This window comes from Nuphar pumila, chromosome 5 (genome assembly GCF_984573655.1).
Source record: "Nuphar pumila chromosome 5, dmNupPumi1.hap1.1, whole genome shotgun sequence".
Classification (NCBI taxonomy): domain Eukaryota; kingdom Viridiplantae; phylum Streptophyta; class Magnoliopsida; order Nymphaeales; family Nymphaeaceae; genus Nuphar; species Nuphar pumila.
This window is the reverse complement of record NC_143253.1, coordinates 465,961-521,829: the sequence shown is the minus strand read 5'-3', so window position 1 is coordinate 521,829 and position 55,869 is coordinate 465,961. Positions and strand designations below refer to the sequence as shown.

Below are 55,869 nucleotides of genomic sequence, written 5' to 3'. Positions count from 1 at the left end.
TAAAACATGTATGTCATTGGTTGAGACAACTGAGATTTCCAGATAGATATGTCTCTAACATTGCTCGGGCTGTGAAGATTGACGATGGACAGTTATATGGGTTAAAGAGCCATGATTGTCATATCTTTATGCAACGATTGATACCCCTAGCATTCCATGATATGTTAGACAAACCTATATGGGGGGTATTGTCTGAGTTGAGTGGATTTTTTAGAACATTGTGCGCATCGGAGGTCGTTGTATCAGATGTAAAGAATCTTGAGGACTCTGTCATCACCACTGTTTGTCTGTTAGAAAATATATTTCCGTCAGCATTTTTCGATGTTATGGAACATTTGATCATACATCTGCCATATGAACTAAGGGTTGATGGCCCTGTGCAATATCGATGGATGTACCCATTTGAAAGGTATATGTTTTTTTATATTTGTCTCTTTAATGACAGATATTTAAAATTTGAAATGTATATTCTTGTCAGATGCATGTTCGACCTAAAAAAAAAGGTTCGTAATAAAGCAAGAGTAGAAGGCTCTATTTGTGAGGCGTACACTTTAGAAGAAATTTCAATTTTTTCATCTATGTACTTCAAACCTCATATTCCAACACGTTACACATGCCCGCCCCGTAACGATGATGGTGAACAAGTAACTATAGCTGACAAGCTGTCGATATTTCAACCACTTGGGCATGCATTTGGTAGTTGCCGATCAAGGCTATTGACAGATCGAGAGCAAGATGCAGCACACATCTATATTCTTTTTAATTGCTCAGTGATCGACCCATACATCGAGTAAGTATATGTATATGCAACTCAATTATAAATCCTTTTATGTTCTATATGTGGATACATGGCTCGGTAATATAAGTATTTGTGGTTTGCAGACGATTTGATCTGGAGTTGCAAAACGAAGTTTCACATCTCACTGATGCAGAAGTACAAAAAGAACGTGAAACTAAGTTTGTGGAGTGGTTGAAACAGTTGGTAAAGAAGCTAACATAAATTTTGTACTTATAAACAACACTAAGTTACTTAATTGATCGTGATCACAATCATTGTTTATGTCTGTGCGTAGGTTCGCAATGGTGATGTTAAAGATCAAGGAATATGTGATTTAGAAAATGGTCCGACCAAAGTTGTGCAATGCTACAACGAGTATATCGTAAATGGTTATTGATTCCATACAAAAGACTACGGTATAAACAAATCAACGATAAATAGTGGCGTGTGTGTCAAGGGTAGCAGCTACGGTGAAAATGAACATGATTACTACGGTGTTATAGAGGAAATAATGGAGTTGACTTACTTAGGCATGAATAACAGGGTTACGATATTCAAGTGTCATTGGTTTGATCCAACTGCAACAAGACTCGACAAAGCTTCAGGCATTGTGGAGGTGAATCATAAATCCAGGTTTGGAACATATGAACCATTCATATTAGCCTCGCAAGCTCAACAAGTTTATTATACTTCATATCCGAGTATAAAAAAGTCAGATAGAAATGAATGGTGGGCAGTTTGCAAGGTGAAATCCAAACTATACCCCGAGTATGATCAGTTACAGGAAGATGAGTTAGCTGAAGATAGTGATTACTATCAATCAGATGATGTCTATGACTTCACTTATGGTCACGATGTTGCGCATGATATGCATGTCATATCTCCATTGGCCGATGAAACATTCATAGAGGAATGTGATCCAAATGATGTACCAAGTGAATGGGCAAACAATGAAGAAGAAGAAGAAGAAAAAGAAAGTCAAACTAGTGACGAGGAAGAATTCTCAAGCTAGTGAGCAAAATCTTATACTACAAACCTCTATTTAAATGCATTGTAATACTTGATGTGAGTTGTATTGCAATACTTGGTGTGAATGATTAAAAATTTTATTTGAATGTATTGTAATACTTGATACGAATTATTCGAATGCATTGTAATACTTGATGTGAATGATTTCAATTATCTGAATGTATTATAATTTATGCAACGAATGATTTGAATTAGTGCAATACTTGATGTGAATTATTTGAATTATTTGAATGCATTGCAATGCTTGATGTGAATGACTTGAATGCATTATAATACTTGATATGAATTATTTGAATGTATTGTATGACATATGTTATTTGTTAGAATATGGTTCGTGGAGGTTATAGTGGTCGCTCATCCAGTAGTAGCCAGGCTCAGCCTTCATCTTCACGGGCTCCTGTGATAGGTATATCATATAACTAATTGGATGCTTGATTAGTTCAAATGCGCATTCTCAGAAGTTCTAATGTATTTTTTTACAGATGATGTTGCGCCTGTACACGACCCACCTACACCAGTTGATCACACAAGTCAATAGCCAACACAGGAAACAGGGTCTTCTCAGGCTGGCACAGGAAGACTCATTCGAATAGTGTATATCGATAATCGACCGTAAGTATTTTATTTTTAATTATTGCATATCTTTTAAATATTTTATATTGATATTTACTGTGTAACAATTCATGTGCAGCATGAGGTTTGAGCCACAAGAAGTAGTACGAGAGATTAGGAATTCACTTCTTCAACATCTACCAGGACCAGTTGCTCAATGAAAAGAGTACCCAAAGGAGGTGTTAGATAGATTGTGGTCCTCATTCATGGTATACAGTTGTTCCTCATAGTTAATGTGTTTCATATTTAATTTATTTAAGCAATGTCTACTAACTTTCTGAAAATATTTATAGGCTTCAAATCGCTTCACAACTACGGTGGAAGAAAATGATGCAAGGAAGGTGTGGCAGAAGGTGGTTGCCAATCGATTTGCAGACATGCTGCACACTATGAAGACTGCAGCAAAAAAAACATCTGGCGTAGTAGATGATCCATTACTGTGGAAGGGCCATGGTCCTATTACTATCAGGAGAGATTACTAGGATGAAATGTGTGATAAGTGGGCGGGAGATGCATTTAGAAATCGCTCTGCGAAGGCTGCACAAAATCGATCGAAGATGCCCGAAGCCCATCTACACACAGGTGGATCTAAGACATTTGGGAGTCACCTAAAGAAAATGGTAACTCATCAATATATAATATTAATTTTATAAGTATTGTTGCAAACTTGTGTACTAAATCTTTTGTCATTTAACTTCGCAGGAAGCAGAAAAAGGAGACAGTGTACCATATAAGGATGTGTTTGTAGAAACACATAAACGGAAGACCACGAGAGTCTTCGTATCAGAGAAGGCGAGAACGACAACAGTATGTATTAATTCTATTAATAATCATTGCAATATATATGCAAGTTATCATAATGTTATCATTAATTATTAATGAATACTTTAAACATTATTTTGTAGGAGGCATATGAGCAACAGATGGTAGAGCAATATGGCGATGACGCTACTCAGCATTCATCATTTGATCCTACAGCATGGGTGACTGCAGCAGGTGAACCCAAAAAAGGTCGCGTGTTCGGGTTTGGGAGTAATATGAATACTTCACCAGTTATTGGTTCTTCCAGTTACGGCTCACCGACTTTTTGCGCCGACATAAGCTCCAAGCAGTCGACTATTCTTTCCGGTGATGATGTACGCCATATCATTAATGAATCACTGAATAACTACTTCCAATACACCGTCGCCCCCTTTCTCCGAAATGAGATCAAGGCCGCTGTTCAGGATAGAGGATCTTCGATTTCAGGTCCCTCTCAGGTATAATCACATATTCAGTTTTTTGTCTGCCTTAGAAAACATATGAGCGTAATCAAATCACATATATAACTTTTTGCCTGCCTAAGAACACATATGAGCATGTTATAATCACATATTCAGTTTTTTGACTGCCTTAGAGCACATATGAGCATGCTATAATAACATATAGAGTTTTTTTATTGCATTAGAGCACATATGAGCATGCTATAATCACATATAAAGTTTTTTTGCGTGCCTAAGAACACATATGAGCATGATAGAATCACATATAAAGTTTTTTTGACTGCATTAGAACACATATGAGCATGCTATAATCGCATATTCAATTTTTTTACTGCCTAAGAACACATATGAGCATATTATAATCACATATTCAGTTTTTTGACTGCCTTAACACACATATAAGCATGCTATAATAACATATAGAGTTTTTTTACGACCTTAGAACACATATGAACATACTATATATCATTTATGATAGAATCACATATAAATTTTTTTGCTTTGCCTGCCTTAGAGCACATATGAGCATGCTATATTCACATATTCAATTTTTTGACTGCCTTAGCACACATACGAGCATGATCGAATCACATATATAGTTTTTTGCCTGCCTTAAAGCACATCTGAGCATGGTAGAATCACATATAGAGTTTTTCTAGATGCCTTAGAACACATATGAACATGCTATAATCACATATTCAATTTTTTGACTGCCTTAGCACACATATGAGCATGATAGAATCACATATATATATATAACTTTTTGTCTGCCTTAGAGCACATATGAGCATGATAGAATCACATATAGAGTTTTTTTATTGCCTTAGATCACACATGAGCACATGATAGAATCACATATAGTGTGTAATTTATTTCATTATATTTTGTTTATCAATACTGACTGTTCTTTTCTTGTGTAGGCTGCTAGCGATAATCAGCGTAGTGGAGCTGAAGGGACAGATAAAGACAATGAACAAGAAGATGCACAAAATCTTGGCGATGATTAGAAGACTGTGTTGAAGAAGTTCTATTTTTTTTTTATATTTCCTAATTGTAATTGTTGAATTGTAAATAATTAAACTTCTTAATTTTAAGGTGGAACGATTAATTGTTGTAGATTCTTGTTATATGAATTTTTTTGTGTGGTTTGTTTTTTATTTACAGGAAATATAAATTGTACAGGAAATAAAAATTGTACAGTTCTCGGTATTTAATTTTCAAATAATTTTTTTTTTATTTTTTTTCGTGTTTGCGACGGATTAGCGACGGAACCATCCGTCGCTATTCATATTAATCTAGCGACGACATAGCGACGAAAGTAAATCCGTCGCCAAGACGTGGTCGCCGTTTAGTACCGGTGGATTGGCGACGAAATATAGCGCTCGTTATTCCGTCGCAATTAGCGACGGACCTGGCGACAGAATAATTCCGTCGCCAGTTAGCGTCGAAATATTCGCGACGTAAGCATACTGTCGCCTCGTTGTCGCTAATCCGTCGCTAACCATGTTAGCGACGGATTAGCGACGGAATGTGGTCGTCGCTAATCTACTGCTTTGTTGTAGTGAAATGGCCAGGCCTGCACTGCTTAGCACCAACTTTGCTAGCCGGTGCCGACTCGGCTAGTTTTCAGCCAGTAAATGGTTAGGCATCATATCCTATTTTATTTTATATAACGCCTAACCATTTTTTCAGCCATCTACCGGTTGAAAATTGGCTGGGCAGGCACCAAGTGGCATGGATGATGCCAGTCGGTGCCATTCCAGATATTTTCTGGTCTGTGTATGGCTGGAAAATGCAAACATTTTTTTTCTTCTTTTTTATTTTATATGATGTTTGGTCATTTTCTGGTCATATACCAGCCCGAAAATGGTGGGTTGGCACCGGCCCAGCCATTTTCCAATGGGTGAGTAGCTGGAAAAATAGCAAATAATGTTTATATATAGGTTTTTTGGAAACTAAAAAACCAAAAACCTGGTTTAGAGGCAAACCAAGTTTTCTAAAAACTTGGTTTTGGCTCCTGTCATCCAAATGGGCCCTTAATGATTTTGTTGAGATAATTTATTGGGATTGTACACGTTTCTCAATTTCAGTTTAATAGTTTTGTCCGATAAGCATCAGTTTAATATTTTCCTAACAAAAATGTAATAACTAAGTGTAGTACTTGGTGTGCCGATCTTTTTCGAAAAGGGGAGTGTGTGTGAATAGTATATTTCAAGAGCAACATCTTGGCAATCCTGATGAATCATATGTTTGGCTTCTCTAAAGATGCATTTAAATGTCCACGTGGACAGGCAAAAACTGCGGTGGACTAGTGACCTTCAATCTATGGTCAAAATTGCCTTGGATCTACATGATTCAAATGCACCCGAAGGGTATGTTAATCATACGGGTCTTGCTGTGCCAATAAGTGGTTATAGATTCCCATCATTAATATGCCTTGTTCATATTTTCCTCTCCACACCTCTCTCTCAAGTTTTAAGGGCAAAAGATTAGCTTTTAAGTTAATTTTTCTTTTAGGCTCATTTATTTAATTTCAACAAAAGGAAAGGCTTTTCATGAGAACTAGGCACAAATTTATAAAAAATCTTGCCAGCTCATCATTCTAATGAGAATGCTGTCATGAAAACAGAAAATATGGAAGGATTTGCACATGAAAAATGGTAGGTGGGGAAAACAATTAGAGTTCACTTGTACTACTTTACTACCATGATTATTTGATGTTTGTTTCAATGTAATGGAAAAAGTAGTAAAAGAGATGTTAGCTAAAAACAAACAGACCATAAAAGTATTTAAGATTCGAACAATGGTTGCAGTCTCAACTAGGCAACTCTTAAACAAATCCTATATTTTGCAAAGTATATGAACTCTATCATACTATTATTTGTGTTTTCACCGGTTGTAGTCAACCTCACCACATACATTATATTTGTATGGGACAATATTTTTGTGTTTCATTATTTTTCTTCTTTTCACCTTAGGTCACTTTGTTTTACGAATCACTTTTGGTAGATAGACAAGTATAAGAGTCGATAGAACGATGTTTGAGACATTATCTGTCATCGAAAAGAATAGATATGCATTATATGCAACTCGATATGATTTAACTATGAAGAACTTATCAGAGTAATCCTTTGGTAGTTTGCCCTCATATAAAATATATGTGATCGCATGTTTGTATAGAATCTTGCTAACATGTCACTCTTCATAAGAGTATTTTTGCTTGTCAAGATCAGCAATGTAACTGTGAGATTGGTTGTAGGCTTCGTATTGACGTTGGTGACAATGCACTACTTGCACATATGGTTGTTGTGCATTTCTTTTTAATTCCTCTAGTTTTTCTTTTACTTTCGACACCATAGCGCCTGACAAATATTGCTCAATATTCTTTTTTTCTCAAAAAGTTTCATCAACATGAGATAAAGTCTTTCAATAAGAAGAATTAAGAGCTTGTCATGTATGATGAGAAATTACGAATTAAAGTTCTTTGTGATATTAGACGTTAAGCACTCATATTTTTTCACTGAAAAATTATTGTTAGCTCAATGTTCGGGTTTCATGTAAGTAACAACATAATTGCATGCGGCTTTGTCTTGCTCTCAATTTAAAAAAAAAAATATTTGCATTGTTGTCTTGTGGTTGCTCAAACTATATTTTACTAAAGTGCACTGAGTGGTGAACCAAATTCTTTAGAAAAGTTATCTCTCAAATGCTTCATGTAATATCCAATGCGACATATAGGTCATGTGTGGGAGACAACATACTTTGGACCTTCATGCTTATATGAGATAATTATACGTTGCATTTCCTCATTATATTCGTTGAAGCATATGAGTTATTCCTTCATATGTATAAAAAACCACACCATGAATTCTTTGACTCCTTATCAAGAACAACAAATGCTAAAAAAATATCACACTGATCAATACTATAGGTCAACAATAATATACCTATGTATCTTCATTTTAAGAATGTGTCATCTACCATAAGAACCAGAGTGCATTCTTTAAAAAACTCATCAATGCTTAGACGAAAGGATAAGAATAAGTACTGAAATCGATCTTAGTGTACCCTATCGATTCTTGGTTAGTATTCATCAAATGATACAAATAAGCAGAAAGCATCATAAATGACTCATCAAATGAACCATATAATGCCTCGTTAGTTTATTCTCGTCCACTTCATGCTTGTTTGTAAGAAACCTCCATACATTCTTCACGACTAATGTCATTCATGATTTTTCTTTGAGTTATTTTCGAATTGTTGTACATGCGTTTGAAAATAATATATGAAATCCATTTGAAAGATACTTTTTTGAGTACAAGATTGCCTAGTGTTCCACCATATGTATGTTTGCTTTGATAAGACGTCTTTAGGTACCGAAGGTAACTACTTTGGGCATTCTTCCCATTCAAGCTGGATATCGAACTCAACCGCCTTGTGAAGATCGTTACAGTAAGGCTTCCCACATTTCCTAGCCTGGTGATGGTGGATCTCCCCGGCAAAAACCACAATAAAAAACATTGCAATCGCACCGGCCACATAAGCAACAGGAACGTGGTACATGACTTGACCGATCAGCAAGATGGCTGCTGGAAGAATCTCAGCAGCTTCTCCGCAGATGAATCTGAAATACGGCAGCACGAGCACCCCAAGAGCGCCAAGCACAATAAGCACAATATGATGATGTCCAATGCAGCAAAAGGTGAGTAGTCGCACAAGGGAAGAACTAGAGAATTCAAAGATCCGTTTGGCCTCCTGCACCTGGCGTTCCGATGGTGACCCCTCTGGTCACTCAGTATTAAAGAATTGGCAGCATTCCTAAGTTGCTGGAAAGCCTTACAGAACTCAATTAAGCAGCGGCAGCTCATCATCGTTAATTCCGGCATCTGGACCGACAGATTGAAACCCCTCTGTGGTCATCGCTGCGACCTTTCCACAATCCAAACAAACTAGAGCTCTCCAGAGTTGAGGATTCGGGATGAAGGTTTGGGTTTGTGGCTGGTAGAGTGAGAAATCCTTGCCGAAACCACACTTTTCCGATTAAATAACACCCTCCAAGACAAAGGAATTGCAGAGCAGCGGTCCGTTTCCTCGCACTTGCAGACCCTGTATCTAAGGTGAGACCGTGAGGGAAGTCTTTGGTCGTTATCAAACCAGACTTATCAGCACCTAAAAGTAGTAGCAATAAAATCTTAGAGCTTGATGAGTGTGAGGCCGTGAGCGTAATGATCCCAAAAAACTAGAGAAAACTTCACATGATAACTCGTCGGGATAGCAGAACTCGAAAACAGGATTTTACGTGCTCATGTACCGACTCCTTACACGATTCGATCAAGGAATTATTGAACTCGAGTGTCAAAAATCCCCGATTGATCATCCTGATATCAAGATCGATCTGCAGATCCTCAATGTAAACCGATTGCTAACCAAAACGAGATCCAAAAATTACACGAAATATGATGGGCTTTTCCGGATTTCCTTGGTAACGATTGAGAAGAGAATCAGGGCTCTGAGCCGAACCAGAACCAAAAAGGAAAACCGAAAAAAAAAAGAGTTTCAGAAAATGGCAAAATCAACGGAGAGAAGAGAGCTGCTTTCGATCGGCTGGAACGCAGATTTAGGATCGGCGTCCATCCGAACATTCATTCAAGAGATCAACAGATAAAACTTTTGCAGCTTTCGATATCTAAGCAATGAACCTTAACGATCTCGATGCTTCCGAACTAAGAATTGGAGAGGGAGAGAGAGAGGGGGGGCCGGTGTACCTGATCAGAGATGGATGGATGGCGTAAGGTAAGCGCTCCAGAGACGTCTCGGTCTCGCTTCGCTTGTCCTTTCAACTCCAGATCGAATCGAGATTCGTTAGGAATCCTCTCTCTCTCTCTCATCACCATACTTATTGTCGGTACCTGACTAGCAATAATTACTGAACTGGCCCTGACTTTGACCAATTGGACGGTTGCAACCTTTCACGCCTGAGTAGTACCCCCCACGCTCTTGACCCTGGGAAACAAACTGACTCGCTCTGGTTCGGTTCATGTTCGACTTGTAAAGCGCATGTTAGAACTAGGGGTGGGCAACGGGCCTGACGGCCCGATGGTCAAGCCGACCCGGCCCATTATGGGCTGGGAAGCTCTAAATGGGCCCGGGCCCGGACCCAGACCCGGCCGGCCCGATGCCTATCCCTGGTTCAAACTGGTAAAATAGTCTTGACAAGCTGAACATGAAATATAGATGCTCAGTTTGGCTGGGTTCGACTTGTTTAAGCTTATTAGGTAATAATAAATATTATATATATATATATATATATATATATATATATATATATATCTTATTTTTTCAACTAAAAATAATGTATTTTTCTTATAAAAAACCAACTTAAACTCTACTCGTTTAACTCGGTCTGATTTTGAGCTCGAACTCAACTTGGTCACCACATGAATGAGTCAAACTTGAACACTACAAACTCAACTCATTCATCTCGTTTACCAGCCCTACTCTTGGCATGTGAGAAAAGTCTAAATTAGACTTGTGGTTCTTGGTAGGACCGAAAGTGTCAAGAGCGTCCTACCATGACCGCTTTGTCTGATTGTAGCCTTTCATCGTGCTAGTTGATCAACTAAGCTCGACTGTTGGTGCACGTGATGTATTGAGTCCTGATACAAGATGGAGGTCTTCTAGCCCTCTCGTCCCATGGAGCCGAATCGCCAACCGGCTGCAGAGTTTCTAAGTTAAAAACTTTTATTGAATTTAGAATAATGAAGATAAATGACAATAACAATGGTAAAGAATAAAATAGTTTTTTCTTAAGTTTAGTAGACTTTTTTTTGAACTTTAGGTATCACGAGGCTCAAAAGGGTTAACAAGAAAAGTTAGATATGATATTCTTGAATGCGAGGCTCAAAAAAAAAACAATTGGGTAAGGGATCATGAGCATCTCTTGCATGAAATCCTCAATTAGAGAGGAAACATTGTAACTTTTAGAGCTATGCCCCCTTTTTTCCAACAATACCTTTTCTCTTTTATCATTGTTACCAGGACCCAAGATCAGGTGCTTTAAGGGAAACTACCAAGCCTAGAGGATGACATGACTCATTTTTTTTGGCATTCTCACACTTTTTTCTTGCATTTGACATTTTTTTAGATTTTTTTTCTTGATGCTCTCGTTCATAAAATAAATGCCACGAGATAAGGCATGAATAAGTAGATTTTGCTTTGTACAATAAGATGCTCAACTTAACTCTTTTCAAAGATGTTGAAAACAAGACTTAGGAGTAAAAGGTATCAGAACATATGACCGATAAGTTCATAAGACTGACCAAAGAATGGGATGAAAAGCAAAGACAAAACAAAAAGTAGTCTTGTTATCTATTAGCTTGAAGAGTTTTTCCTCTAATATGATCATAAATTATAAAATATGAGAGTTAACATGCCTATATATGATTCATCAATGTAGACTCTAGAAATTATTATAAAATTTTGGTAGCTGCGAAATGCTTAGGTATTAAATCGGTGATCAATCGCACTAGCCATCCATCACGTGCCAAAAAAAATGCAAAGATGACAAGTTTTTTTCGCCAAAGAGGTATTAGTGGCGATAAAATTGTTGTTTCTAATGATCAAACGAACATTAGCGGTGACAAAACTCACTACTAAAGGTCATTAGCATTGATTGTTGCTGCTAATGCTCATTTTTTCACCCAAAGCATTAGTGGCAACAATTTTGTCACCGCTAATGCTTCTTTAACGAAAAAAAACTTGTCAAAAATGTGATTTTTGTTTTGTTTTGCATTGGTCGTCCATCAACTCGCGCGATAAATGATCAACATGTTTGACAATAAATTTAATACCTATGAATTTCACAGCTACCAATCTCTATTTATGTATATATAGAGAGAAATGTGTAGAAGAACAACTGATAGGAAGTCCTGATCAGGTGCAATATGATTCCACAAAAGTTGTGCATTAAACACCCCATCGCCCTCCATCAAGTCTTGAATCCTACACTTGATAGGGACCGCCCCAAGGAGGGTGATCAGGTGGTTGCATTTGATCTTTTCACACAAGAGAGCAATGTTAGTGCTAGGATCCAATGACTAGAAATAGCTTACTTAAAAGTGCTCACTTGGCTATTTTTATGTTTACCCCTCTCTTTCTTCCTCCCACCTCGTTAGATAGGAGCACCACCGATGAGAAGCCTGCCAGAGATGACCACCCTCTCCTGCTTTGTCGAGCACCACCATCATCGTTGAGCCAAAGGCACCGCTTGGATCCCCTCCTCTCTGTCTCTCTTGTCGAGTATCACACCCATTGGGGCTGACATGGCCTCCACCCCTCCTCTCTCTCTCTCCATGGGGGTACTAGGAAGCCTGAAGTGAGCAGAAGAAGGTGATGGTGGCATTATCTGGTGAATGTTGGGTGAATACAGAGCCGAGAGAGGACATTGACGTAAACAACCCCTCTCTTTCTCTCATTTTTGTTTTGGGTTCAGTTTTTTCAGTATGTGGCTGTGTTGATTTTTTAGGGTTTTCAATATAAACCATGTTTGTTTGTTTTCTCAATTTCTGTTTTTTTTTAATCCTTTTGTTGTTGTTGTTGTTGTTGTTTAGTTTTTTCCTACTTGGTTGTGTTGATCTTTTAGGGCTTTTAATATAAATCATGTCTTTTTCCTTCAATTCCTATTTCTTTTGAATCTTCCTATTGTTTCTTATGCATTTCTTTTCGGATTTTTGGTTGTCACAAACCATATTAGGGCTTATCAGGCACATTCAAAAGGGTTTGGTTTTTTAGAATGACGTAGTTATGGATTTAAGGTTTTCATTCTCTCTTCGACTTCAGTCTTTGTGCAGATGTGTTTGCATACATGCATGCTTCTGATAATATTTATCCTTATGATATCAAGACATCTTTTATTTGAGTTCTTTTTTTCTGTTATCTTATTTAATGTCTTGTTACTCTGTCCATCTTCATTAGGTGAGAACTACTATTGCAATGACATGCAACAGAATTTAAATTGGATAGTATTTACTGTGTACACTACAAGAAACTTGTGGATTAACAACGACCTAAATTTGTCGCTAATCCGATGCTAATCCGTCGCTAAACAGCTTAGCGACAGATTAGAGATGGATAGCTTCCATCGCGATTTTTTCGACGCTAATTAGCGACGAAATATATATGTCGCCCATTCCGTCGCTAAGTAGCGACAGAATGTATATGTCGTCAGTTCCATCGCTAAGTTACGACGGAATAACAAATGCCAACATCTGTCGCAAAGTCGTCGTTACTATACGACGATTTTGGTGTTGCGATGGATTTATAGTCGTCACTAATTCGTCGCTACATTCAACGCTGATAGTAATTAGCGACTGATATATCTGTCGCTAATCTGTCGCAAATAAGAAAAAAAATTTTAAAAAAATATTTGAAAATTAAATATCGAGAAAAAATTTCTCGTGATACAATTTATATTTCCTGTATAATTTATATTTTCTGTGAATAAAAAATAAAGTACACATCAAAATACATATAAAAGGAAACTAAAACAATTAATCGATCCATTGTAAAATTCGCAAGTTCTAATTATTTACAATTCAACATTTACATTTTTTAAACAAAAAGAAGGAAGAAAAAATTCAACACATGAATCTAATCATCGCCAAGATTTTGTGCATCCTCTTGTTCATTGTCTTGATCTGTCCCTTCAGTTCCACTACGCTGATTATCACTAGCAACCTACACGAGAAAAGAAAGGTCATTATTGATAAACAAAATATACTGAAATAAATTATACTCTATATGTGATTTTATCATGCTCATATATGTTCTAAGGCAGTAAAAAAACTGTATATGTGATTCTATCATGCTCATATGTGTTCTAAGATAGTAAAAAAACTGTATATGTGATTCTATCATGCTCATACGTGTTCTTAAGGCAGTAAAAAAAACTTATATGTGATTCAATCATGCTCATATGTGCTCTAAGGCAGTAAAAAAATGTATATGTGATTCTACCATGCTCATATGTGTTTTAAGGCAGTAAAAAAACTTTATATGTGATTCAATCATGCTCATATGTGTTCTAAAGACAGTAAAAAAACTGTTTTTGTGATTATATCATACTCATATATATGTGTTCTAAGGCAGTAAAAAAACTATATATATGATTTTATCATGCTCATATGTGTTCTAAGGCAGGCAAAAAACTGTATATGTGATTATATCATGCTCATATGTGTTCTAAGGCAGTTAACAAACTTTATATGTGATTCAATCATGCTCATATGTGTTCTAAAGGCAGTAAAAAAACTTTATATGTGATTCTACCATGCTCATATGTGCTCTAAGGCAGTAAAAAAACTGTATATGTGATTCTACTATACTCATATGTGTTATAAGGCAGTAAAAAAACTTTATATGTGATTCTATCATGCTCATATGTATTCTAAGACAGACAAAAAATTGTATATGTGATTATATCATGCTCATATGTGTTCTAAGACAGTAAAAAAAACTGTATATGTGATTCTATCATGCTCATATGTGTTCTAAGGCAGTCAAAAAACTTTATATGTGATTCTATCATGCTCATATATGTTCTAAGGCAGGCAAAAACTGTATATGTGATTATATCATGCTCATATGTGTTCTAAGGCAGTCAAAAAAACTGTATATGTGATTCTACCATACTCATATGTGCTCTAAGGCAATAAAAAAACTGTAGATGTAATTCTATCATGCTCATATGTGTTCTAAGGCAGAGAAAAAATTATATATGTGATTATATCATGTTCATATGTGTTCTAAGGCAGTCAAAATTTTTTTATATGTGATTCTATCATGCTCATATGTGCTCTAAGGCAGTAAAAAAACTTTATATATGATTCTATCATGCTCATATGTGTTCTAGGGCAGGCAAAAACCTGTATATGTGATTATATCAAGCTCATATATATTCTAAGGCAGTAAAAAAAACTATATATGTGATTCTATCATGCTCATATGTGCTCTAAGGCAGTCAAAAAGCTGTATATGTGATTCTATCATGCTCATATGTGTTTTAAGGCAGGCAAAAAACTTTATATATGATTATATCATGCTCATATGTGTTCTAAGGCAGTCAAAAAAATTGTATATGTGATTCTATCATGCTCATATATGCTCTAAGGCAGTCAAAAAACTATATATGTGAATCTATCATGCTCATATGTGTTCTAAGGCAGACAAAAAACTGTATATGTGATTATGTCATGCTCATATGTTCTCTAAAGCAATAAAAAAACTGTATATGTGATTCTACCATGCTCATATGTGTTCTAAGGCAGTAAAAAAATTGTATATGTGATTCCATCGTGCTCATATGTGTTCAAAGGCAGTAAAAAAACTATATATATGATTCTATTATGCTCATATGTGTTCTAAGGCAGTAAAAATATTATACTGAAATATTATATAAAAGGTCAGTATTGATAAAGAAAATATACTGAAATAAATTATATGCAATGCACCTAAGTTAAGGCAATCAAAATTATATGAAATCTAACGACATGCAATACATCACATAAAACTTTCATACCTGAGAGGCACCTGCAAACGAAGCTCCCCTGTTCTACAAAAAACTTTTGAACTCATCCCGGAGAACGTCGGCAATTGTTTCATGGAAGTAGTCACGCATTGTGTCCTTAACGATCTGGCGTACATCATCCCAAGAATCAATCAGATGCTTGGAGCTGATGTTGACAGGAGAAGTCTCTGAGTTGTGACTAAAGGAAGCAACGACTGGTGAGGTGTTCATATTACTCCCAAACCCGAACACACGACCCTTTTTGGGTTCACCTGCTGCAGTCACCCATGCTGTAGGATCAAATGATGGATGCTGAGTAGAGTCATCGCCATATCGCTCTACCATCTGTTGCTCATATGACGCCTACAAAATAATATTTATAGTATGAATTAATAATTAAGAATTACAATGTTTATGATAACTTGTATATTATAATGATTATTAATACAATAAATACATATCATTGTCATTTTCGCCTTCTCCGATACGAACTCTCTCGTGGTATTACGTTTATGTGTTTGAACAAACACATCCTTGTATGGCATAATGCCTCCTTTTTCTGCTTCCTGCGAAGTGAAATGATAAAAGATTTAGTTAACAAGTTTGCAACAATACTTATAAAATTGATTTGTTTATATATTGATGAGTTATCATTTTCTTCAGGTGGCTCCCAAAAGTCCTAAATCCACTTGTGTGTAGATGGGCTTCGGACATTTTCGCTCGATTTTGTGCAGCCTTCGCTGAGCGGTTTCAAAATGCATCCCCAGCCTACTTGTCACACTTTGTATCCCAAGCATCTGACCTGATAGTAGGAGGTCCATGGTCCTTCCACTGCAGTGGATCATCTATCCCGCCAGATGCTTTTATTGCTGCAGTCTTCATATTGTGCAGCATGTCTGCAAAACGATTGACAGTCACCTTCTGCCACACCTTTCTTGCATCATGTTCCTCCATTGTAGTCGCGAAGCGATTCGAAGCCTATAAATATTTTTAGAAAGTTAGTAGACATGACTATAACAAATAATTAAATATGAAACACCTTTCATTTCAGTTGTGCCTACTTGAAGCGCATTCCTTTGTCGTCGGAACGGATGGTTGCTGGATAGAAATCGATAATGACACTCAAAACAACAATGCTTCCTTTTATGCGTCAATCTAAAAGTTTTTGTATCCTCCATGCAGTACGGACATGCCAACCTCTCATGTGTGCTCCAACCAGATAACATACCATATGCAGGAAAGTCACTGATTGTCCATAGAACAATGACCTTCATATTGAAATTTTGTTTTTTGTGGGCATCATACGTGGTAACACCATCATCTCGCAGTACTTTTAGTTCATCAATCAATGACCTTAAATATACATCAAAATTTTGGCCAGGTGAGGTCGGACCAGGGATCAATAGAGACAAGAAAAGATTTGGACGCTTCATACACAAGCTTGGTGGAAGGTTGTATGGAGTTACAAATACTGACCAGCATGAGTATGGAGTTGATCTACCTCCAACTGGATTAAATCCATCTATACATAGACCAAGTCTAACATTTCTCACTTCCATTGCGAAGTTCTGATGAGTACGATCAAAGTGCTTCCAAGCTTTCGCGTCAACAAGATGCGTGATCTTGTCTTCATCATGTCGAACTTTATTTGCATGTCATCTCATGTGTTTAGCTATCCTTGAAGACATATACAATCGTTGCAATCTAGGAGTGATAAGAAAGTAGCAGAGCGACTTGTATGAAACTTCTTTTGATCTTGTGCTATCATTGCCTTTTGTCTTTGGCTTTAACCGAGGACGCCCACATGACGGGCATGATATGTTGTTTTCCTGATCCTTAAAATACAACATGCAGTGATTTGGACAAACATCGATCTTTTTATACCCCATACCTAGAGCATTAACCATAACCTTCGCACGATAGAAATTTTATGACAATTTCTCATCTTTGGGCAACATACTCTTCACAATCATGCACAAACGGTCAAAACAGGATTGACTCAAATTATACTCAGACTTCAAATTCATTAGTTGAAGAACTGCAAACAAGATAGTGTGACTCTCGCAACTGTGCCAAAGTAGCTCATCAGCATCTCTAAGTAAATCATAAAATCTACTAGCTGCATCGTTTGATGATTCTTCATCTACTGCAGTTGGTACATCACTAGGACCCATAGTAGAACCCAGTTCTGTTCCTGCGGCATCAAATATCAAATCCATATATGGATTATCGTGCATCACATTCACCCATGCATCAAAATTATTTCTAAATTCTTCTCCATGAAACTTCCAATTGTGATAATCACTCACAAAACCCTTCCTGTATAGGTGATGTCTAACGCCATGAGGTTCTACAAATCGATTATTTTTACAAATCTTGCAGGAACACCTAATCCGACCTATGGGATCCACTGTACTGACACTTGCCGTTGTAAATTCAATAAAACTTTCAACACCATCCATATATTCATGCGATAACTCATTGTCAACTATCCTACAATACATCCATTCACGATTTGCAGTCATTTTATCATATGGTGTTACGAATAGTATCCTAACCAGTTAAAATAGAATCATCAAAATGTTATGATAAAGAAAATATCAAATTTATCATGCAATATATGATGTCATACAATGACAAGAATTATGATGCATGCATTGATAACTTAATATTTTCATGTGCAAACTATTCATAACACGATACATTCATTTGAAGCGTGCTTTCATTATACAATTTCACATGTAAGTCATAATTAAATTGAAAGTAACTACATGCAAGCATGAATACAATTAGATCAAACATTGCAATACATCAAAAATATTCATATCAAAAAAATGTCAAACATGTACTTACAATAAACACACTCCAATATCCCGCTAACTACTACCATGCCTAGCATGTAATCCGTACTCCAAAAATAAGAACACTTCTATTCTCATACATTAAAATCATGCTCAGCATGATCTTCAAACTCTAACAAAGCAGTTCTAGATATCAACAACTAAGTGAGTGTGTGAACAATAAAGTGTTGCATCCAATAAATTAAATAACATGTGATGCGTTTGCATCACTTACTCGCCACAGATATTTACCCGATTTGCATTGTTTTTGTCACTTACCACGGGTGGCAGAGCACAAGAGACATCCGTTGAGAAATCTGCAAGAGACACTGTGTTAAAATGAAGTCACCCTCCGCCGAAAGGAAAAAAATTAGAATAAATATGGAAGTCGGATGGGATTCTGGCGAGGCGGAACGCCGCCCAGGCGTCGACCACCTCTCCGTTCGGCCCAACAGGTTTTTGAGTTCGACCGACCAGTCAGTAGGCCAACGATGTACGACAGCGACACGAGGTTTCCGGAGGCAGTGATTGTGCCCCGGAGCGGCAGGCACAGGGTGATGCCATGGTTCAGGAACCCGACTATCGTCAGGCACCCTCCGGCCCATCGCCCCCCCTGCTGAAAAAAAATGAGGCAGGAGGGGCGACCACCTGCCAAAAAAAAAAATGAGGCAGGGGGTCGCCCCCCTGCCAAAAAAAAAATGAGGCAGGGGGTTGCCTCCTGCCCGAAAAAAAAGAGGCAGGGGGTTGCCTCCCTGTCCGAAAAAAAAGAGGCAGGGGGGCGACCCCCTGCCCGAATAAAAAAATGAGGCAAGGGGGCGACCCCCTGTCGAAAAAAAAAGAGGCAGAGGGTCGCCCCCCCCACCCCCCCCTTCCAGAAAAAAAGAGGCAGGGGGCGACCCCCTGCCCGAATAAAAAAATGCGGCAGAGGGGGCGACCCCTTGCCCGAATAAAAAAACGAGGCAGGGGGGGGGACCCCTTGTCGAAAAAAAAAAATGAGGCAAAGGGTCTCCCCCCCCTGACGAAAAAAAAGAGGCAGGGGGCGCCCCCCTGCAGAAAAAAAAATAAGGCAGATTCCCTCCCTGTCGAAAAAAAAGAATGAGGCAGGGGGGCGACCCCCTACCAAAAAAAAAAAATGACCCACTTATCTGGGAGACGCCAGGCGGGGGGTGACGAGCAGCAGAACGGGGGGCGATGGGCCGGGGGAGGGACGGGCAGTGAAACGGGGGGTGATGGGCCGAGGGAGGGACGAGTGGTGACGGGCAGCAAAATGGGGGGCAATGGGTCGGGGGAGGGACGAGCGGCGGACCGGAGAGCGACGGGCGGCGGGCCGGGGAGTGCATCGGGTGGGAGAGGGCGGCAGCTGGGGGAGTGCGTCGGGCTGGAGAGACAAAACAGGAAAGAGAAAGAAGGGTTATGATTAGGGATTTACGGGAAACTTAGCGACGAATTTGGTGACAACCTACTTCCGTCGCAACTCCATCGCAAATTTACATGACCAGTTAGCGACAAAATATTTCCGTCGTTAATCTCGTCGCTAGGGGTGGTAATTGCGTCAGGTTGGCGAGTCAACATACCTCAACCCGAACCCGACCCGTTTATTAAACGGGTCGGTTGTGGCAAACACAAACCCGACCCGTTTATCAAACGGGTAACCCGACACGACCCGCCAACCCGCTTAATAAACTGGTTGGGTCGGGTAAATGGGTTGGCAGGTTGGCGGGTCGACCCGCCCGCCTAACCCGTTTATTAAACGGGTCAGCCGGATTGGCGGGTTGGCATATCCTTAACACAAACCCGACCCGTTTAATAAACGGGTTAGGCAGGTCGACCCGTTTATTAAACGGGTTCATTTTTGCCCAACCCGAACCCGCCTAAGAGGCGGGTTGGCGGGTCGGGTCAGATTTTGCCACCCCTAGTCGTCAAATCCGTCGCCAAATGTCACGGGTATTGCGACAAAAATCCGACGTCGCTAAATAGCGACGGATTTGGCGACAAAAGTTTTTTCGTCGCCATTTTTGTAAATATTACGGATTTTAGCGACGGATTTGTTTCTCTCGTTAATCCGCCGCAAAGTTGCGATGGAAAAAATTGGTCACAAACTTCCGTCGCTTATAACCATTTTTCTTGTAGTGGTAGTGCAACATCCAACAATATCTTGGATAGAGCAATAGATTTAGAAGATGCACAACACAATGATTTTCTTAGACTAGTACTCAATCAACTGTTTTTATCAATTAGACTATGAGCAATAGAACTGATAAAATGTATGTTCATTTGATTATGAAGGATTTGACGAATACTTTAAAGTTTTCTTCATATAAATAATGTCGATAATATCTTTAGAACAAAGACGAATGATGTTAATTCCAAATTATGTGTAGGATAATTTTGCGCATGAACTTTCAATTGCCTAGAGACGTATGCAATAACTCTTTCATGTTGCATCAGCACACAACCCAAAATAGTGCCTGAAGCATGATATATACAATAAAGCCTCCTGAACCACTTGGTAAGGCTAGCACTGGGCCTGATGTCAATTTCTCTTTCTACATCTTGAAACTTTCTTTTGGTTACATCATAATCAAATGAACAAAAATTTATTAGTTCTACCACTCATAGTCTAATTGATAAAAACAATTGATTGACTACCAGTCTAAGAAAATCACTGTGTTGTGCATCTTCTGAATCTATTGCTCTATCCATGATACTGTTGGATGTTGCACTACAAAATAAATACTATCCAATTTAAATCCTTCTACGTCCCATTGCAATAGTAGTTCTCACCTAATGAAGAAAAACATAGTAACAAGACGGTAAAGAAGAGAACAGAAAAAAGAACTCAATTAAAAGATGTCTTGATATCATAAGAAGAAATATTATCAGAAGCATGCACGTATGCAGATACATCTACACAGAGACTGAAGTAGAAGAGAGAATGAAAACCTTAAATGCATACCTATGTCATTCTAAAAAACCAAACCCTTTTGAATGTGCTCGATAAGCCCGAATATGGATTATGACCACCAAAAATCAGAAAAGAAATACATAAACAACAACAAAAGATTAAAAAGAAATAGGAATTGAAGAAAAAAAAACATGATTTATATTGAAAACCCTAAAAGATCAACACAGCCACATAGGAAAAAACTGAACAACAACAAAAAGAGTCAAAGAAAACAGAAATTGAGAAAAAAAAACATGATTTATATTGAAAACCCTAAAAAATCAACACAACCATGTACTAAAAAACTGAACCCAAAACGAAAATGAGAGAAAGAGAGAGAGGTGTTTTCGTCGATGTCCTCTCTCATCTCTGTGTTCACCCAACATTCACTAGACATTGCCCCCATCACCTTATTCGGCTCATGTCCCGCTCCTTAGTACCCCAATGGGGAGAGAGAGAGAGAGAGAGAGAGAGAGAGAGAGAGAGAGAGAGAGAGAGAGAGAGACGAAAGAAGATCAACATTAATACTCATGAAGATCAACAAAATGTTGAACCCATGAACCGAACACAGAAGAAACAAAACTAAAATATAGAAAAAACAAAGCTAAAGAAAAGAAACTACAGACAACTAGCAACAAAACAACAAAGCCTACTCAACCAGGATCCGCAGGATTAGAAGAAACCACGGCTGAGTGAATGTCGTTCAGATGAGAGGAGAGGTCTCTAAGATGCATACGTAATATTGCATATACATCAACCAGGATTTTATGGACAAGATGATTAAAGATGACCGAAATTTGACGGAAAGTAGCATCATTGCGTGCCATCCAAACAAACCACCAAGTAGTAAACAACCATGTCTTCCAGATCAGTCTCCACCGCTTGCATCGTCTAATTTCAATAGGGCCCAGGAGAAGATCAAGTGCAAAAGAGTCTTCTTTGACAATTACGTTCGGAGATCTCCATGTCCTATTAAATAGGGCCACAAAGATTGGGCAGGACCAAAATAAATGAAAAGTAGTTTCTTCAGCAGCTTGACACAACACACACCAACTTGGAAACTGAAAGCCCAACTTCTTTAAATAACTGTGAGTCTGAACCCTATCATGCAAAATTAACCAAGCCAAGAACCGAGATCTTGGAGAAGGGCCCTTACCCCATAACGCACACTCAGGAAACCAATCTGCCCCTGGGGGGAGCAACGATCTATACACTTTGTGGGTGTGGAACACTCCATTTGGAGTAATCGCCCATTGCAACCACTGATCATAATTTCCAGCATCCCCAGTTTGATCTCTGAAGGACGATAAGGCTCTCAGCCACATGCTTCGCAAGTGCGAGATCGCCAGACCCCGGGTTCCATGGCGAAAAAGAGATAAATCAGGAGCACCATATTTAGCATGGAGCAAGCGAGCACATGGAGAGCCTGGTTGATGAGCCATCCAACATTGCTTGGCTACGAGAGCAATACTCCTCTGTCTTGGAGCAAAAACACCTAAGCCAACCATACGCCTCGGTAACACCACCGTTCGCCAACCAACCAAATGGCGCTTACTCTTAAGTTGACACCCAGACCAAAGAAAATCTGACATTAAACGACAAATTTGCTTCTCCATGCCCACAGGCATCACGAACATTGACATAAAGAATTCAGGGATAGAAGAAAGAACATGTCTGATTAAAGTCAGACGACCAGTAATGGAGAGATAAGAAGCCTGCCACAAAAGAAGCTTGCTTTTCACTTTTTGAATAGTTGGAGCCCAAGCAGCGAAAGAGAGGCGTTTCACTTGTAACGGCAGACCCAAATATGTCATCAACAACTCAGAGATTGCACAATTAAAAATCTGTTTACCCACTGCAAGCATAGGAGACTGAACATTGAACATAGTAAGAGAGCATTTGCTATCATTTAGGGAAAGCCCAGAAAGAGAAAGAAAGAACTGGAGAATAAACATGAATCTAAGCATCTACTGCACGTTTGCTCGCCCAAAAATAATCATATCATCAGCATAAATAATAATATGGTCCAAAAAATCTGAAACATCTAGAGGATCTATCAGGCGTTTCTCCGCAGCACGCTTGAGCAACACCACGAGACCCTCAGCAATGGCATTGAACAACAAAGGCGATAGAGGGCAACCTTGCCTTAATCCACGCCCCAACTTGACCTGGCCACCTCTAGTGCCGTTAATCTTAATCATGGCATGAGCATTAGAGACCAATTCCCTCACCCATCCAGAAAAACGACGACCAATGCCAAAATTGGATAACATTTGAAATAAGAAGGGCCAATGCACAAAATCAAAGGCTTTATGAAAATCCAATTTAAGAGAAAAATAGGGTTGGCCACTAAGATGTAAGGAGTGAATGACTTCAGAGGCCAAGATGAATGAATGGTGAATCCTCTTATTGTGGATAAAGGCGAACTGAGAGTTCGAAAAAATTTGGTGAGCCACGACCTTCAACCTATTAGCCAATACCTTAGCAATCATCCGATAGAGGGCACTCATAAAAGAAATCGGGCAAAACCTAGAGATATCAGTGGCAGCATCCTCTTTCGGAATTAAAGAAATAATTGCCAAGTGGGTTTGAATAGGCAATCTGGAGTTGCGATAGAACTCATCAAACATGTTAATAATATCAGGCTTCACACAAGACCAAAAAATTCTGAAGAAATCCACATGAAACCCATCAGAACCTAGAGCTTTCCACCCCGATAAACCTTTGATGGCCCTAAAAATCTCATCTTCAGAGAACCTCATTTGCATAATTCTGGCTTGATCTTGCCCAATCGAACCGACAAAAACAGGGCCAATGACACCTTTCGCAGTAAGTGAAACAAAATATAAATCTTTAAAATACTGAGTGACAACTGAAATAACGTGTTGATTAAGGTACGAAACACTCCCAATGGTGATTGATGGGACGACATTCCTCCTATGACGATGAGAAGCATATGAGTGAAAAAATTTAGTATTATCGTCTCCTGCCGCAAGCCATTTCACCCTTGCCCGTTGCTTCCATCTAATTTCCTCTTTGACCCTCCAGTTCTTCAAAAGCGTTGATAAGTCTGTAGATCTGTCCTGCAAACTCTACAGGTGAGAATCAGATAGAGACTCCGGAGAAGACATAGTTTGATACAATATTGAAATCTCTTGCTCCCAAGTAGCCATTTGATGAAATTTAGCCACATCTCGATTATGGAGCCAAGCTTTGATATCCTTAGATAGACGAGACAACTTCTCATGACACCGGATAGCTGCCCACTGCTCATTGGAAGGCTTGTTCCAAGAGTCTGAAATAATAGTGTGAAAGTCTGGCTCTTGGAGCCACCATTGTTCAAACACAAAACTCCTGGCTTGTTTAAAACCATCCCCCCAAATAGTGATTAACTGACCATGGTCCGAGATAGAGGGATCCATCAAGACACACTTGACATTGGGAATGAGATCCAACAAATTTGGAGTGACAAAAACCCTGTCAAGAACTCTGCAGCATGGGCGAATCCGCCTATTTGACCAAGAGTAATGCTCCCCAATAAAAGGAATTGGGTAAAGGTAATGCTGATTAACAAAATCTTGAAAACCTCTCATGGATGGATTGGGAAGAACGAGGTTATTAGAATCCTGGATAGACAAAAGGCAATTAAAGTCTCCCATAAGAAAATGATACTCCCCGTTTGATATGACGATCCTATTTAAGTCGTTTCATAAAGCAGGCCTCATGACAGCGTGATTCGGGCCATACACAACAGTGACCACAACCCTCCTGCCACTGTCCTGCAAAGTTAGGGCAACAGACAATGAAAACAGACCAATGTCCAGTTGAGAAATATTTAAAGATTGCTTCCCCAAAATAAGGATACCACCAGCATGGCTGACCGCAGGCTTAAAAAAGTAGTCAGCACCCCTCCATATACTAGAGGCAACAGAACGAGAAACTTCACCCATCTTAGTTTCACAGATAGCAATCAGGTCAGGCTTCTCCTGTCTAACCCAATTAGCCAAAAACATATGCTTAGATGGGCAATTCAAGCCCCTGATATTCCAACACAGAGACTTCATGACACACAATCTGGAAAATTCGGGGAGTGTGTGGCCTCGCCGACCGTCGTGGAGACCTGCCATCGAAAGTCGTAACATTGAGAGGGTTGCTCCTCTTGCCTCTACTACCACTGCTGACATGCCTGTGTCGAACAACCTCCGTACGCTTAGTAGCCCTCGAAGAACCTGGAGAATCACCCCTTAGACCAGAGCCAACATCAATTGAAGGATCTAAGGAGCCACCTAGGATAGTAGAGACTGTTGAAATGGTAGAAACCATATCGACAGTTATATGAATCAACTGCGATGAGGAGAGAGAGATATCAAGCATCCGGGCTGCCTCTTCAACCTCAACACCCAAAGGCGACAGAGTGAGGGACTGTCGAGGAACCGGTGGAGCGGAATGGAGAGCCTCACACCTCCAAAAACTACACACAGAATCAGTGACGGTAGAGGCAGTAGTGGTGGCCTCATTGACGACTGACGATAAAGGAAAAGGAACAGAGAGGAGGGGATCCAGTCAGCGCCTCAGGCTTGATGATGATGGTGATGCTCAAGGTGCTCGACAGAGCAGGAGAGGGTGGTCGTCTCTGGCAAGCTTCTTGTTAGTGCTTCCTATCCGACGAGTTGGGAGGGAAGGAGGGAGAGTATCCGGCGAGGTGAGAGAGAGAGGTAAACACGAAAATGGGCCAAAGTTGCCCTAAGACTTTTAAGTGAGTCCGGATCGAGGTGCGATATGATTGAGCACCTGATTGCCATCCACAAGGCCTTGGGCCCCACATCTGATAGGCACTGTCCTAGCTCGTCAGGGGCCAATAAGCCAAGCCGACCCAGCTCGTCAGGGGCTGGGTTTGGGCCATGATTTTAGGCTTGGGCCTTTTAGGTACCAGGCCAAAAACCTGGCCCGTTATATAAGTGAGACAAACCTTTCTCGGCCCACAGGCAGGTCTGGTGGGCTTGAGTTATTTATTAAAATTTTTAATAATAATTTTTAATAAATTAATTATTACATTTAATTGATTTTTTTTTATAAATTTTAAGATTGAATAATTATTATTAGCTATTAATTTTATGTTTTTCATTTAATTCTTTTTTTTTTGTATTGTAAGAATTAATGTATTAATTTTATTAAAAAATAACCTACAAATGAGTTTGGATGGGGCCGAACCTGACCCGCTTAAGGGGGCCGGGCCACAGGCTTCTTTTCAAACCCGAGTCTGTCAAATACTGGGCTAGATGCCCACCCCTAGTCCCTGGAGGGTGTTGTGCACTCATATTGCACCTGATATTTTTACCTTTTAAATAAGCTATTGCTAGCAGTTGGATCCTAATATCAGTTTCTCTCTCTCTCTCTCTCTATCTATCTATCTATATATATATATATATATATATATATATATATATATATATATATATATATATATATATAGAGAGAGAGAGAGAGAGAGAGAGAGAGAGAGAGAGAGAGAGAGAGAGAGAGTAGGGTGTCTAATGATTTTCGGACATTTGGAGATCCGCCATCAGCTGTGTAAATTTTTTTAGTGGTCTCCCTTTAGCGGTAGTAGAAAACTGCTCTAAAAGACCCTTTTTTTTTTTTTGAAAAAAAAGAGATGCACGGCCTGCAGCCATGCGTCCTCGCATGGGGCGTCCGACGATACACTCTTTCGTGTGTGAGTATATATATATATATCAATCCCTTCCAGATCTATTGAAAATTTAGCAGTCATGTAATCTCAAGTATATTGAAGCATGCAGTTTAAGTTGTCACAAAAGTAGATCAGTACGTAGTTATTCAGGGGACTGGGCACACTTGCATGCACCCGTGCGCACAAGTTAAAATTTTCACTGGTTAACAGATAATTAAGATAAATCTTAGCGCTTATGCATTGGAGAAGAGCAAACTAAGAAACATTAACTTCATTATTAGTTTCATCAAATGTTGCATACAAAAGTCATTGCGATTACATGAGAAGCCTGCTAATTAAGGCTAAGTATTACATTAGACGGATGACCTAAGCGATGTAACATGGTAATTCAATTCAGCTTTTTCCTGCTGGAGTTCTAGGATCATGGCGATTGTTTGCACCGGATCCTGGATAGTCATCTCTTCCAATCCCCTCAATCTCCATCCTGCCATGGATAAAGCTTTCCTCCTGCATCATCATCTCCTCCTCAGTTACCTGGAACAGTAGTGAGAACCAAAATTAGATATCAACCTTGAAGCGGGCACGTTTGGATCCCTATCTGTGCACAACACGCACACGCATAATGATGTGAATACGCACAATGCGCCTCAACAAAAACACAAACATGAAGCGAGAGGGCCGCAGTTCCCTCCCTTGTATGAACTGGATTTTACTCGATCTTATATTCTTAATTATCTGATCTGGGGATCTAAATCGGGATTAGATTTGAAAGAGATATGGTTGGGTGCCGGCCGGATCCGTGACAGATATGGTCAGATCTGGCCAAAACAGGGTCTAGCCGAGGTATTTTACCTTTTCCACAAAAAAAGTAACAGTTTCTATCCATTTTCAGTGAATCAAACACACATGGACCCGGATATCATAGCCGAATATAGGCCTATAGTGTGAGATCCTGATTTAATTCGGATCCAATGTTCCAAAATCTGATCTAATATTGGGTCAAGGATGACCCGACCCATATGCAACCCGTTCTCTTTCGCAAGACGTCTACACGCCGGCATTCACATAATTGTGTTGAGGCATATGAACATGTGGATCTGGGTCTGGTTGGTAAGGGCCAAAGAGAACCTAACCACCAAAAGTTTTCTGTCTTCTACGAGTTTTACAAAATGAGTCAGAGAAAAAAAGGAGGGAACATGTGGTGCTTGCTCCGTATGACAAAAAAAAAAAAAACTTTGAGAGATGGGCAATAGACTCTTTAACTGATGTAGTTACTAGTTTTTACCCAATCAAAATGACTAATAACAATCTGCAGTTGTCAAATTAAATAAGGGGGACCCGTCAATAGTATTTTTTCTCCAGAACACACCTTCAAAGCGAAGGAGTCTTGTATAAAAAGTTACAATCAGGTCATCTCTTGTGGATGGGAGCTTCATGATAAGTTCCGCTCACAAGTTTTTCGGTGCATTAATAAATGTAACAAACGGACAAGTGCCTCGTATGAACCCACTTTGAGCTTCTAGATGACCGACATAAAGTGGCCTTTTTTTTTTTATCTCGCACTGACCATCATCATGAAGAACCGGCAACTTTTTGTAAGGGAATTCCGTGCCAACTTGAAAATAAATCTCAAGTCAGCATTTCTTTCTGGGAATTCATGATTTCCATGGATTCTTTTCAAACGAAATACAGAAAAAAAAGACTTCCACGGAGTTGACCAACATGGAGGTAGATTTCCTGATCAATCAATCTTCCTACATCAGAAAAAGTAATCATGTACCAACTCCCTCCTCCTCCCCCACCAACCACCTTTTTTATCAAAACCGACCACGCACCAACAGAAGAAAAAGAATAGGAACTTCTCAGCAGGTTAAGGGGGAGATGGAAGACAATCAAGATCAATATATGACCGAAAATGCAAAAACTAGAAAGAAATAGCAGAAGCACGTCTCTTTCTTCTTTTCAGATAGGAAAGAAGGTGTTCATTGATTTGCATGAAGACAGAAGAAACCCCATGAAAGTGGATGATTGATAGATGAAAAATATATACCTGATTTTCTGCTTCTGACACAGACAGATCCTGTGTTGTCATCATTAGCAAGGTTCCTGTTAGGAGCAACCCGAGAAGACAATGAATATAAATAAATCTTATACCACGTCCAACGACGATAAAGAAGCAAGTTTTTCCCCCAAAAGGGAGACTATTTCAATTGCTGAATATGAGCGAGGAGCTTACTTGATAGAGGAACAGCATCCGATGAAAGCAGATATGAGAGACCCAAAAAGAGGAGAATCAGTAGTATAGGGAGAGCCTTCAACTGAGATTTTCCCATCAGGAATAAGGTCGGTCTTGCTTTCTGTTTTAGCCTCTCCTTCTTCAAAGATACCCCTGAGCTCTATATGCCGAGTTTAATCGGTATCACACAAGGGGTTGGTGGTGTTTATATATAGCTGTAAACCCCAACTGGTGGTAGGTCAGTCTGTTGTATAAATTAATTAAAATAATATTTCAAATGTCAAAGGAGCAAAGAATAGTAGAATACACACAAACTTTTATCCTGGTGATCAGTCGAGTGGGCGGTCGCCTACCATCTTCCTGCTTAATTTCAAGCGTTATTGAGTTGTGGAAAAAATTGGAACTGAAGTCATATATATGGTATAGTCATAGGGCATAGATACGTAAGTTCTCTGCCTACTCGACCGAGAAATCATAGTTGGCCCAAAAAATCATGGGCTTCAGATTAATATGCCGAGCCTGGGCGCACTGCATTTATTGCCACAGTACTGCTATAGTTGCTTAGTTTGATATATATATGTATACCTGGTGTTTATTTTATGGGAATGTTGTAAACTGTACAACTACTGTTGGGTGTTGAGAGATGATGATGTTCATGCCACCCTTGTTGACAAAATAAAAGTTTGTTTCATGGTGGCGGGGGAAAAGTTTAAGCCCACCATGAAAGTGGAAAAAAAGCAGATCGTTGAGAGTCAGTGAGGAGTTGAAAATGCGATGGCAGGCGACATTACATTAGTGGGCGTAGTTGAAGCACTTTGGTGAAATTTTACGGGAAGTTGGACCAATCGTAATCGACATCCGTCGAAATTATGCATCATCCCCAAGTTGTGCGCATATTGATGTCTTTGTCATATCCAACCAACTCGTAGTTGACTAAGACGTCTAATTATCTGATGTTTAATAGCTGAGATGAGAAGTGGTAGAAGCCAAAATTCTGTTGCACATGTCCATTTCTTTGCGCCTTGAGAGCCTTGCCAAGCCGCCCTACGTTTAGATTATCATAATGAGATAAATATAGACTGGCCCCAGCAAAAAATCATTCCATTCGGTTTTTTCTTGTTTTCCTTAATTTTTAGCTCGTGCTTTAAGTTAAATCTGCAGTGAAAACTTAGAAACAGGTTAATTTGGCTTGCATGAACTATTTGGTCTTGATTTTCGGTAATTCCTCCCCCCCCCCCCCCCCCCCCCCCCGTGAAACTACTTGAATATGGAATAGTTTATTGAGTGCTCTTCGATGCATATATATATTATCCTTCACTTACCTGCAGACTCCTGTAGTGGAGTACTTTTCTGCAGTGGAGTTAAAAAATGATGTTGAAGGCTGCCATAACCAAACTACACTCGCTTTTGGATCATTTACTCCTTAGTGCGTTATATAATTTTGCCTCTTTGGGGGAGAGGATGCTTTTATTTTTGTCAACCATTATCCGTAGGGGGGAGTGGACCTCCATGTTGTATCCTAAAAGATAACACTACAGAAGATATGCAAAATGATCCCAATTCATAGCACCACTTATTCTCCAATGTTAAGTACGTATAGGATTGATACGAGATCCTGTACTAACACTTATCTATTTATTTCTGATCAAAGTCATTTTTATTCTCTTGAATACAACAGAACCTTCTGGGAACTTACCATAAACAGATCCGCAGTTCCATTATCTGAACATATACAATTGCACAAAGATCAATTTGACGTGTGAACTAAATAGAGTTGTAGAGCTATGAAGTTAACCCCCCAAAAAGTAAAGAAGGTGGCAGAACATTTAACAATCCATTGGTTCGGGATAAATCTTCTCCTGTGTCCAGCAACATGGCTGCTGGTCAAAGTTTAGGACTGCCAATGGATACACAACCATCCAAAGAAATGTTTCCGAACTTGTAAAAAACAGACTAAACCAAACGACTTATGTCAAATCAAAGTACGCAAAGACCAAAATTTTGGGGCTGAATATATATATATATATATATATATATATATATATATAGAGAGAGAGAGAGAGAGAGAGAGAGAGAGAGAGAGAGAGAGCCGAAAGTAATTCAACATTACCACTCATGAAGATCAACAAAATGTTGAACCCATGAACCGAACAAGAACAAAAGTCAAAACAAATAAAGAGAGCACAAGATAAAAGAACATTAGACAGATAAAATGGGCTCACGCCATAGCCGCGTGCCCAGATTGAGACAAAGGATAGGTAGCATCAACAGGAGGGAGTGGAAGATCACTAAGATGCATACGCAAGATCGCATAAACATCTACCAAAATTTTATGCACCAGGTTTTGAATGTTAACTCGAATATGACGAAAATGAGCATCGTTACGCGCCATCCAAACAAACCACCAAGAGGTAAGCAACCACGTCCGCCAGATGAACCTCCACCTCTTGCTGCGCCTAATATAAACCGGCCCCAAGATCAGATCTAGCGCAAAGGACTCCTCCTTAACAAATACTTCCGGATGCCTTCAGGTCCTACTAAAGATTTCCATAAATATTGGGCAAGACCAGAACAAGTGAAACGTAGATTCTTTTGCAGCTTGACAAAGCACGCACCAGCTCGGGAGTTGAATGCCCCACTTCTTTAAATTACTGTGGGTCTGGATCCTATCGTGCAAAATTAACCAAGCCAGGACTCGCGAACGGGGGGAAGGACCCTTCGCCCAAAGCACATCCTCGGGCAACCAATCAGCCCCTGGCGGTAGCAACGATCTATAGACTTTTTTGGTGAGAAACTCTCCGCTTGGTGCCAACGCCCACTGCAGCCACTGACCAAAATTTCCGAAGACCTCAAAATGGTCTCTAAAGCAGGCTAAAGTCCTCAACCACGATTTACGCAAGTGCGAGAGCGCCAAACCTCGGGTTCCCAGATGAACCGGAATAAGAGTTGGATCCCCATATTTAGCAAGAAGAAAACTAGCACAAGGGTTATCCGGTTGGTGGGCCAACCAACATTGCTTGGCGACAAGAACAATGCTTCGCAGTCTGGGCACCGGGATGCCTAAACCACCCATACGTCGAGGTAGAACCACCGAATGCCAACCAATCAAGTGACGCTTACCTGTGAGTTTAGACCCAGACCAAAGAAAGCCTGCCAGCAAGCGCGTCAGCTGCTTCTCTACTCCCACAGGCATCACAAACAGAGACATGAAAAATTCTGGAATAGTTGAAAGAATATGTCTGACTAAGGTTAGACGTCCAGCGCTAGAGAGATAAGACGACTGCCACGAAAGCAATTTGCGCTTCACTTTTTGAAGCGTTGGAGCCCAAGCCGCTGAAGATAGAGGCTTCACTTGTAACGGCAAGCCAAGGTACATAATAGGCAAGTCAGAAGTAGTGCAATTAAAAATTCTCGTTCCAGCTGCAAGCATATTGGCATTAACATTGAACATGGTAATAGAGCATTTGGTCTCATTTAGAGAAAGCCCAGACATGGAGAGAAAGAACTGAATGATAAGCTTGAACCTGAGCATCTGTTGAACATTTGCACGACCAAAAATGATCATATCATCAGCATAAGTAAGAATATGACCCAGAAAGTCGGAAACCTGCAAAGGATCAATGAAACCCGATACAACAGCCCGCTTTAGCAAGACCACAAGACCCTCAGCAACTGCATTGAACAACAAAGGTGATAGGGGGCACCCTTGCCGCAGACCCCGCCCAAGCTTGAACCAGTCTCCTCTAATACCATTGATATTTAACATGGCCTGGGCATTTGAGACCAGCTCTCTCACCCAACCAGAAAAACGATGACCAATACCGAAATTTGTTAACATTTGAAATAAGAATGGCCAATGCACAGAGTCAAAAGCTTTATGAAAGTCTAATTTAAAGACAAAGAAAGGTTGACCTCTATGCTGCAAGGAATGGACCACCTCGGACGCCATGATGAACGAGTGCTGGACCCTCTTCTTACGGATAAAGGCGAACTGAGAGTCTGAAAAAATCTGGTTAGCCACCGATTTCAACCTATTCGCCAAAACTTTGGCAAACATCCGATAGAGAGCACTCATAACTGAGATAGGACGGAATCGAGAAATATCATTGGCCTCATCATCTTTCGGAATGAGTGAAATAATAGCAACATGCAAATGATAAGGCAGTCTGGAGTTACGATGAAACTCATCGAACATACTCACCACGTCTGATTTGACACAGTCCCAAAAGATTCTAAAAAAGTCGACATGAAACCCGTCAATGCCAGGCGCTTTCCAACCCGACAGATCCTTAATGGCCGAAAAAATCTCATCTTGAGAGAACCTTCTTTGCATATATCTGGCTTGCTCAAGCTGAATTAAGCCAACTAGGAAATTACCAAAGACACCCTCCGCAGTTAACGAAGCAGAATATAAGTCCTTAAAGTATAGCGAGACTGCCGGATTAACGTGCTGATTGAGATAAGAAACACCCTCAATGGAGATAGAAGGAACAACCTTCCTCCTATGACGATGGGAAGCATATGAGTGAAAAAATTTAGTGTTGCCATCACCAGCCGCAAGCCATTTCACCCTAGACCTTTGCTTCCAACGAATTTCCTCTTTGATCCTCCAGTTTTTCAAGAGCATGGTTAATTCTAAGGACCTGGACTGAAGATTGAGAAGTTGCAAATCAGAAAGAGAGTCAGGAGAAGACATAGTCTGATACAACTCAGAAATCTCTTGATCCCATGCGGCTATTTGCTGAAATTTCTCCACCTTACGACTATGAAGCCAAGCTTTGATATCCTTAGCTAGACGAGAAAGCTTATTTTGAACACATAGCGCGGCCCAATGCACATCAACAATTTTGTTCCAAGAATTAGTAACAACCGTGAGAAAATCTGGCTCTTGAAGCCACCATTCTTCAAACGCAAAGCTCCTAGTGGGTTGAAAGCCATCTCCCCAATGAGTGATGATCTGCCCATGATCCGAGATAGAGGGAGCAAACAACACACACTTAACGTCGGGAATGAGGTCCAATAAATTAGGTGTGACAAAGACCCTATCAAGGACCCTACAGCAAGGACGGGACCGCATATTCGACCAAGAGAAGCGCTCCCCGGTTAAAGGAATAGGGTAGAGAAAATGACGGTGAACAAAGTCTTGGAAACCTCGCATAGAGGGATTGGGAATTACGAGGTTATTAGAGTCATGGATAGATAACAAACAATTGAAATCCCCCATCAGAAGGTGACAATCCGCGCTGGAAACGACAACTCTATCCAAATCATCCCAAAAAGCGGGCCTCATGGCGGCGAGATTAGGACCATAAACAACAGAAACCACTACTCTTCTATCAACTACCTGCAAATTGAAAGCAACAGACAAAGAGAAAAGACCCACATCCAGCTGTGATAAATTTAAAGACTGCTTTCCCAAGATAAGGATACCGCCTGCATGATTTACCGCTGGCTTATAAAAATAGTCAGCTCCCTGCCAGATGCTAGAAACGACCACGAGCGAGATGACCTCCATTTTAGTTTCACATAAAGCAAGAAGGTCGGGCTTTTGCTCCCTAACCCAATTAGCCAGAAACAGGCGTTTAGTGGGACAATTTAAGCCCCTAACATTCCAACAAACAGTCTTCATTGAACAAAATCTGGAAAAACCCGTGGTTGGTGGCACCAAGATGACCTTCTTGGGGACCTAGCATCGGTAGCCGAAACAATTAACGAAGGCCTCCTTCTTCTTCGCTGACCACCAGTACTAACAGACGACCTCAAGTGACCATCGAAAATGCCCAACTGCTCGCAATCTGCTCCACCAGAGTTGCAGAGAGAGTCCCCAATAATCGCAGAAATATCTGAAATCGTAGAATCCATATCAACAGCTATCGCTTGCAGCTGTGAAGATGAGAGAGAGATATCCAGCAACTTAGCTGCATCGACAACTGTGACACCCAGGGGTTGTGGACTAGGATGCTGCTGACCCTGTGCTGGACTAATGAAGGAGACCGCGTCTGGCGGAATACCAAAAGATTTGGTAGAAGAAAAAACCTCAGAGACATAATGCGATACAGGGAAAGGACGAGGAACCGAGGAGCCAAGCACCATGCATCTGATTGCCATGTTAGTTCTAACATTAAACGCAATAAGATTGATAACCAGATAGTCATAGCGTCTGAAGGGAAAAATAATAAGGGACGATAGCAAATTCGTCCTATGTCCATCACGCGCAAGCCTGCCCAACCGCGCCTCCAAGCTGAAATGGCAATTGGTACAAAGAGAAGTAGATACCAGGCCCCGAGCTTGAGAAAAAGCTGACGACTGAACTCCATTAGAGAAAGCATTGCTATCATGGTCAAATATTTGTGGGCTCACCCTAGACAAAGCTCGTGATGACGAGGATGGCAAAAGATTTCTCTGCTTCCCACGAGCATACCTACCCAACCGCGCCATCAGTCTGCCACGAGAATTAGCGCTAAAAGAATCAGACGTCGAGCTCTGAGCATTATAAATAGTGAGCGGCAAACCTCCAAGAGATGAAGCATTGATGGCAGACCCAAATTTTTTGGGGCCCACCCCTGGCAGAACTTGCAAAGGTTGGGAGATGCCATCAAAAGCTGGCGAAGAGTCTAACATAGATGGAGCAATAGACGGAAAAGATAGCCCAAAGTGTTGCGGCTCGACTGGGACCCAGATAGACCCAATCTTGACAGCATTGAATGAAATCGCCGGGTTGTGGAGATTGCCAATCTGCACCCATGGCGAGAAGCATAATTTTTGGGAAGACCGTTCAGGATTCCGATTTGCTGTATGACGCACCACCCCAGAAAAATCTTTAGAGGCTAGATTCATCCCCGATGAAGGAGAATGAGAGGGGTTAGATCGTCTTCGCTTCCAGACTGGGTGCCGACGAGAGAGAAAAGATAAGCTGCACTTATGACAATCACAACGTTTATGGAAATTCAAAGAAAAACAATTAGCACACCACCAATCCCCCGGCCTGGCACGACTCAACTGAGATCTATAACGAATAGCATGGAAGGAGCTTTGCCAAGTAGATGAGACCTGCTTCCATCCTCGATCAGCAACCCATTCTGGAAGCTCACGAATTAAGAAAGGAGAAACAAGCAAAGCCTTAACAGAGCACGCTTCGAGAGGCTCCCGTCTAATAGCTCGCAGAAAAAACCTAATGTCTGAAATACGAAGAGAGCCCACATCTAGGCATGATCGGAGGGACTCCAAAAGCTTAGAGAAGAACCAACGATTGAGTCTGAAAGGCAAGACGACATCCAATCCCCATCGGCGAAGCACAAAAGCTGCACCCCAGTCGTTCACTTCTTCCTTGATGAAATATAGGGCTTGCTGGTTGACCCTCAATGGGAGATCGGGAGCAAGTCCCCAAAAACGGCTAGACGAGGGGCGCATAACCGAAAGACGAAAGGCACCGATGAAGGAGCCTACGAAACTCTGAAAAAGGAAATAAACAAGATAGAGGCACACCTGCGAGGGTCGGGGGCTCAGGTGGTGATCGGCACGACCAACCAACGCAGCACTAGATAGGGCAACCTCCGTTCGAGCCTGCAGCGTTCGACGAACTGGAAAACCCCTGGAGGCAAACGTCGGCGGTTCCTGGGCTCAGAATGGCAGCATCGGCCTTCCCTTCGGCACCGAAGAGAAGAGAGAAAAACGAAACCGTGGCTCCCACGAGTTATGCAGCAATAGGCACCGCGCTGCTCGCCAAACCCAAAACTGGAGGAAGGCTGAAGCGAAGGGTTATCCGGTTGGTGGGCCAACCAACATTGCTTGGCGACAAGAACAATGCTTCACAGTCTGGACGCAGGAATGCTTAAACCAGCCATACATTGAGGTAAGACCACTGAACGCTAACCAATCAAGTGACGCTTACCCTTAAGTTGACACCCAAACCATAGAAAACCTGCCAGCAAGCGCGTCAGCTGCTTCTCTACTCCCACATGCATCACAAACATAGACATGAAAAATTCTGGAATAGTTGAAAGAACATGTCTGACTAAGGTTAGACGGCCAGCGATGGAGAGATAAGACGACTGCCACGAAAGCAATTTGCGCTTCACTTTTTGAAGTGTCGGAGCCCAAGCAGCAGAAGATAGGTGCTTCACTTGTAACGGCAAGCCCAGGTACATAATAGGCAAGTCAGAAATAATGCAATTAAAAATTCTCTTTCCAACTGCAAGCATATTGGTATTAACATTGAACATGGTAATCGAGCATTTGGTCTCATTTAGAGAAAGCCCAGATAGGGAGAGAAAGAACTGAATGATAAGCTTAAACTTAAGCATCTGTTGAACATTTGCACGACAAAAAATGATCATATCATTAGCATAAGTAAGAATATGACTCAGAAAGTTGAAAACCTGCAAAGGATCAATGGAACCCGATACAGCAGCCTGCTTAAGCAAGACCACAAGACCCTCAACAACTGCATTGAACAACAAAGGCGATAGGGGGCACCCTTGCCGCAAACCCCACCCCAGCTTGAACCAGTCTCCTCTAATACCATTGATATTTAACATGGCCTGGGCATTTGAGACCAGCTCTTTCACTCAACCATAAAAAGGACGACCAATACCGAAATTTGCTAACATTTGAAATAAGAATGGCTAATGCACAGAGTCTAAGGCTTTATGAAAGTCTAATTTAAGGACAAAATAAGGTTGACCGCTATGCTGCAAGGAATGGACAACCTCGGACGCCATGATGAACAAGTGTTGGACCCTCTTATTACGGATAAAGGCGAACTGAGAGTCTGAAAATTTTTTGTTAGCCACCGATTTCAGCCTATTCGCCAAAACCTTGGCAAACATCCGATAGAGAGCACTCATAACTGAGATTGGTTGGAATCGAGAAATATCAGTGGCCTCATCATCTTTCGGAATGAGCAAAATAGTAGCAACATGCAAATGATAAGGCGGTCTGGAGTTACGATGAAACTCATCAAACATGCTCACCACGTCTGATTTAACACAGTCCCAAAAGATTCTAAAAAAGTCGACATGAAACCTGTCAATGCCAGGCGCTTTCCAACCCGACAGATCCTTAATGGTCGAAAAAATCTCATCGTCAGAGAACCTTCTTTGCATAGATCTGGCTTGCTCAGGCTGAATTGAGCCAACTAGGATATTACAAAAGACACCCTCCGCAGTTAACGAAGCAGAATATAAGTCCTTAAAGTATAGCGAGACTGCCATATTAACGCGTTGATTGAGATAAGAAACACCCTCAATGGAGATAGAAGGAACAACCTTCCTCCTATGACGATGGGAAACATATGAGTGAAAAAATTTAGTGTTGCCATCACCAGCCGCAAGCCATTTCACCCTAGACCTTTGCTTCCAACGAATTTCCTTTTTGATCCTCTATCTTTTCAAGAGCATAGTTAATTCTAAGGATCTGGCTTGGAGACTGAGAAGTTGCAAATCAGAAAGAGAGTCGGGAGAAGACATAAACTGATACAACACAAAAATCTCTTGATCCCATGCAGCTATTTGCTGAAATTTCTCCACCTTACAACTATGAAGCCAAACTTTGATATCCTTAGCTAGACGAGAAAGCTTATTTTGAACACGTAGCGCGGCCCAATGCTCATCAATAGTTTTGTTCCAAGAATTAGTAATAACCAAGAGAAAATTTGGCTCCTGAAGCCACCATTCTTCAAACGCAAAGCTCATAGTGGGTTGAAAGCCATCCCCCCAATGAGTGATGATATGCCCATGATCCGAGATAGAGGGAGCAAACAACACACACTTAACGTCGGGAATAATGTTCAATAAATTAGGGGTGACAAAGACCCTATCAAGGACCCTACAACACGAACGAGACCGCCTATTCGACCAAGAGAAGTGCTCCCCGGTTAAAGGAATAGGGTAGAGAAAATGTCGATGAACAAAATCTTGGAAACCTCACATAGAGGGATTAGGAATTACGAGAGAGAGAGAGAGAGAGAGAGAGAGAGAGAGAGAGAGAGAGAGATGAGAACATACTAAATGGGCATGGTTAAACATGCTATTCCATTTCAGGTGTTTTTTTTTTAAATTATAACGGTACGGATGTGATCTATATGCTCTTGGAGTATTTGATTGCCATGCATAAATAGGTTTTTATAAGGTTTCAAAAATCAATGGTCTATAATTTTCATACATTTTCATACATTTTGAGGCTCCAAATACCATTTTCTTTGTCCAAAATGCATAATACATGTATCAATTTCTAACAAATCAATCACGCTGAACACATTTATGTTGTGGGAATTGCAAAAAAAAAAACATCGAAAATCCAAAAGTATGTTTCATTTAGCACTGTGCCCATTTAACATGTTCCTAACTCTTTGTCTCCCTTTATATATATATATATATACTACGGAGCACCTACTGCCACCTACCAGAAATCATAGTTGTAGATTGCATATTCACGGAGATGTACTTAACACAGTTTATTTGATATGAATAATGTTTTGGATCATGTTTTTTTTTTGCATCAAATAGGCTTTTTTAAATCATGAAATTTTGGTATACAGTGAGCTGTTAATTTTTAAAGATTTTAAAAAGACTACATGTATGCTACAATTCAAAACTTGTTTTTCACTAAATAAATAATGATGGTAGATCATATCTATAAGGTCTTATCAACCCAAAACTACTCAGAATTTAAAAATTTTAAGCTTCTATTAGGTGGGAGTAGGTGCTCCGGGAGCACCCTATCATTATATATATAGGAGAACCCGTAACATTGAATGGATTAATCGCTTAACCATGTCGGATGTGCTTCTGTGCATTGATTTTGCGCAAACAAAGAAAATTAGCGACCACCGCTAATTCTCTGGGCAGAAAATGACTTTTAGTGGCAGTCACAACCACACTAAAAGTTATTTTTACTTACTTAAAAATGATGTCCGCCGCTGATCTGGGAGCGATAAGTGGCGGACGTTTGTTCCATAACAGTGGACGATTTGCTCGTCCACTGTTACCAATACCTGAACCTTGACCAAGTTTGTCTTTTTGGGCATGGGGAAGTCGGGTTTCAGACGAATCTCTAAAAAGTAAACTCTGCATGCAACTACCACAAACAGAACATGAATAAAGAAAACCAAAAAGAAAAAGAACAAGAACAAGTGGAATAAATTTTCTCGCCCTGCCTTGAACGCTGGAGTAGACTTTCCCAATATATGAGATCCCCATTGTTTGGGGAGGGAAATTTGGCCTAAATAAAAATGTTAGGCCAAGGTTTAAAGCAGTAATTTTTAACTAAAACTTTATGTTTCAATTATGTAAAACCACCTTAATTATACAAATGAAAAGAGGGCAGAAAGGACAACAGAAAGCTAAAATCCATCCAGATTGTGCCGATTCATGGAGCACTAGGAGTAGGAGCCGACCTATGATAAGCTAATTTGATTAAAAGATGTTTGGGGCGATGCATCGATCCACGTCTTCGTTAATGCATGCATCATTTGGCTTTGGATTTTGACAGAAGCTAGTGAAGTGATTGATATTGCTTTCGCGGATAAGGTCAGTGACGGATGGCCACCATTTCTTATTTACTTGACTCTCTCTCTCTCTCTCTCTTTAAGTCTTTTGACGCTTGGAGGTAGCGAGAACCATTGCTGTAGCATTTCTTATTTACTTGCCACAGTAAAACTCTCTCTCTCTTTGTCTTTTGACTCTGGAGGTAGCAAGAACCATTGCTATAGCATTTCTTATTTACTTGTCACAGTAAAACTCTCTCTTTTTAAGTCTTCTGACTCTTGGAGGTAGCAAGAACCATTGCTATAGCATTTCTTATTTACTTGCCACAGTAAACCTCTCTCTCTCTCTCTCTCTCTCAGAGGGATCAAACGTGACAGAAAAAACTCTAAACCCAAGAGTCGTACGAAAAAACATACTTGGGCACACAAATGTTTAGGTAACACAATTTGCCTGTTAATCGGTTGGGACACCTATTCGAATTGAACTCGGTAAGACTCGTGTTCAAAACAAATGAAATACCTCTGGTTAGTTACTAAACTCGTGAGAATGAAATAAATATATGGAGCAAGGTCTCTTATAAATTTTTTAAATCAGATTTGGATCCAAACTGTCTGGATTAAGTTCCACCTTTTTTAATATAGAAAATCAATTATCAATTAGTTTAGAAAGTTTGGTATCCTGTCACAATGATACAGGCACGTATGCATACGCAACACAGATTCGAGATTTTTTTTTAAAAGAAATATATACACGGTTAATCTAACTTTAAACCAAATATTTAACATTAGATGAATTCAATTTTATTAAAAAGACTAATATATATATATATAGCATAAAACATGAATGAGAAATTTTAAATTACACTCTCATCATTCATGAAAGTAACAACTAACAACATGATCAAAGTATCACTAATTAGGACTCTCAAGTCAATAGTCATTATTATCACATAAACAGAGTTCACAATAGGTCATATCAATGATCAAATATTCAAAATCTAAAATGTTTGCTTCTTTAATCTTCAATTTCTTTTTTTTTTTCCACCAATACCTTCTTGGCAGCCGATATTTAAGAAATCATATTACAGTAATTGAAATCACACCTATAAAGATAAAATTAACAAGCCCCACAAAAGTCATTAAGCATGGCCACTAAACAAAAATAATATTGCAAAACAAAATCATATGCTAATTAAGCATAAGTAACTAACAAACTACATTGTGAAATAAAAAATTCAACAAACCCACAAAACCCATTTTAGCATATAATTAAAATCCGCAAAATCAAATAGTCAAATAGCCCAAAAAACCATACTAAAATTTCATTAATTATATCTCTAGAGCATCATTAACAGATTTTTTTTGGAATTCTCAAAACCCACTTTAACGTTATTAAAGAATTTTTGGAATGACCCAGAAAACGCTGGATGCTAATCAGTCATGCATGACCCATAAACAATAAACTCTTCTCCCTTTACGCTCTTACAATCATAGTTATACATACACATGCACATTGAATTTCAGAGAGAGATAGAGAGACTCGACTGGGAGGACGACCACCAGAACTGCAGCGTTGTCTCCCGCTCAAGAGGAAGCCTCTCGCTGTCGCCGATGGTAGTTGTGGCTGCCGTGGAATGGTGGAAGGAGATGGAGAAGGTATGGTTTTCAGAGTTTTTTTTTTTTTTTGAATTTATAACCCTAAGAAACCTCACCAGGCACGAAGACCTGATCGTGCTGGCTCAGCCTGCTATACCTACGGTCGTCATGTCGGCAGCATAAAACTCCGAGACTACCCTGCCCCCGGGGCCTATGCTATGCATTGGCTTGCACAGAGAGGCGACACCCATGAGAATCGTACCTTAACTGCCCCCACCCCACTGAGCAAACCCCCCTTGGGGGTTTTAAGAGGGGTTGGGGGTGAAAAAATGAGGGTGAGGCTTAGGGTCGAGACAACCTTCAAACAAAGTTTTTATTTTTTGCCTTGGCAACGTCAAATCTTGGACAAAATTTGGGCCAGACACGTTAAAACAAAAGTTGACCGAGTTGTGTGCGTGTCGGCCAAAATATTGCCTTTTATAAAGTTGATGTCTCTCATCATGAATAAAATTTGATGTATCTTATTTTTGTTTGTATTAAATATCCATTTTATCATGTTGGACATTTTTTATAGATGATAATTGAGCAGCCAAGTTTGGTTAGTACAAGAAATGATTCTCGAGAAGCCAGAGTAAGCAGCTCTGGTTCTCTTGATTTTGCAGGAATCCACCACAGAGAAAAAGTAATAATAATAAATGAAGAGGAACTCTACTTGCATATTGATTAATGGAGAACAGAATCCATGATAAATCATAAATATTTCATCTAGATCAATACCTCTACATCTGCTAAATGGTTTGGATGTTCAATAGTAGGTGGGAGATACTTAATTTCATCCGTATAATACTTGTGCGAAAGTATACTTCCAAAAGGATTTGTTCATTGAAACAAACTGCTTGTTGGATACACTCAAGACCGGGCTCTCTTATTTCCAATTTAATTATTGAATTTTCTTTGTGTGTCTGATGATTATTCATTGTCTTTGGATGTTAATTTAATTATGTAGGTAAGAAGCTATACATAAGGATTATTATTTGTCATGCATTACTATGCAGGCGTCTGCTTGTAGAGCTGGTGAGACTTCTTAGCAGTTAAACATTTTAAGTTCTTACTGCTTCATTAATGTGTTTTTCTGATAATTGCATATGATGGCCAGAAACTTAGTAACATTTAATATCATCTGCACTCTTACCTTTCTTTTGTTTAATGCTTTTGCTATAATGCTTTTTACTGCTTCTGATATGCTACACATTGTAATTAATAACCATGTTTTTGTGGATTGTTATGAACCATGTCAGTACCTAAAATCTTAATGGCCACGGGCTCTTTTTATTGTCATTTAGTTTTTTAAATTGATGATAAATAAAAAAACAACAGCTTCCAATTGCTTCTTCTGGTGTTTTTCACTGTGTAAAAGTTGAGCAACACTGAAATTCCCATTATTTATTAATATCTCCGTTGATGATGCAATGCATTGTACGACCCTGAAATTCAGAATAGGATATTTTTGTTTGTTTTTTCATTTATATTATTTAGTTTAGTTTACTGATATTTAATAGGATGTGTTGGTGTTTTTGAAATTTCTTGTTGGCAGTGATGAAAACTGGATTACAGGAAAGATTATGAGAAACTTTTCTTCTTATTGGGTAATTGCAGCCGTATCTCTTTTTTTGTTGGTTTCCTCTTACTTTCATCCTCGTCTTTATGATCTTTACTGATTATCTGGTCTGGTCCTGCAGAATGCTCTTTCATATGTTGTGGATTTGAGAAGGCTGCTATTTAATCTACAAATTCATCTTCATAGTTTCTTTTTATTTTTTGGTTGGTTCTTTGTATGATGATCTCCTGAACTAGACAAAGACCACACTCCTGCTGTGTATGTGTTTTTAGCTGCTTTCTATGTAACGTTACCAATGGTAGTCAAAACCTTAACATGCTAAAAGAATTACTTTCTCCCATACCAGTCCCTCCTTCACGGATATGCTTACGAATTAATTGTAAGATCCAATTTCATGTGATTTTCGTTTTTTCATGTCAGATGCAGGTATACATTGATTTTGGAAGAATGAATTCTTGGTTCCATGTAATTTTCAGTTCTTGGACTCGCAACATTTTTTCCTCATAATTTTGGACCATTATTTTTCCTCAAATTTCATCTGCCCTAAAGGCCTACGACTGGCAAGCTATGAGGCGTATGCCTCAGGGTGAGGCGCGCACTATTTCTATTTTTTATTAGCCTTTTTTACTGGTGCTAAACTTGCACCAGTAAAACATTTTTTTTCCATTGTCCAAATTGATTGGCGCAGTTTAGCGCCAGTAAAACCCTTTTCTATTTTCTCAAAAATAAAATATGATTTTTTAAGTAAAAAAATTTGTGTTTTGTCGACTGTTGATTTTTGAATTACAAAAAAAACCTGCACACAGGTTGGATTTTGGCAATTTAGGCGTCTATCTTCACTAAATGAATCATGTAGATAACATCTATGAAGTGAAAACAACTTGCATCAATGAAATCCCAAAGAGGGTTATGAGTATAGTGGATGAGATAGGTGATGAGGGGAACTGATTTTCACACAAGGGATCAGTTATAGGCGATCCCTTGGCTTTGATCTGAGGCGCCTCTTTAAATAGTTAGCGGTTGTACTAGCAATCAAGGAACAAAATGGGATTCGATTTCCTAGTAATAGAGGTTTTTTTTTGAAACGCAAGCTGGGGTTAGGCAGACCCTCACCAGTTATTCAACTGTACCACTGGGTTTTGAACCTGCAACACCCCACCACAAGGAGACGTGCACTGACAGCTCCTACCAACCACACGGAGCCCCCGTTGGTTCCTAGTAATAGAATTTCGTTTGCAATAAGGTAAGCCTAAGATTTAAGAAGCGTTTTTATTTTCTTTGATCTTAAATGGAAGGCAAGCGAGGTGTGGCCACCAAATGGATTTGAACTCAAAATCCATTGGCAAAGATAGTGTGATTCTGTCTAGGAATGTGCACGAGCAAGTTATGAGCAGAGCTTGGGTTAGCTCGGCTCGGGAAGAAAATCTGGTTGTTCAATCTAGGCTCGAGCTTGAGTTGAGCTTGAACAACCTTTGCTCTGGATCGTCTCAAGTTGAGCTTGAGCTGAACACCTTTAATTTTAAAACGATTTCAAAGTTTTTGAAATTTGTTCAAAAAGTTTCTTTGAAAGAGAGGAAAACATTAGGATTTGAACCCACACAATTTTTAAAGGCGACCACTTACCCATTAAAGTAAGACCTCACATTATGAACAAAGCATTATAAAATTTAAAATTTTTATATAACTATGTGAGCCAAGCTTAATCAGGTTTATCTAGCTTATCTGTGCTAGACTGCCTGTTCAAGATATATGTACCGAGACCTCAGCTCATTTAGTTTTTCAAACGAGATCAAGCCAAGCTTAAACGGATAGAGCCCGAGCTAGCTTGGCTCATTGTGTCTATCTCATTTAACCATGAGATTTTAAGTTTGCATTTAGAAACAGAGCTAACTCAAAGGAAAAAAAAACACCAATGGTTGTTTGCCATATGTGTATGCTCTTGGGAATCAAGGCTAAGTGTCCGCTGGATGGATACACGACTGTGACCAAGTTTTCTGCCGAAATGAGTAATCTCCTAGTGGGGTCAGGGTCACCCAAGCCCTTATGAAGTCCACTAGTTAAAACTACTCGCACAGCGGGTGGGAGTCAAACTTGGGACAAAGGGATCAGCACCTTCGCCCCAGGCCAGGCACCACTCGGGCGACCCAGGCAGTTGTGACAATGTCGTAAAATGTTAATAACTTATTTAATTTGTGTTTATGTTGTCTACGAACAAGATAGAAATTTGAACACCTGCGCCATCTTCATGAGGGCCACGATCCACAACCAGCAACTCTAATGTCGTAAAATGTTAATAACTTATTTAATTTGTGTTTATGTTGTCTACGAACAAGATAGAAATTTGAACACCTGCGCCATCTTCATGAGGGCCACGATCCACAACCAGCAACTCTAAATATTGACACTTAAATTTTGCTATCAAAATACATATTTTATTGTTTTCAGTATAACTTTCAATTTAAAGAGCAAACTAAGCTGAGCAGCCCATGTCTAGACTTGGCACATAAAACCATGGGAAGCTAGTAGGGATGGCAGTAGAACGGGGAGGAAATGGGCTCGACCTGCCAACTCCCATTTGAACTGGGTATGGAGGACATGAAACGGGGAATGAATCGGGGGATGGAGGTTAAAATCAAAACCCATGCGAGGATGGAGGCGGGAATGAACTTACTCTTGCCCCCACCCCACCTCACCTCACCCCGCCCTGCCCCACCCCGCCCCACCCCGCCCCACCCATGATCCCCATTAAGAAAATTACTATTATACTCTTACACATATTATACAATCCTATATATATTCTTAACCCTAACATAAAACCCTTTCTTGAATTTCTCCTCTCTGCTTCTTCTAACGAGTCGCACAAGCTCCCATTTCTCTCCTCTCCTTCCTCTCGTTTCTCTAACGGCGGAAGGTGGCAGTGGCGGAAGGACTGGAAAAATGGGGCCCTGCCTCCCCTCGCCTCATTTAGATCGGGGATGGAAGACATAAAGTGGGAAATGAACTGGGGATGGAGGTTAAAATCAAAACCTGTGCGAAAATGAAAGCGAGAATGAAGGAAATTTTTTTGAGACGGGGCAGGGGTGAAGACCTTGTCCCCCCCCCCCCCCCCCCCCCCAAGTCCACTGCCATCCCTAGAAACTAGATATGTTTTGGGCTATATTCGAGCCTATTTACAGACCTCAAGCATGTAACTGTAACTGTACCCCAACGGCAGCTTTGTTAATTTACCTAAAAGGGTCCACCTTGAGAGAAATTGTGGACCTACTGTATGGAGAATGGACTCGTTCCTGGACATGTAAATTGTAGAGCGGTTTTGAACCAAAAATGTATCCAATAGTAAAACAAGTTGTCAAACAAGCTCGATGGGCTAAACGGCCATGGTTCCCTTAGTAATTCTTGAAATTTCAACCAACCAGTTGGTACCATAGTTGCCAGAAATGGGTCCGGGTGCTAGAGCTGGGAAACGAGACGAACAGCTCGAACAGCTTAGCGAGCCAAATCATTTAGATAAACGAACCGAGCACGAACATGGCAAACTGGGCTATAAGATCGTTTTGCATATCATATATTTTATACATATTATATATAATATGTGTTTTAAATATTTATTATGTATATTATATGAGAAAATGCGTAGCTGGTTAATGCATAGTGCTGAACCCGTGCTTAATCGTGCTCACCATCTATCACGCGCGTTGATGGACGGTCAACGTGCGAGAAACAAAAAAAAAATGTTAAAAAGCTTCAGAACACGCAAAAAAAAAAAACTTTTAGGTGCTTTTGAAGCGCCACAAAAGGGTAACTGTGACACATGCAGCATAAAAAATTTCTAATGCTGTGCACGTCCCTGTGACCCTTTAGCGGTGGTTTTGAGTGCCGCTAAAGGTACCAGGAAACTAGAGCCTTTAGCGCCACTAAAAACCTTTTTGGCGTGTTTTGGCACTGTTTAGCATTTTTTACATGACTTTTTTTGCTCACTGACCGTCCATCAACGGGTGCAATGGACGGTCAACGCGAATAATCACAGGTTCAACACCTATGCATTAAGCACCTACCCATCACTCATATATATATATATATATATATATATATATATATATATATATATATATATATATATATATATATATATATATATATATATATATATATATATATTATGCAAACATTTTATATATTATCAAAATGAGCCAGCTCATGATCGGCTCGCCAAGCTTAGTTTGTGAAGAGCTCAAGCTGGTGTACCCTTAACGAGCCGAGCCCGGACAGCCCAAGCTCTGCTCGTTTACCAGCCCTATCGGGGGTGCTTGGTAAGATGCGAGGTATTAGTAATGGCACATGGGAATTTAGAAAGTTAAGTAAGCTTTTACTTAAAATATGTATTGATGTCACTCTAATTCTAGTAAACATTGATATGGTTTGTAAAAGAATTGGTACATGTTTAGAAAAATTTAACATGAAATTACAAAATAAATTTCAATGCAGATTTTCATAAACATACTGAAGAATTAAAATAATTAAACATGCATATTTAGTCAATCATTACTATATTCATAGTATTTAAAAGTCTTAACGAAAATACTGTTTTTGTAGTTAATTATGACAATGTTATTTGTATGTATAAATACTAAGAAAAACTAGTTTGATACTCAGTTATAATTTAACAGAAATGAGTTTTTTACTAGAGACTATACGAGTTATCCACCTAATTGGGACGATAAGGACTTGAGTTTGACGATGAATTATTTGTAGTAAATTTACTAATGCAAAAGGTTAGAAACATCTTTTGCAAAGCAACACTACAATGCAGATCTTACATGCATCTAAAGGGTGAAATTAGGTTTGCTGCTTCTCTTTGTCTATTTCTTAAGAAAGATGAGTTCTTTTTTTTTTTATGACGAAGGAAAACTCACTGTAGAAAGATGAGTTTTTAAAACATCACTTTTTGGAAAAATGGGTTCGCCGTAGAGATTTCCCTTTTTGAAATTGCCACAATGACTTCAATTTTGGCTCTTAATCAAGTTTCATACAGGTCATTCTTCTAAAAAAAGTCTCTTTTTTTTTTTTTTGAAAGAAAGTATATTGAACAGCAACAATAGTCACAATAGATGCATAGTCTCACGCCCACTATAACAAGATACAGTAAATCAGAAAACAAAGGAACAAACAACCCGATGCAGAAATGGGTAACAGGAAACACGAAATAAAGCAGAAGGCGTCAGCTTCTTAAATCGATCATAAGATCACCCGATTCCCCCCAACCCAGGCCCTATCCGAAACTTCCCATCTCAACCTGTCCAAAGCTGCAGCACAATCTCCTTGAAGATGCGTTGATTGCGTTCTGTCCATAAACGCTAAATGAATTTCCAGCGTTTACCTCTTCCATTCAGATGTGATGTGTTCCTAGGAAAGGAAGCACCCTCCCAATCTAGACGAAGGTCTCCCCAAGCACGGTCCAGAAGGTATCTCATGAGGTCGCATTCCCAAAACAAGTGGGAAAGTGACTCCTACGTGTGTTGGCATAAGCTGCAGCGACTAGCAAGCGAGCACCCTCGCATCTTCAATCTGATTTCTGTATTGAGTTTCCGATTGAGACTTTGCCATCCCAAGAAGGAGCCTCTAAGAGGAAGCTCCCCCCCCAACACAATATATTTTTGGGGAGCCATTGGGCAAGCGGTAGACCCAAAGCTCTATAGAAAGAGGAAACAACAAAGGAGCCCTCGCTAACAAGTATCCACCTAGGTTGATCCTCACATTGTGAAAGCGAGAAATTGGAAAGTTGGTTGGTGAGCGCCAACCATCGTTGGAATGCCAAATCTGAAGGATTTCGATGCAGCAAGATGTCCCAAGTGCCAATTGAAGATGACCAAACATCTTTAACCATTGAAAATTCCCCCCATAGTCTCATCAAATAAGTGAGGGAAAGCATCCCGAAGACAACCCTCACCCCACCAGCTATCTTGCCAAAACAACATGGTATGGCCATCCCCAACGACCACCCGAATCCCTTGGCGAAAAGTCGGCATCCCATCGAGATCCCTGAGTCCCTCTTCCATTTTATATTCTCGAATCAGTTTGATGGCCAACACTGAAGGTCATACTTTTCAATAAAGATGACCGCAATCCAATCCTCCTTTTTACAAATAGCCCACAACTATTTTGGAAGGAAGGCCTTATTTAAGAAATGTAGGTTATGGATTCCCAATCCCCCTAAGTGAAGGGGGCTTGGAGATAGGACCGACCCATCAGAGAAGTATATGAACTCCTAGATTTGCCAGACCAGATAAATCTTTGAAAAATAACTATGATGCATTTTCAAGCTTTTTTAGCAATATGAAAATTTGTTAAAATAAAATACCATAGGAGAAATCTTGAATCTCATCAGATTTATGCGACCTGCCTTGGATAACATACATGCATGCAATGCATGATTGAATTTTCTCCCTTACCCGATCCTCCAACGTGTTCCAATGTAGCCAGATGCAGAGGCAAACCCAGGAACTTCATAGGAAGTGAACCGCCTTCTCATTTGAAAATGTGTGATGCCAACCATTATAACTCTCCAATGGAGTCATTACTTTTTCCACTATTCACACGTAAACTTGAAATTTTGGCAAAGCATCTAAGGATAATTCATAAAGACCACATGTTTTGATATGTAGCCTCACCAGATACTAGCAAATCATCAACAAATAGCAAGTAAGAAATAGTAACATTCCTATAAACCGTACATCTATGAAACTGTACCATAGTTTTTGTATAGGAGAGCATAACCGAAAGAGCCTCCATAGCCATGACAATAAGTAGGGGTGAGAATGGGTCCTTCTGATGTAAACCCCTTTTGGGCTTGAAAAAATCAATAAAAACCACATTGGAGGTAACATTAAGAAGGCCCTTGATCGAAGAGTGCCATTTGTTGCACGATCCCATGCATTGCATACAATGCAAAAGAAAGCTCCAATCAAGAGAATCAAAAGTTTTTCCCAAGTCAATTTTGAGAAGAAATTGAGGCTTCTCGAAAGACTTCATTAGAATGAATAGTTTCATGGGCTACAATGCATGACTCATGTAACCTTCTATCCAGGATGAATGCCAATAAACATTTTAATCCTTGGCACCATGGTTTTTTATATGATTTTGAACAGCGTACCCACCAACGAGATGTGCCTAAAATGACTAATCTCCTTGGCTTGAATATCCTTAGGGATAAGAATGAACAAAGATTTAATTTCTCAAGAAGTGAGGTACCTTGGCATTGAAGTGAAATTCAGCAATCAATAGAAGAAGATCACTCTTAATCAAATCCCATGATTCTTTGAAAAAATCCCATGAGAACCCATCAACACTTGGAGTTTTTACCATACTCATTTTTGCCCCTACTATCCTCCAAACTTAAGGAAGTAAAAGTCATAGCCGATAAATCATAGGCAGCCCCAATAGAATGAGAGAAATAATTCTTGAAATAAATTGAGGCAAGAGGGAGAATTTCTGAACCTTGAAAGGAGTGACCGCCTATTACCATTGATGCGAGATTATTGACCCTTCTCCTTGTAGAGGCATGCAAATGGAAGAAACAAGTATTTGCTTCTCCGATTTGAGTCAATGGGATTTGACCCTTTGCCTCCATCTAATGCAATCACGCTTGCGCCGTTCACAAATGTTCCAAGGTAGCTCTCAAGTGTGAGGGCTCACTATTAAAGAAGTTTGTTATTTTGGGGGTTTTTTATAATCTTCAAACAAGATAGGAAAAATTTTACATAAACTCTGGTATTTGTATAATGTCAAAAGTTAAGATCAATATCTATGTGAGCTCTTCATCCTCAGCATATCCATACAAACCTTCTCACATGAAGAAAAAAAGAAGGTTAGTGAAGAAATGAAAGGCGATATTAATACAAAACATGTTGTAACGTGTAATCAAGAGGACTTGCCTCAAAAGAGTAGAAACTATATAAATTGTAAAGACTGGTGAAATTAAGGAAAATCAGTCTTACCTTACCATGGATGTAGGCAATGAGATATATAGCCGAACCATGTATATCGTGTTTCCCATTCTCTCTCTCACTCACTCACTCTTAGTTTCTGTTTATGGTATCAGAGCTTGAACCAAGCTCTTATCTGGTTCGTTATAACTTGATCCATCCCTATCCTCCAATGGTTGCTCAAACGAACACCTCAAGTGTTTCGAAGTTTTCATACTCGGCAATACTCAATGTTGTTAACTTTGGGATGAAGGCGTTGTTGTTGTAAGCTGTCTCACTCCAACTACCTTCTATGGAGGATGCAGCTCTTAGGCTTCATTGAAAGCCAGGACCTTAATTAGAAGGGTTCATTGACGACAAGGTCAGCATACTGAAACAGTTCATAATCAATGCTGATGTGACGTGCATTAAGAATGTCGATTACATGACTAGGAGAAAATTAATCACCACTGCCTTCTTAGAGCGTGGATCATTCATGGTCGTCCTAAACACCACACCACAGCTCAAGTCTGGTCGACATTGGAGGAGGCGTTCACCTTGGACTCTTAAGAGCGAGATCGAGTGGCATCTTCTCCAAAAGCTATAGACTTTCCTTAGGGTAACTAATAGCTCTGAATACATTACAAGTTCAACTGGCTGCCATTGGCAAGCCAGTTGAAAATATATAGTGCGAAAGTTTTTTCTTTGATCAACAAATTGGGACCAAATTACGAATCATTCATAACTACTACGATGATAAAACCTCCCATTCCAACGTACAAGCAGTTGGTGGCTCTTCTCTTCTCCAAGGCCATGAGACGTACAATAAGAGCTTCCAATCGAATGAGCATACTACTCTAGTCATCCAAACCAAAACATGGTCTTTTAATACAGGGCATTTGAGCAAGTTGGACGAAGACGTGTCAGAAACCGAGTCCGACCGTCTGAACCATGCATGCTCTCGCCCAACTTGAACCAAGCCTATAGGGCTAAACACTATTTTAGGTTTTTTTTTAAGATTCCAGAATTTATTTTGAGCATCTTCGATATTATTTTTTATTCAAAAATAGGTTTTTGAGTATTTAGATATTATTCTTGATTTTTTGTTATTTTTGTTGTTTAAAATTTTGCATTTTAGGTTTATCGAATTTTTGTCAACGGATTCAGGTATTAGCTCAAGAGGACTGTTAGGATCTGTTTCGGATTATGGTGGGTGCTGGTCAGATTTTGAGTATTTTTTTTTTATATTTTATTTTTATTTTTCTATGTATTTTCTCAGTTTAACGGACCCACCCTTGGGTGGTTTCGGATCCAGGCCAAGCTGGATCCCTTGAGAGGGTTTGGGTCCAACTAGGGCCCTTTTGGGGTTGGGGTCGTCTAGACGTTGGACCCAAGAACCCGTCCTATTGGGGTCCCTTGGGCGGCAACGTGAAGTCCTCTTCCCACCCATGCTGACTAAAAGCCCCAAACATGAAAGGGCTTTTATATTTTTGTTGGTTGAGTTTAAGAACCCCCTGAAATAGGGATGGCAGTGGACCGGGGGAAAGCGGGGCCCCGCCCTACCTCGCCCCGTTTGGACCGGGGATGGAGGCGGGGATGGACCGACACTTTCCCCCGCCCCCGCCCCATCCCAAATACTTTCGATTTGTGTTTTAAAAAGAATATCCAAGAGTGTCTACTGTAATTCTCTACAAACACAACATAATAGAAAACACCTTCTTTGGATACGGTTGGTATGAGTCCCCATACATCAGAATGCACTAATTCAAATGGATTTTTAGTTATAAGGTGTCTTGTTCTAAAAGTTAAAGACTTTATTTTGCTAAGAATGCAATCTTCACATATAATTTTTTTTTCTTTACAATTTGAAAGAAATGAAAACAATTGTAATTTGGTCACACTATGATGTCTTAGCCTTTAATTTCAAATTTCTATATCTTTTTTTTTCTATAAAATTACAAAAAAGTTATTTTGGTAATTCAAGATTGTCCATGACATAGAGGTCTCCTCTTCTATGGCCTTGCCCAATCGGCTTTTCGGACTAGAGATCCTATATTAGGCAATTATTAGATGAAAAACTTTTTTGCAACCATAGTGCGCAATTTGAAAAATCGATAAAAGATTTAAATTTAATTTTGGCTCTACTCTAATATTTGGTATGTGAAAGATGAGTGTTTTTTGATAAATGTCAAAACTTTAAATTTTCAAAGAAGTGCCATCGGCAGTTGAAACACAAGAATCATTTGAATTAAACTTGCATTCGGTCAATATGGACTCATTAGGGGTCATCTAAAATGAAGCATCAGAGTCTAGGATCCAAGAAGTCTTACCATGGTTGTCACTTATAAGATATGGCCGCTCTTGAATAAGAGGAAACTTGAGCTTTAAGCATAGGTTGTAACTCCTTCATTAGTTGAGCTAAAGAGAGTGAATTGATGCATTTGGAGTCATCCACTTCACTCCTTTCAACCGAAGATACTCTTTTGTCTTCTTTATAATCCTTCTTTCTTTTGGGACAAAAAAGTTTGATGTGTCCCTGTTCATAGCAATGGTAGCAAATATTTTTTTCACCTTTTTTTGAATCATGATCCCCCCTCTTTTCATTGTTGTTGAGGTTTCAACGATTTTTATTTCTTAAAAAATGAGGTGGTTTATAACTTTTGGTATGATTTTCGGGCTTTGACATAGCAATCACAGATTCTTCATCCTTAGAAGTGGACGATCTTTTCAATCTATTTTCTTTCATAGTTAATTCTTCAAGTGTTTCGACTGTAAAAGGGACCCGTCCTCTATGAAGGAGAGAAAATCTAGTTCTTTCAAATTCGGGCCTAAGCCCATTTATGAATTGATAGAATTGTCTAGCTTTAATTTGATTTTCGCAGAGCACAACATCTTGTGGGCAATGCTACTTTGGCTCAAGAAGGGTCAATTAATCCGAAAGGATAGAGTGCATTGTAGTACTCTCTTATGCTCATCTCTCCTTGAGTCATGGTCTTTACTTTATTTTGGACATTACATATATGTGCAATATCTTTAAGACTATACATGTCTTTAAGATATTTTCAAGCATCACTAGCAAAGTCAAACTTCGCCAAACTAGAACACTTGTGAATGTTCATACTATTGATGAACCATCCAATAATTTTGGAATGACCCATCTTTCATTCCTTTCAACTTTTCTCATATTCGAAAATGACTTTAGTCATTTTCTCTCATTGAAGAACTTCTTTTCCATTCTCAATTTTTGTAAGGATGAGTTTAGGATCCTTTTCGTTGTCGTCAACCAACCCCCAAATCCATTTTTTCCATATTTTATTTTTTACCATGGATGCCCACATCACATAGTTGGTGTCATTTAAGCATACGAGAATGTAGACTATCACTTCCCTATCATTCTCAATTTACAATAAGAGAAAAGAAAAGAAGAAGAGAAAGAGACGAAGAGAATTCAATACAAGACTTTTTGGAGATGGTTCATTTTCTGATGTAACAATCAGAATTTTGTTGATTTTTTTCAAGTCCACAATTCACCTCTTGATCACGATCTTTCTTCTAACAAGCACCCTTTGGAACACCAAAGCTCTAATACCATGTAATGAAGTGGATTGAATCCAATACACATGCAAGAACACACCTTCAATTAAGTAGAATACTTGATTGAATCAACACATCACCCACACATGGGTCTAACGAATTGTTATTCCATATAAACACTCAAGAAAATGAGTTAAGAAATATAAGGGGCTATATGGCCTATTTATAATATAAGGGCTACAAAATGAGCAGCCCAAAGTGACTGTTGGGCTGCTCCCAACGGTCATATTTATGACGGTTGGGAGCAGCTCCAACAGCTACTTTAGAGCTACTCCCAACAAAACTCAAAAAAAGCCAAAAAGTGAAAATACAAAAAATAAAAGGAAAAAATCAGGTTGTCAACCCCTAATGGGCTGACGCCCATTACAGTAAAAGGATCAAAATACCCTTGATGAGTATATATATATATATATATATATATATATATATATATATATATATATCGTAACAAACTTTATGATCACATAAGATCTTTAGTGGCCTCCCAATAGAGTCCACTATACTAAGATCCTTAATGAAGTTTCTAATCCATATGGCTTGAGATGAAATCTTGTTTAAATCAATAATTTCTGCCTTAGTGGCTTTCAGAAATTTCTTCAGTCTTGCAGTGAGAAATGGCACTTCGAATATTCTTAACCACTCGCGATTGCAAAAGCAACAAG

At 39.5% G+C, this 55,869-nt stretch overlaps 2 long non-coding RNA genes across 2 annotated transcripts; both read right to left on the bottom strand.

The window, feature by feature from the left end:
• Positions 1–7,906: 7,906 nt before the first annotated feature.
• Positions 7,907–9,570, bottom strand: LOC149836381 (uncharacterized). Its single transcript, XR_016432014.1, has 2 exons — positions 9,447–9,570; positions 7,907–8,850 (listed from the first exon to the last, which is right to left on the bottom strand). It is a non-coding gene; the product is annotated as an uncharacterized LOC149836381 (long non-coding RNA).
• A 17,404-nt stretch (positions 9,571–26,974) lies between these two features.
• LOC149836380 (uncharacterized) lies at positions 26,975–29,135 on the bottom strand. Its single transcript, XR_016432013.1, has 3 exons — positions 28,954–29,135; positions 28,768–28,823; positions 26,975–27,251 (listed from the first exon to the last, which is right to left on the bottom strand). It is a non-coding gene; the product is annotated as an uncharacterized LOC149836380 (long non-coding RNA).
• Between the last annotated feature and the right edge of the window lie 26,734 nt (positions 29,136–55,869).